Below are 72,089 nucleotides of genomic sequence, written 5' to 3'. Positions count from 1 at the left end.
CGAGGTCTGCTGAGGATGATCTTGCCATTTGTTAGTTTAGGTCCCTCATCTTCAAGCATGCCCAAATGAGGTTAACCATTAGTATTTACTGATCAGTAAATACGCTTCAAATGATCGAAAACAAGGAGAGAAAAAGACTCTTTATGAACCTCTGTATAAGATGCCCACGTGCAGGGATCTCTCCACAACTGGCTGCCTGTCGCGATTAAAGAAATGAAGTGAGGTGAAATAAAAATACGGGTGTCGCTTTTTATCCTAAAAGCAATCCTTCACTTTTAGCAAAACAGCATATTCAATTATCTCATTCCGTAGATAAAAATGATTTCCACCTTGAAAATAAACATTTGCTTCTAAGGATCACATTACTGAAAATCAAATTACAAGCTTGTTTTTATTATTAACAAGAATTAAGTTCCAGAGCCCTTTATGCATTGCACCTGTCACTCTCCAGCTCCTACAATCAAATTTCCCTTTAAACCTCATCAAATAACTCCCAAAGTCATTGAAGAGGCAATAAACGAGGTTATGACACAGTACTCACAGAGAGCTAAATGTCTTTCATATATCTTTAAGTGGTTATTAATCTCTGAATTAGTTTAGAATACATTAACCTTCAAGGTAAATTAGATCAATCAAGAAAATGACTCACAGCAGAAGAACTGTCTTTTTCGGTGGTGGTGTTTTTGCATCCAGCTTATGTGCCAAGACATAACTGGGGGCACTGGTCCTTTCAGCCACCATTAACTAAGGGGGGCTCCAAGTACGGCAGGGAGGGGTGGGGCTTGCTGTTTGGGGTCTGTGTCCTCCTGAGAGATGGCCCACCTACACAAGGAGACAGGATGCACAGACACCAACATACTACCACCACCCCAGTCCAGGCAAGATGATTTGACTATGGCCATCGGGGAACTGTTGATCCAGCCCCCTGCTACCCTTGTTAGCAGCCACTGTAGAGTTCTCTGCCCAGGAACTGTCCAATAATAGAAGAAAGCAAGGAGTAACACCTTCAAAAAAAAAAAAAATCAAAGTAATTGCTCTTTAAAAGTCCTAGAGAATGTGAATCTGAAATCTTCAATTTTTCTTTTAATAAAGTGAAAGGGGGGAGGAGAGAGAATCATCTCAAGAAAGTCATTAGAACTGTAGAAAAATAGTCGAAATACATGCCTATTACTTTTCTCTACAATAGGAGCCTAGCGATGGTGATAATTATTTTAACAATTATTCGGTCTTGAGTGGATATGGCGGGTTCTTAGGCTCATCATAGCTCTGAATTCTCAGTTACACTGCTCAGTGAACAAAAAGATACAGAAGCAAAACCAAGGCGTGGGGAGGACACCCAGCAAGCTTGTAACTGCCTGAATGGTACATTCTGAAGAGACCAGGAGCCCAGAGTTTGGGGTTTTGCCTGACATCTTGGTGGTGGCTTGCTCCTCCTGGGGTCCTGTAGTTACATACTAGATTTAGACTAGATTTAAATCTAACAAATATTATTGTCAGGTGCCATGTTCGCTGTGGTACTGGCACCAAAGAGCTCAAAGATATATTGAAAAGAAAATCACAATGTATCTTTCCAAAGATTTTTTTTCTCTTCTTTCTAAAATCTCTGCAGAGAGAAATAAAATATCAGGGAGACAAAAACTGCTGGAAAAATATTTGTGGATGGTTTTTAGGACGGGAGGGAAAAAACAACAACTCTTTGGTCAGTGCCTCAAAGAATCATGGGAAGTTATCCATTAATCCTTCAAAAAGATACTAAATGCGGGCAAAATAAGCTTGAGGCTTATTAAATACGTTCCGGAAATCTAAATTTTGGAAAGGTGCCTGTGTCGATACTTGTGATAGACTCTCAAATAAAAACGATTACTGAGATTAATTTAGAGCTGTTAAAAGAAAGACAGTTTTAAAAGAAAAAGAAAGAATTATAGTTAAATGAACAAAGCTCAAGAGATGTTTGAGAGAACTGGTGCTTCTTACACGCTACGCTAATCAGCCTGAAAGAATCCTATGATCACAATATCCAACACAGAAATAGGCGTGCAGGTAAGTCTTAAGAGGAAAGATAGGGAAGCGGGACCTTTGTTAATCTCTTCATGAAATGTTTCTTTTTCTTTTGTAAAAATGAAGCAGCAGTTCACAAAAATGAGAGAGCAATTCAAATAGCCATATCTTAGATGAACCTCCACTTTCCAGAAGATAAAATATCCCATTATTTTCTTTTCTCCCAGCTCCTCTCAAATTAGAGGAAACTGCGCGTTGGGGCCTTGCCTTATTTAGCAATGTATAAGACAAGTAATCTTTCAATGATTTGGTTTCCAATATAAGTACAACGACTGACAGAGCATACTGTAATTGAGAACAAAGAGGACATTTATTTGAAATAAATCATATTTTAATTGGCACTTCAATTGAAGGGACGTTAAATATAATGACAGGATATTATCCCAGAGTGTACTGTTTCAGCAAAATTTCATGCTACTGTTTGTTTGTTTGAACACTTGAGCCGATGAAGATGTTTTCCCGTTTGTTTTGATTCAACCATAACTGTCAGTATTTCACATCTGAAATGGAGGTAGGTTTTGTAATACTAGGAAACAGGTCTTGCTGAACCATTTCCTGGGACTGCGGGGTGTCTCATGTTGCTGCGTGTGAGCAGCTTTCGTTCCAGACTATTCTTTCAAGGATGTTTATATAGCAAAAGGGCTTAGAAGACAGAGATGGCAGAGCCCTCTGGGCACAGGGCAGATTTATTTCCTGACCAGTATAATAAAGATAATTTCTCCCTGCAAGCCAAGGTTGGACAGGTTTGCTAGCAGCCCCCTTATAAAGGATTGAGGCTTCCTGAGCTCAGGGTTGCTCAGCTGTGCTGCAAAGCCCCCTGAGTGTGCAGCCTCTACCCGGCCTGCTTCCTGTGGCTCCTGTGGAACTTGGGGAAATGGAACTTGATGTGAACACAAGGCTCATGCCACCAGCTGTGCTGTGAGTAATAACGGCCCTTTGTCTCTGACCCAGCAGTCTTGTGTCATCTGTCAGCCTCTAAGAACCTGTGGCAGGCTAAGTTGTTAGCTTGCAAGCAGAATAAAACCCCAGACTTCTCAGAGTTCTTGACAGAAATGAGACTTTTGCAGAAAATAGAAGGAAAAAGAAAAAAAAAAAAAAAAGGAAGACATTCTTGGCTAACCTGAAAATGTTACTGTATCAAATGTCCAATCTTGGGAGTGAGCAGCTAAATCTCTTCAAGGCAGGCAAAAGTTATAGGATCAAACAGAATGGTGTTTCTTTCTCTGATCTCTGCAGCACACAGCCTAATTTAGCACTCTCCAGCTGGCAGGGGAGCGATACGCTATGGCGGAAAGGGTTGTTGTGGAGACATGAAACTAGACACCCCAAATGGATGGATACTACTTCCTAGCGCTGGCCACGACAGAGGTGCTCGTCCATTATACACCAATTCTTCCAACCCCGCGCTGAAGATTAGCCTGGGTGACATTAGTGGCTGAGATCTCAAGGTTGAGTAAGGAAGCTGGAAAGACGGAGGATGTGGAAGTGAACTGATGAACTAACGTTCCTGCAGCCCAGCGGACTACAGGACAAGAGGCACGGCGTGGTCTCCCACTCAGGGCAGGAGATTCTATGGGTTATAAATGTGGTGTGTATTTATCAGTGCACTGGATGCTCACCGAGGCCATTGTCGAGATTTATGTACCTCAAGGTCGTGGAATCCTAAACGAAGAAGTGATCCCCTAATGAGACTCCTCCCACTGCGAGACTTTGCCCCTCTCCCAGAAGCCATGAATTCCACACAAGGTCAAGGGAAATTTGTGCAGAGAGAGACAAGGTGTTTCTCTTTGCAAACTCTGACCAACAGAAACAAGTTTCACCCGTGGCGCTGGCCCTCGATTCCAGGACAAACAAACCAGTTCAGTTTTTCTTTTCGATCCTACGAAAGCCAGGCAGTCTGAGCTGTCACTTCCCTGTGCCTTAAGTAAGTAAATCAGTCCCAGGACTTTAAAGACCCTTGTCCTAAAAGAGTGTCAGGAGAGGGTAGTCAGGCAATATCTGGTACTTTCCATTTCTGCCCCAAATCCAATTAGAACCCTGGCTCGATATTTAAACACATCTCTGCAAAAGGATCCAACTCATAGTTGTTTATCAAGAAACGTGCACTTTATTGAGGGTATCATAGGGAGATGAGGAAGAGCAGTGACTTCACCAAGGACTTACTGGAGATTTAGTAGAATTTCTCTGTCCTCCCACTGCCTAAGGTTCCTCCCAAGCCCACTGCCAGCCATGTCCCATCTCCTCCATCTCCTCTGTGCCACGATCTTTCAAAATTGCCCACTCTTGTCCTGAGAATGAGCTCTGTCCCTCAGTTTGCATATCCACACACACAATTGTACCCCTGGGGCAGTTAAAGTCTGGGACCAAGCAGGACAACAATGACAGTCCCCACGAAGCACACAGGCTCTAGATCTGGCGTTGCCCTGATGGATGACGCCAGTCACAACCAGCAAAAGCTCTCTGAATTTCAGTTTTCTTGCCTAGAAAAGGCAGACCAGGGTAGTGCCCACCTCCCAAGATGAACAGTATCTGTGCATGAAGTGTTCGGCAGTGGCTTGGCTCGTAGAAAACACTTGATAACGCGGTATCATATCTGTCTCAGACAGACAGGGAGGTGACAGAGGAAAGAATTCAGTTTTCCCACCAAACACACCGAAACTTTACTTTGCCATCGCACCTTTAACAGCAAAAGAAGCCATCATGAGCAGGAGTATATGAAGTTCTTTTTTTTCTCCCCTAAATAAGAATTAACGGGGTACCCTCCAATGAACCTCCTCTTCGTCCAAGCATTGTGCTGTGTTTAGAATGAACCGCAGTTCCAAACAAACGGAGAGATTCTGCTCACCCAGTGCCTTCAGCTACGACAGCATCTCCTCCGCCACCCCTCCCCAGCACGAAACCCTTCACGCACTCTGTAATTAAGAAATCCACTAATTATAGCGTATGTCTGAGATGAAGGTTGCTGCGTTTCACCAGGGGAATTTCAACTCCGCTGGCATTTGGAACTATTTAGAACCTGTCGATGCTGACAGGTATCTTGGCTGGTTCTCCTAGATTCCCAACCTCCACACTGTATCACCCCAGAACTCTGGTGGGGGGAGCGGGTGGCTCGTGCATGTAAAAATTCAAAGGGATGTAAAATAGATCTATTTTATTTTAGAAAATAAAAACCTGGCGAGGAGGGGGTGGGCATAGCTCAGTGGTAGAGCACACGCTTAGCATGCACAAGGTTCATGGGTTCCATCGCCAAAAACCTCCATTAAAAGAAATCAAAGCAGAGTGGCGGTTGCCAGGGACTGGAGGAAGGGGACTGGGGAGTTAGTGTTTAGTGGGGACAGAGCTTCAGGACAGGGTGATGAAAAGGTTCTGGAAATGGATAGTGGTGGTGGTTGTACAACACTGTAAATGTATTTAATGTGACTGAATTGTACAGTTAAAAATGATTTAAATGGTAAATTAAAAAAAAAAAACCCTTGGGAATGTGACATTACTTTGATTTATTTAAATCATTACCAGTGATTTAAATAAATATTCTACAAAAAAAAAGTAGTCTACAAACATTTCTGATTGCACGTAGCATCATTCAGAAAAGTTTTAGCAGACACCCTCAACACGACGCTATTTTTTATTTTTAAATTATATGTGTTTTACTATACTAACATATCATGTACTTTATAAAACACACATACACATTATAAAAGACGAGATGAAGGGTAAATCTTTTTTTTTTGGTTAAGGCCAAATGTGAATGAAACTGTTTTCATCTTCTCGGAACTCTCGGTTTCATACTTCATGACAGAACACGTCCCAGGGTCTCACTCTAAGTTTAATTTATTTCACTACTTGTTTTAATGCCTGTCATGTGCGAAACAGCTCCAAAGAGAAAGGCATTACTGACTATGCTTAAATCGTGAAACTCAATTTTCCGTCCCGTCCACCACTTACGTATGCATTTTTGTGGAAATACTCCTGCACTTGCATTCGTATTCTTCTCACCATAGTTTCTCAGTAAGGATATTTTTAAGCCACTTGTGCATTGTTTAAAGGTTAACATAGGAGTTTAACTAGGTATTTTAATTCATAAATTCTCTTAAATAGCTCATATGAAGACTGATCTGATCTGTTCCCTAATAGATCTCCTGGTTCTCAATCAGCCAGGAAAACAATAGGTATTCAACAAACATTTGTTAAATAAAAGTTTCAAAGTGATTATTTTGACTTTGGTACAGAGGATGGATTTGGATGGAAGAGGGATATAAATGGGGAGAAAAGGTAGTAGGCTATAGCAGTTGTTCTGGCAAATGATGTGATGTGGACTAAGTAGTTAGGATGGATAAAAATGGAAGACTTCAAGCCATGCTTTGGGAGAAAAGCCAGCAGAATTTAGTGATGGATTAGACCATGGGGAATAAGAAAGAGGGTGGTGTCAAAGAGGGATACCAGATTCTCGCATGAGTAACTGGTTTATAGTGGTAGCATTTGCTGAGATTTGCAAGAGTGAAGAAATGAGAGAAGAATTTATATACCATCTATCACAAAATCCCAATGGCTCTATTTCCAAGCTTTAACCCAAACCCATTTGTTTCTCACCAAAATTTCTGGTACCAACCTAGTTCAAAGCATCAGTCTATTTCATCTGAATTTTTACAGCAGTCTTCCTGCTTTCACTCCAGTCCCTCTATAATCTACACAGCACTGATAGGGAGCACTTTTAAAGTCAGGCATATTGAGCTATAATTTACATACAGTAAAATTAACCCTTTTCAGATGTTGATTCCCATAAGTTTTGACAAATACATACCATGACGTAACTACCATGGCAATCAAGGTATAGGACGTTACCATCACTTCTAAAAGTACCAGAAGGAGTATTTTAAAACATAAACCAGATCAAGCCACTAAAAACTCAAAACCTGCTATTGGCTTTCTATCCCTCTAGGAATAAAATCCATTGCTTTTAAGCCCTGAGGACATCTTGCCATAAGATCTCTCTATTTTGACTCCTATAGCTTTCCTTCTGGAAAACTTCACTTTAGTCAAACTGGCCTCCTTGTTACTCCTGGACATCTCAAACCCACTCCTACCTCAGGGCCTTTGCACCACTTCCAACGATCTTCCCCAAGGGAACGTCAAGCTTTTCTCCCTGACTTCATTCTGGTTCCTGTTGAAATAGCACATGGGCACGTGCATGCACACACAGACACAGACACAGACACAGACACAGACACAGACACAGACCCACACACACACATTCTCTTTCTCTCTATCTCTCTCTCTCTCTCTCTCTCTCTCTCTCTTCTATCACGCTTTATCTCTGGAGCAGGCTTTATCTTCCTCCTTACCTTTTACTCCAACCTGATAAATACTCATGATCTGTTTGTTCATTATCTCTCTCCATCCCAACCTCCACTAAATGTAAGCACCATGTGAACAGGACCTTGTATATTTTAGTCCCTGCTGTATCTCCAGCACCTACAACAGCACCAGGGACATAACACAAATTCAATAAATATGTGTGAAATCATGGACAAGTGAGTGGATGGATGGATGGACGGATAGACACACAGATGGGAACAACAGAGCCATCATCTACTTTGTTCTTTAACAAAGATGAATAAACACCTCCACATCCTGCAATCCAGTGACTGGGTCAGAGATCCACTTTGAAGTTCAGGCTGCTGAACAGCAAGTCTCCAACATTACTGACTTGCACCAGGGGTATTAGCTGGGTAACATATGATCTAAGCATAGTGCCTTCACTGTGGGGGGAAAAAAAACACCTCGACTTCACGTGTGTCTGTAGTACCAGACACCGTAGCTGCGGGGAAAATCTACCTTTAACACTAAATGTGCTTACCCTTCATTTATCTTCTCTTTACAGAAACCACTTTCTGCTTTTAATCTATCTTCTCATATTGTACTATCTGGAATTTGCACCTCCAAAACAAACAGGCTCCCTTTCCCCAGACTGCCATAATGAGGCTCATTTTATTGAATATTTTGGAAGTAGGCTCCATGGCGGTCCGCTTAATTAGGTCATGTGGTGTAGTCTGTATTCAGCATTTCACAGATTATGCCTTTTTATTTTCCCCAAAATTATTTTTGTGGAGCTTTTAAGAAAGGCATACTGGTGGCAAAGGGCCATTTGCTGACTATAATTACCAAATTTCCCTACCGAGTGCCCCTCAGAGTAAATATGTTCAATTCTACTGTTATTATTATCTGCCAGGTTTCTTATTTCTGAGCTGTGTCAGAAATATGTAAAGTTAGGCAGATTTCCTATTTGCATGAACTGTCCGATGCTCCACTACTTTAAGGAAGGGAAAATAAGTGTTTTCAGTAAAACTTAAACAATATGACTAATGACACCTCAGAAAGAAGAAAAAGAGGAGAAATATTTCTGTCTACTCACTGTGAGTGGGAGAGCAGCATGCTGTGTATTCCTCATCTACCAAGCGCAGAAGTTGTCCAAGGGGAAAACAGAAGGAAAAGAGAGCGCAGCTGGGACCCGGGGGGCTCACGTCGGAGCCAGGACTCAGGCGTCGCCATTCCAAACATCTAACCTGGAGGCCAAAGCTCTGAGCCCAGTTTCTTTTGGGTTGTATTTCAGATGTTACACAAATGGAAAGCTGTCAGCTTCCTAGTCAGTTTCCTCTTAAAACCCCTGTGCTCCAGAAGGAAACTGGAAATGTTCTTATTTCCCCCATTACGACTGAACATTTATGGAGAAGCCAACAGCCTGAATCGGGTTCCTAGTTGGTATAATTACTACACCCAGATAATTAAGGCAATGTCTCTAAAAAGAAAAGGCTAGTGATTTACTTGGCATTTTTAATTAGAGTAGGATTTTTGAATTTCATAATGAAATATGAAAGGGAAGAAACTGATTAGAGGAAAAACAGTGACCTCTTATTTTGAAATGACATGTGAATCATGTCCAGAGCATCCTTTAAAACAGCCTTTAAAATCTCTCTCCCACCTGTCACATTGCTGCCGGAAGTTTAAATGTGTAGGTTGATTTCATTTCTATAGTGGTGGGTACTGATCAAAAGTGTACAGGCCCACACTATTGAATAAATAAATTCTGCTGCTAAGAATTTATTTTCCAGATACACAAATTTCCAAAGACCACCTAACATGCGTATATTCGAAGATGTCCATTGCAAAATTCTAAGAGCAGATCACCGTAAACAAACATCCATCAACAGAAGACTAGAGAAATAAATGCCAGTCCATTTAAACAATGTAGCTGAAAAACAGAATAAAATAATGTCTAAGTGCTAACATGAAAAGATACCCAAGATATATTATTAAGTAAAATCAAGCAAGTTGCAGTTCAGACTGCAAAGTATAAGTGCTATTAGCTTCAAGTTCTGTAACGAGACTAACTTCAAAACCCAGCTCCCCCACTCACTCCTACATGACCTTGGGCAAGCGGCCTAATCTCTTTCTGACTCAGCTTCCTTTCTGTAAAATAGGGACAATAATGTTATTTACCTCAGAAAGTACTGGTTTGATTAAATGAGTTTATATATATGTAAAGCACTTGAATATTGGTTCAGTAAATGTTAAACACACCAAAAATACTGTCCAAAAATGAAGATGAAATAAAGACATTTTCCGACATACAAAAACAGAAAGAATTCATCACCTGCAGACCCACACTACAAGGCGGAGTAAAGGAAGACCCTTCGGGTAAAAGGAAAAAGATACCAAGTGGAAATTTCAACCTACACAAAGGAGCAAGCACATCGGAAATGGTAACTATGTGGGTAAACGTAAGACTTTTTCTTATTATTTAAATATCTTTAAAAGATAACTGCTTAACCAAAGTAAAAAACAACAGAAAATTTATTATACATACAGTATGTATAACACATATGTAACTTAAATATCTGACAGTACCATAAAGGGCAGGATTGGAGAGACGGAAGTAAAGTTCTCATACTGTATGTAAAGCTGGATTATACCCCTGGAAAGAGGACCACGATAAGGTAAAGAAGTATACTATAAACCCTAAAGCAACTGCTAAAATAACAAAACAAACTACTGTGGCTAAGAAAACAATAAAGGAGATAAGAAGAGGTTATATAAATATTCAGTTATCCAAAAGAAGATAAACAGTGAAGGGAAAAAACAGAGAAAAGGTGGGATAAAAGAAAACAAATATCAAGATAATAGATTTAAACTTAATCATACCAATAATCACATCAAATGTAACTGGTCTAAATATTCCAACTAAAAGATCTGTCAGATGGATGTAAAAGCAACATCCAAGTATATACACTGACTACAAGAAATGAGCTCTCAATATGGTGACACCAATTGGTTAAACACAAAAAATAAAAAAAAAAAAATACTATGCTAACCTAGTCTAAAGGAAATTTAAATGGCTAATTAATATAAGAAAAAGTGGATTTCATAGTAAAGAACATCACCGGGTGTAAAGAAGGCCATTGAAAAATGAAAAAGGGGTCAATTCATCAATAGGCCATAACAATCCTAAACACTTATATACGTAAAAACATAATTTCTCACATCAGAACCATGTTTTAAGTGATCTGACACCTTGCTACTCAAAGTGTCACCCCAGGACCCATTTTGGAATCTCCCAGGAGTGCCCAGACTCTCAGGCCCCACCCTAGACCCCACTGAATCAGAAACTGCGTTTTTATAAAATCTCCAGATGCTTTCTGTGCACATTCAAGAGTGAGAAGCACTGATCTAACGTAGTGACCCAGAGCAGGTGACCTTCACTTTTATCCACGTGAGGGATGCTTTTCTTCGAGGTGTGGTCTGGAGCCGTAAGTGGCCAATCCTACACCATTAGTGAAATTACTTTTCTCCTTGGTCCTGCACGACTGCCGCAGGCCACTCCTCCCAGCTTGGCCTATGAAAGCCATCTTTAAAGGGCTTGTTGACAGCAGCCGCTAATTACAACCGTGAGCTCGTACTGAGGATGACAACCCAGCCTGGCTCGACGACTGCCTCCTTTCGTGCGGACTATGACCGGTGCCCTCTCCCTGCAGGCCCCACTAGCACGGACTGCAAATGCTTCCGACAGCGGTGGGGCTCCGCCCCCGCTGTACCTGGGAACACTGACAAAACACCACGTCCCTGCCCCCACCTCAAAGTGGGGCCTGGGGCCCATCAGCCACCGATACAGAAAATAAAGTGACTTTGACACAAGCAGGCTTGAAAGTCAGTTGGACGTAACCTTGGCTGCACAACAGACTCCTGTGGGGGACACCCCGATGCTCAGACCACACCTCAGACCAAATCAAATTCAGGGGGTGGGGCCTGAACATCCATCCTTTAAAAACCGAACAAAACTCCCAGGTGACTGTGATCCCCAGCTGAGGTGAACAACCAAGAGCCCTTTGTTATTCAAAATAAAGTAAGGGAAGGTGCTCTCTGAAATATGAGAGACTTTGGAAGGACCTGAAAGTAAGAGGACTCCCTGGGGTGAGGGGAACCACGACAAAAAAGTGCCTGATCTTTGGACATGTATGACAGACAGTTGTTTGCGCCCAGAAAAATCTCTGGAATCAAACAAAGAAGATTTTCTTAATTCTCCTTGGGGCAGCAGGGGAGTCTGGAGGACTTTTACTTTTTAATTTCTACCCTCCTTTTCTGTTGGCAGTTATTACCACAAGCACGTTCTACTGTGTTTTAATCACAAAAAGGCCAAAGAAAGGTCACCTTGAGCCGACTGGATTTTCTGGGTTTCCCCTGCCACCGCCAGCTTGATCTTCCTCACCAACTCCTGAACCTTGGTTCCTCCCCCAAAACAAAATCAACATGATTCTCACCATTCTGCCGCCTCCTCCCGCTCCGGCCTGGACATCTTTGAACACCTGACAATTAACCTCATGCCTCCATCTCTTAATCCCACCTGAGATACTGGCAACTGTCACCTCTCTGGCAAAGACCACCAGGGTAGCCTCTGAGATTGGGACGTTCCCCTAGCAGCACGCGAATGGTGATCTATTGACATCTTGACCAGATGTGCCAGCCCTGAATGGTCCCAGGCACAATACTGTCTCTGTTTTTAGTTGAGTTAGTCAGTCTGATCTAGCTCTCTGGGCCGTTGATAGACTTTTACCCTGAGGATGATGCCAGTGGCAGTGCTTCTGAAGAGCATAATCTTCCAAGCACCTATTTGGTTTATACCTTGTGCGTTTGCTCCTCCATCCAGTCATTCACTCATTCATTCATTTATACATCTTCATGGGCCATGTTCTTGAGGCTGGAACTGGCTAAATGCTCAGGCCACAAAGTTAAAAAGATACAATCTCTATCCTCAAAGAGTTTACCAACTAGTAAGAATTTCAGACAACCAAACCAACAGTTGTACTAAACTGTAATCCACAATGACAAGAGTAAAGCTACCCTAAGCATCTTCAATTATAGGCTGTGTGATCTTGGGGCACCTACTCAACCTCTCTGTGTCTCAGTTTCCTTGTCGATAAAACAGAACTCTTAAAAGCACCTGCCATTTGTAATGAATACTGCATGTGGGCAAAAGGAGATTTTTAGAGGTGACAGAAATGTTCTTTGCCGTGATTGTGTGGTGGTGACTACACAGTCATATACATTTGTCGAAACCCTTATAACTGCAAAGAGTAAATTTTACTGTGTGTAAGTTACACCTCAAAAGATCAGACAGAAAATACTAGGGAATATACGCTTCTCACAAAAAATTAAAATACATACTAAAAAATAAAACATTTACTCTTAACAGTCTGTGTGTTTAGTTTGGTTTTGCTACGGCTACATCAGTGCATACATTTGGCGGAATAAATAGGACCACGTACTTTAAAAGGGTGAATTCTGCTATGTGTAAATTTTACCTCCATAAACCTGACTTAAAAAAAATAAACGAATGCCCTACTGAGAACTAAGGAAAACAGAAACCACCTCGTGAGATTTAGCAACTGGAGAGAGGGTTTGCATTTCATTAAAAGCTGGGTAACTGCTTATGGTCAGAAACTTACAGTTTAAATCCCATCCTGTAATGCACAGAGCCATAGAAAATCCACTGATTTTTTTTTTCACTTTGAACTGTATCATATAGCTTTTTAAGAAATACATTTTGGCCCCATTGTGTCATCCTTAGGCTGGCATCTGCTTTCACTGAGCAGGGCTAAATAGCCAAGCAGCAAAAGAGAAAGTAAAATCAGCCAAAATTTTAGCAGGATTTTTAAAAAAAGAAAAAAACTGCCCAAGGGTGTCAGAGGGGCTTCCAGGAAAAGAACATGCTTGAAACATGCTGGGTTTTGAAAGATAAGTGGAAGTTTATCTTTTAGGAATTGTTATTGGGTGGAGGTTCTTGGTATATGATTGTTAAAATTTTTCTGTTTTATTATTAGTTACTGTTGTTAATCTCTTACTATGCCTAATTTATAAATTAAGCTTTATCATAGGTATGTATGTATGTACAGGTGAAAACATAGTATATGTGGGGTTCAGTACCATCCACAGTTTCAGGCATCCACTGGGGGTCTTAGAACATAAGGGGGGTTAATGTACTACCTGGAATTTGGCTCTGTGTGGGGAGCTGACCTTCAACCCTAGCATTCTAAATCTTTATGCACCTAGTACCAGAGCTTCAAAATACATGAAGGAAAACTGGTAGAGCTGAAAGGAGAAACAGACAAATCCATAATTACAGTCAAGAGATTCCAATACTCCACTCTCAAAAACCAATGGGCTAAGTAGACAGAAAATCAGTAAGGATATAGAGGACTTGAGTCAATTATCAACCCACTGGCCCTAACTGACATAACAGAACACTCCACCCAAGAAGGGCAGAATACACATTCTTTCCAAGGGCACGTGGAACGTTCCAAGAGCATGTGGGGAAAAGAAAAACTTCAAGAGGTCCAAGCTTGAGTCACCACCTGCATGTATAATTTTTACAGTCCAAATGGGCTCATTTCAAATCCCACTGCAGTCAAGCAGTGATTAATAAAGCAGTGATTACCTTTGGTAAAATAAATAGCAGATAATGAAGGAGATTTAAAAGAGAGATAAAGATGCAGACAATGAGGAACCGTGCCAGCAAGCTCATCATCAATTCCGAAAGGAGGCAGAGAAACCCACTCATTATAATTACAAATAACTTGGAGTTTTCTCTGAATTAATGTGTTCTTTAAGAAGTCACTGCATTCCTAGATATCCAATTAGACAAATGGCACCATGCAGCATCTTAAATCCCTTTCAGGGTTTTGAGTGCTTAAGAAAACTCAGTGTAAACATTCAAAAAAGAGGACGGTGCGTTTGTGCCTGTAATTCTTGGTTCACCTTATTTGTTAATAGCTCTACGTTTCTTGTTTATTTTACAGATTTTTGCATGTGTATGTGTATCTGAATTTAAATGAATTCTGTTCCTTGAAGATAACCATTTGGGGAAAATAAAATTTGGAGATAATAAATTAAATCTCAGAAATAGATGTTTATGTGCAGACAGCTTTTCATATACTTTTTTCCTCTCTCTCCTAGTCAGTTTTCTCTCTCATCAGCTCACCTTTGCCCTCCAAAGATACAATCAATTAATGCTTTTTGTCTTAACATCAATATGTCTCACAAAAAGAGGAAAATTGGCTTTTCTTAGGGATTCTAAACCAATTAGATTAAGCTGTGTAATACAAAGGGTTCACATTCTATTTACATATGTTGTTTAAAAGGATTCTGTTATAGTTTAATTTTGAATAACTAGAAAATGTAATAAAATGCGATTGCATTTTGTGAGTTCAAGCCGAGTTCTTGATGCACAACTGAAAATATCAGATTTTCTTTTGTCATTAGCATCCCTCCTTTTTAGGGAGTGTTCTTCCTGACGTCAGAGACATTGAGAAGAACATGCATCTGTAGGTGCTTTAAGAGCATGACAATCATTGTTGCCTTCCTGACCCTTCTGCTCATTTCTGGGATTGTTTCTGAATGTACCTTGCGAACACCGATGATGTGGAAACCATAAATGCTCAGCTATAGCTTCCTTTCACCGTTCGCCCTCTTCCGGCTCCCCTAGATGCCTCATCATACCACCGTTCCTAAGCAAAGTCTTTCTCCTCCTCCCCTTCCCCTACCTCCTCCTTTCAAATTCACATTTTAGCTGGGAATGACTTTTCATTTCCTAAGCTCTTTTTTGGCATTTTAAGCTCTGTTAAGGGCTTTCCTTAAACTTTAATGCATTTCATTTGGAGGATAAAATAAAGCAATTTCACCATCTTTATGAATAATTAGTGACTTAGAAACAAGCCTTGAAGTTAGTGAAAAATTCACTGGAAGGCAATGAAATGATAAAAGTACACTGAAGCTGTACTTTGATGCACTTTAAAGAAATCATCACAGGCTAATAATATGGTATCTCAAAGGAACAGATCAGACTGACAGGAAAATTACTTTCCAGGAAACAAAATAGTTACGACATTTATAGCAACCTTTATAAAGGTTTGTAGCTTAAGAAAAGGAGGAATTTTCATTCCATTATTTCCAACGTGCCTGATAAGTAACTTCAATCAAAAGGAAACCACACACACACACACACACACACACGTTTACAAAGAGGAACGCACTGGAACACATCTTCTTTTACTCCTAAGCATAAAGAAGAATGAATAGCTTTCTAGCTTCTCTTACTCTTTCCTTTCCTAGAAAAGTCACACTTTGAATAGAATCAAAACCATGTTAATATGCCTAAGTGAAAAATGGTACAGTTGCCGCGCATCAGCCCACTTACACAGCATTTTTCATCACTATAACCCCACCTTCTATAAAACTAAACACAATCATTTTTCTTAAACTGGACAGCCTTTGAGTTAATTTGGTCAGACATTTTCCAAGTTGCTTCCTTTCAATGTTCCTCCAAGATACTTGATTTGTACAAAGCTAGAAGGTGAATCTTATGAAATTGAAAGTCATTTCTTCAGTAGGTGAATCCACAGTTCTCTTTTTTCCTACTCCCAAAGCATAACTAGAAGTTACCAAATACTAAAAAGTCTTTTCAAATGAAATCAGTAACTAAGCTAGTACTTTTTTTACTCAAACTGGGTCAATATGGTTAGCTAGACAGAAAAAAAAAAAAGTCAATCCAACTTTGAAAAACAAATGCTCAGTCAACACTGGAATTTTATAGAAGTACTCTTGGTATAGGCTAGGTTCTTCAGCTATCTTAGAGATGGAACTGTCCCGTAACAGTCTTCTCAGGGAGAGATGACCAGGCAGCATCCTAAGATGGTCCCCAGTGAGCCCAGCTCCTGGTTTCCCAGGATTTCTTCCCACAGGTAATCTCCTCCCCTTGAGTGTGAACTGGACTTACTGGCTTGCTTCTCATGAATGGAACATGGCAGAGTCATGGGACGTCATTTCTGAGATTAGGTTACAAACACCTGTGGCATCTATGTTGGGTGCTCTCTCCCACTGTCTCTTGTACTATTTGCTCTGGGAGAAGACAGGTGCCGACCAGTGGAGGGGCCATGTGAAGGAGCATGGATGCAGGCCTTTTGAAGCCTGACAGTGGTCACCTAAGTGAGCTTGGAAGCATCCCTCCCCGAGTCGAGCCCTGTGACGGCTACACCCCTGGCAGATGCCCCAGTTACAGTTTTGACTGAGACTCTGAGCCAGAGGCATCCCGTTGAGCTGCATCCAAATTCCCGACCTACAGAAACTGTGAGATAATCAATGTTTGTTGTTTCCAGCTGCTAAGTCTTGGTGTGATTTGTTACACAGCGGTAGATAACTAACACAAGATGTAACTGAATCCCTTTTATGGCATTCAAGACATGTCAATCTTATAAAGGATTCAACTACAAATGGTGCTGTGAAAAGCCAAAGTGTGGTTATTCATTGAATTAGTTCCCAAAAGGATGCAATTTTGTTAGAGATTTACTTCCTTCTGATGCCAAAAAGTCATCTCATTCTTCTCTTGTTTCAAATGATATATAAATATAGGAGGAGAGAAAGCTGTAAGACACTTTAAAAGCTTAAACAAGAAAACTAAGGGATAAGTGTAAAGTCTACATGTCTGCAGTGGGCACATTCCCAGAAAAAACAGTCAGTTCTTATTCTGCAGGTATTTTTTTTTAAAAAAGGACTTACTAGAATAACTTACTGTACATGCAGAGTCATATAAGAAAGCTGACTGTTGACAATACTGATCAAAAGAGAGGACACAGAACAAAAGCAAGGATGAAAATGGTGTAAGGTTCATATAATTATTCTCAATCTAAAATGGACTGGTTGTGGAATTTGTAGCTATGGCAAGGTTTCATCACTTTGTAGTGTGCAATCCCCATTGGCCTCCCTGACACCAATTCCCACTTCTTTGGACAGCATCCCCCTCAGTTCATGGACCTGGGTGTGGCTCTACCTGCAGCTTCAGCATAGAGCACATAGCCCAGACCTAGCCCATCAAGCCACCACGTGTCCCTGGCTTGGGTCAGGGATGGGCATGTGACCTAAGCTGGTCATTCATTCAGAAGGAATCTGTTTTTCTTGAGTGCTACCAAGAAGGTTTTCATTCTTTCCTGTGGCTTGAAATTGGAAAGATATGAAGATGGAGCCACCAAGGTCATCTTTCCGTGATGACAGAAGGGCATGGCTTCGAGAGGCTGGGCACTGCTGCCTGGAGTCTTAGAATAAAGCCAGCACAGAAGACGGCATGAGGACAAACCCAAATGGCATTGTGTGAGCCCCAAACCCAGCCTGCCTGCAGCCAGTCCTGCCTCTGAATGTTCAGTGATTACGCACCAATAAATTTCTTTTTCAGCTTAAACCAGTTGGAGGGGAAATTTGGGGCTGGCTGTTTGTCTGGGTTGTTTTATTTTTGTTTTTTTAATATCACATTCAATAGAAAAGCGTCTTAATACCTTCAGGTATAAACATTTAAAAAATACTAGCCTCTTTCACTTGATGGATCTCCTAAAGGGTTTGAGTGTTTCGGGTCAGCTTTCATCAAAAACTCATAAAATTTTTGTTATATGTGGGATCTGCTGCTGCTAGCCAATGATAGAATGGAATTATATCTTTTATAATAATCATTACCATTATCATCACCATAGCAACCAGATATTAAGCACTTAATGTGTATCAGGGACTGTGCTAAGTACTTTACATATGTTCTTCTGTCATCCTTCACTTCCCTAGAAACAGGAGAGTAAAGTAATTAAAATACAGACTCTAGAACCCAAACACTCCAGACATGAATCTTTTTTTCCTGCAATAACTACCTGTGTGACCTTGTTTAACATCTCTGTGCCTCAGAGCACTACTTCTGTTAACTTTTCTTGTTTCTTACAACAGTCCAAGAAAGCAGGCATTGTTGCGTTCATTTTCCCAACAAAGAAATCGGTCTTTATTGGTCTTTACTGAAGTCTTTTTGTATCCCACCAAGAAGTCCACTTTAAAATTTGGTTCTCTTACTGAAGCAAAATTCTGAGATTAAGGACTCTGACATTCTCCTCTTTGTCTCTCAGATAGTACCTAGTACAGTGTCCTGCCAGGGACTGATAACAGGGTGTTGATAAAATAATTGAAAAAGTATATACAAAGAATATAAAGGCAGCCAACTGGACAAAGAACTGTGGCCTAAGAGTCAAAAATCCTGGGACATTGTATTAGTTATCTGCTGCTGTGTAACAAGTTTTCCCAAAACTGAGCAGGTGAAATCAGCACACACAGCTCACCTCCTAGGTTCTATGGGTCAGGGACTCGGCACTTATCTCGGTGCCTGTGGCTCAAGACCTGTTATGAGGCTGTAACCAAGGTGTTGGCGGGGATGTAGTCTCATCCAAAGGACCCAATTCTAGGCCCCATGCAGGGCTGCTGGCCTAAGGACCTCAGTTCCTGACTGGTTGGTGGTGGGTGGCTGCCCTCAGTTTTTGTCCAGCCCCGGCTTGCTTTATCAGGGCAAGCATGTGAGAAGAACTAGAGAGAGGAAGAGAAAAAAGGGACAGAGGGAGAGAGAGAGAGCGAGAAAGAACCTGCAAGAAAGAGAGCAACCAAGGTGGCAGCCACAGTCTTTTGTAGCCTTCACAGAAGTGACATCTGATTACTTCTGCCATGTTCTATTCATTAGAAAGATGTCACTGCATCCAGCCCACATTCAAAGGGAGAGGATCACACAAAAGCACAGGTATCGGAGACAAGGGCACTGGGAGCTGACTGAGAAGGCTGCCTACCACACACACAGAACTGAAGTGGGTTTTGTTTTGCTCTTTGGCCCCGAGTCAGCCATCCTGCACCTTGATTCTCCTGCCCATAAAAGCTGTATTATAATTCCCCAGGATGCCTTTCAGCTCGAACCTGTGGTGCTAGGAGGTCTTGAAAAGAATCAGAAAGCACGTTTTAAAGCCACATTTAATTTCACAACAGCTCTATAAGCTCACCTGCAAAAATAAAAAAAAGCTTTTAACCTTTCCCCCTTTTGTTAAAATCATGTCTCACAGACATCTGTCCAGGACTGCAGGGAAGAAAATGCTAGAATGTTCCATTGGCTTTACTTCCTAAGGCAAGAGGAGATTCGAGGAAAAAGTGGCTGCTACAGTTTTATGCCTGTTTGCAGCATTTGAGAAAAAGGGAACATGAGTTCCCAAAATTTAATTGAAATGGAGTTTTATTAGCTTACCCTGAAGTGTCAATAAAAAAATGGTGCATGGCAGATGGTTTTTTGTGATCACAACAGCAACTCTGTCTTGAGGTTAATAACCCTTTTGCTTTATTGACTTACTGGTGAATACTCTCCGGTGCTGCTCAAGATTGTTTAGATGTTTTCTTGACCGCTACTAAAAAAAAAATTCTCTGTCCACTACTGCTTTTTCATCTACTGAAGAAATTTCATACCCTTTTCTTTCTTGAGCAATGTATTGAACCCATCATAGAAACTAAGACATAAACTAAAACCACATTTAAACAATTTACTGATGTTGTAAAAAATATCCCTGCCATATATATTTATTAACTTTTTCAGGGGGCTGAAGAGAGGGAACAGATAGTTGAAGAGTGTCCAAACTTTGGAGTGTAAAACTCCAAAGGGAAGGTGAGATTTCTTTTTTTTACTAATAATTAAAGGGCTTTTGTCAGCCCTCAATGATCTCTACCGATGTTCCCATTCCTCTATGAATTGGCTGTGATTTGGTGGTCCGTGAACTGGGGTTTGCAGATGTTGGTGGTTTGTGCCTTATTGTTCTGACCTTAATGGCTTTTCAATCTTTGAATGATTTGGCAATGTTAAAAACTGGAAGATTACACACTGAATAAAATTTCGATTTCTGGCTTTTTTTTTTTTTTTTTTTTTGAACAACCAGAAGCTTTGGCAAACTCTTGCCCAAATTCCAACATGGCAACAGCTGGCTGAAGCCAAGGGTCATTTCTTCCTTGACAAAGAGCATGGCCTCACCAGTCACTGCCACCTCCCTACCTCCCAAATGTTCTAAAATGACAATGTTAGCCTAAAATGAAAGACAGCTAGAAATCTCTCTTCCATAAAAGCTTCAGTGACTTTATCACTAAGGAGACAATAAACTATGTGAACAGAGAGTTCTGCCACCTCTAAACAGAACAGCTGCTCCTCGCCCAGCCTGCTTTGTTCATTTATGGGAGCTTCATGGGAGGGAGACATCTGGATTAGATCTAGGTATAGCATTTCTGGTCTAAACATACCTTCGTTCAGGGTAAAATTATCTCATTCATCATAAGGGCCAAAAGCATCAGATAACTGTGTGGTGGCTTAACCCTTTTTTTTTTTTTTTTTTTTTTTTTGCCTTCACAATGGCTTTCCTGTTGGTCTCACCCTCGTCCATTCTCACATTACTTGGTCCTTAGAGCAACTACACCCGCCACTCCTGACAGAATAGGAAGGTACATTACTGTCTTTGTGTTGTTTTGGTTCTATGTTAATAGCAGCTATAACGCCGAGATTAACCCATATCTTACACGCAACCGTTGTCCTATGCGGCACACAGCTGTCGTTAAGGGCACAGAATGGAGATGCATAAGCACCCTGTTGTGTCCTGTGTAAAATTCAGGACTAATTCGGTGCATTACTTCAGCTCCCCTGTTCCCATGTGTTTGTTTGCTTTTAAAGACCTCCATAAAAGGTTACAAACGCCAGTTACTAGCTAAGAGCTATTCAAATCCCATGGACAAATACCATCAAAGTTGCTAAAGGGATTTTGCTTTTCCTTCACTGGTTCTTTAAAGGCCCCTAGACTGGCTCAGACTCAAGGCAAACAGGTAACTTAAAACTTTCAGGGAGACCTGTATGCTGTGTGACACTCAATGCTATCAGCCTCTACATGTTTACGTTGGTTCCAATAAACTATTACTTAACCTGAAACCAGAATTGTGTATTTTGAAAGCCTGAAAGCATGACTCATTATTTATATCAAGGTCTATTTAACCTCTAGTATTTTGTAGCATTTCCTCAATTCCTTCTTCCCACCCCATTCCAAATCAGATAAAATGACACAAAACACCATTTCCATGAATTGCAATCTCTTTTTTTTTTCAAGATTGTTTTCTGCTTTTTCATTACATCAAATAGTCATCACTGTCATTTGAACTCAAATGTCATTTCATGCTGATGGTTGAATCTTTTATGGTAACTATGGCAATTTAAAAAAGAAGTAGACTGTTTCCACCAAAAAACAATTCTGTCTTCAAGTGCGTTTTTCTCCCTTATTCCCCCAGAGAGACCTACCATCTTCATCATTGGCACCTGACAATCCCACCTGCATTGAGTGGAGCCCACTTTTCTATTAGGCCCAGTGGGCATAATGGCTGGGGCCCACACAGTAACTTAGGAGCTCCTGAAAACATTTTCATTTCTTTGAAAATCAGAAAAAATACTGAATGTACTAATCCAGCCTGGGTTACATTTGTCTTTATGCCAAGGCAGTTATAAAATATACTTTTTAATATGTGTCTTATGGAAGAAAAGGTTCAGGAAGGCAAAAGTGCTCGGCGACCGTGAAAATCGTTATATAGCTCTGCATTCAGGGTAACTATGGAAGTCACTTAGAATCAATCCACACAATAGAATTCATGGTCAAAACTGTCCAAATGCAACAATCCTTAGTTATATGGCCTTGAGCAGACCTTTTGAACCTTCACATTTTCAGAAGACTAATCATAACAGACAACATCTATTGAGTCCTTACCGCATTCCAGGCCTGGTGGGGAATGCTTAGTGTTTGCTCTCTCCTGCAACCTTTCGGCCTAGCAGCCCCCGGCGACAGTTCTGGTGCAGCAGCTGATAAACCTGTCAGGACACAGTGAGCTCACGTGGAGCGGGCGTGGACTCAGCGATGCACTTAGCAGCAGTGTAGTCTCGGCAAGGTGTCCCCCCTCACAGTGCCTCCCTCATCTGACAAATGGAGATCGTACAAGAAGCAGCATCACAGGGTGGGAGGGTGTTAGTTAAGGCACGGCGCGGGCTCTATGGAGTGCCTGCCGTTTAGTAAATGCTCCACAGTGGTACTTAAATTATTCTCTTTCTCTAAAAGGTGACCTTTCCCTACCCTCCCCCACTGCTAAACTTCATATAAATGGAATCGTATAAAATATACACCTCTGTATTTGGTTTCTTTCATTCAACATTATGTCTGTGAGATTCACCGATTTTCTTGCATGTCATGATAATCTGTTCCTTTTTATTGCATAGGATTTCATAGCATGAATAGGCCACAATCTATTTATCCACTTTCCTGTTGATGGAAATCGGGTTGTTTCCAGGTTTGGGCTACTAAGAATAAAGTCACCATGAGCATTCCTGCATATGTCTTTTGATGAACACAAACGTTCCTGTCTATTGGACACCTACCTAGGAGTGGAACTGCTGGTCATAGTAAGCACTGAGCACTAGGGTTGGTGGGCTGGGCTGGGAACACAAGAGTGAGTGAAACATCAACAGGGTCCCTGACTTCAGTCTAACGAGGATGACATGTCATTAGTCTGCACAGATAGCTACCAGTGCGCTGCGAAGTAGGGGCACATGGGCTATGAAAGTCCACTGGGGGGATCTGAGCTGGTGAAAGCACAGGTCTGCTAACTGCTGGGAACACGACACACCTGGGGAAGTGGAACAAGGCCAGTGTGGTCAGCGCAGAGAAGCGAGGGTTCAAATCAAGGAGGCCACATGAAATGTTTACTTTTCCACTACTTTTGCCAAGAGGACATTAATTTTGGGGGGAGGAAGGGAGTCAGATCTTGGTCTAAAAAATTTATCTGGCTACTGGGTAAAAAAAAAAAAAGATAGAAGGGAGTGCATCAGAAAGAACAGAGGCAGGGGGACTCACTAGAAGAAATGAGCAATAGTCCAAATAAGCCATCACGGCCTCTGGGCCAAGGTGGCAGTGACCAAGGTGGAGATGAGGACCAAATCAAGAGTCATTGTGGACACAAGCTTCATCATATTTTCATACTAGTTTAATTTAATTATAGTTCTTGCCACTGCCAGCTCCTGTAATTTGGGACTTCATAAGTTTGAGCCGAATGATTTAAGGTAATAATTCACAGATGATTAATTACATCCAAGTGCTCCTCAGGCCAGCTGTTTCCACTGCAGGCATACCCTGAGGAGGGTCTGCTTCCATCTCCTAGTACGTTTGCTCATCTACATCTGTGTCACCATGGGCTTCACTGATATCTACCAGACAAACGCTGCCGATAAGTCCAATGTTACTCCAAACTGCGATGTGCTTGTGAATGTCAAACATATTACCACAAAATAAATGAGAAATTGTGACTACTATGCATTGTCCCTTTCCAACAGAGATGACCCTTCCCCGTGTACCCAATATTACTGTGCACAGGAACGCACAAGGCCAAGGTCATGATTCCAGGTGTCCCATGGGCTTAACCAGCGACCTTCCTTCATCTCACAGGATTACACTGAAATGGGTTCGCAGTAAATGGGTTTTTTTTTTTAACAATGGCTCATAAACCAAGGCTCTCACTACTCTGCTCTCTAATTCGTACCTATTTCTAAAGGAAATTCTGAATTTGAAATTACCTACGGGCTCTCCTTGGACCGATCTAGGGGGACTGCTAGAAGACTCTACACTTGCATCTCAGTATTGCCATGGAGCGGTTAGGTGCACAGACTGAAGCCCCACTATCTGGATGTGAGTCTTGGCCCCTCTGCTAAAGACTGTGGAACCCTGAGCAGGGCACTTAACTTCTCCAGGCCTCCATCTTCTCTGTAAAACGGAGATGGTGACAATAATAGCATGTTCCGTACAGGGTTGTAAGGACCAAGTTCATGTATATAAAGCGCTCAGACTGTGCCTGGCTAGCATCAGGCTCCCGCTTACTCACTGCCATTGGACTGAGGTTAACTGTTGAGTTGCTATGAGAACTGGCCACGTGAATCCTACTCGTGCATTTGCACTGGGGAAAATATCTATTACGTTGCTCAAACTCAGTGTCCAATAGGCGAAACTCTTTTTCAGGGTTTAATACTCTGAAAAACTTTTTTTTTTCTTTCTCTCCTGAGACACTGGTACATACCACTCTCTCTAACATGGTATTCCTCATCATTTTTCTCTCCCTGCCTTGGCTACCAGAAGCTCAGAGCACGTGCATCTAATGTGGGGACTCAGGGCCAGCTTACTTGCTTTTCCCTTTCTCATTCAACTCATTTCCATTCTTTTTCTTTCCCCTCTTCTTTTAAGGTTATGTTTATACCCTATATATATATATACACATATACATGTACAGTTACTTGTACATTTGAGAAGCTATCTGAAATTCTTTTTCATCAATAAAAGGACACAAATAAAATCACCAAACAGAATAAATCTCTGAAGCACAGTTTGAGCATGCATTAACAGCCCATTTGCTAAGTAAGCTGTAGAAGTTGGGGCAAAAGTGGCTTAACCTCCACAAAACTTTCTCCACATCTGCACCAAGAGGGGTGATAACAGAATCTTCTCTAAAGGGTTATTGTGAGAAAGGAATCAACACATTAAAGAGTATTCAGAACAGGGCCAGCACATATCAAGCCCTCAACGCTGGTTCTTGGTATCATTACAATTATTCTCAATGGACATCAGAATGGAAGGTCTATGGGAAAATTAGTTACTGGGTAACATCTACACACAAACAAGCCCTAATTACTGTTCTGTTTTTATACCAAATCTTTAAGGCAAATGTAAATCCTGCCCAGTATGTGCGTGTGTCTGAGTGTCTGTGTCTATGTGTATGTAATCTTTAATAAAGAATTGTGGCTTTGGTTGTTACTAGTTTTTCTACCTTTAAAAATGGAGAGTCACCATACTTCAGTTTATGGCAAATGACACCAAAAATGTGGAAAGTGATGCAGTTAAATATCAGTAACAACCTCAAAACACATATTTTTTTTTCCAGTTTATATTTGTGCCATAACTTACAGAATTTTATAAAAACTGGTTATTGTGAATGATTTTATGCACATAGAAGGATTCACAAGAAATATAACACACTGAAGGTAAGTAGTAAATAGTGGGTAAATGAACCCACGACCAGGCTCCTACCTCCCCAGTTGTATCTTCTTCCTGCTCCAGAATTAAGAATTTTTTCTACCATTTATTTCTCAAGGAAGAATTTTTATAAAATGTTCATAGAACTCTATGCATTTTTCTGGTTTACTGTTCACATAACATCACGTCATCCTTTTCCTTCACATGGACCCTTCCCCTGCTGTGCTTCATTATCTCTTGTCCCTTGATTTTTTTTATCACTTTCTCTCCTGAATTCCCTCCCACTTCCTCCTACATGTATTCATATTCCCTGATCTTAAAAATGAAAACAAACCCAAAAAAGGCCCTTCCATCTACACAGTAATGGCTTTAAATGACAGTCAATCTCCATCTCTCCACTGTTGACTTTCTTGCAAAAATACTTTTCACTTCTGCCTCCAAATCTCAATCATCCACTGCTTAATCTTTTATAATCAGTTTCTGCTGACAAGGAGGACATCTCTAGCTACCTGACCCCGAAGCAGGACGAGACTGTCTTCTTCGATGCTTCCATATCTTGCTACTCTTCTCCCCACAATAACCGTGCATTCAGAATTCTCAGTTGACGCTCCTGGGCATATATCCAGAAGGAACCCTAATTCAAAAAAACACCTGCATCTCAATGTTCATAGCAGCACTATTTACAATAGCCAAGACATGGAAACAACCTAAATGTCCATCAACAGATGACTGGATAAAGAAATTGTGGTATAGTTATACAATGGAATACTATTCAGCCATAATAACATAATGCCATTTGCAGGATGTCTCTGGAGAATGTCATTCTAAGTGAAGTTAGCCAGAAAGAGGAAGAAAAAGACTGTATGATATCACTCATATATGGAATCTAAAAAAAAAAAAAAAAGAAGACAAATGAACTTAAATATAAAACAGAAACAGACTCACAGACATAGAACACAAACTTGTGGTTACCAGAGGGGAGGGAGGTGAGTAGGGACAGACTGGGAGTTCAAGATTTATAGATACTGACAGGTATATATAGAATAGATAAATAAGTTTATAATGTATAGCACAGGAAAATATATTCAAGATCTTGCAGTAGCTCACAGTGAAAAAGAATATGAAAACGAATATATGTATATTCATGTATGACTGAAAAAATTGTGCTGTACACCAGAAATTGATACATTGTAAACTGACTATAACTCAATTAAAAATAAAAGAGAATTCTCAGTTGATGTCTGGTTTCTCCCCCCCACCCCCATACAGACTGAACGTTGTCCAAGATTGTTCTTTAGCTGAATCAGAATCACCTGGAGAGCTTGTTAACACATTCGTTCCACTCCCAGTTTCTATAAATAGTTGTTGAAGGCAACCAACTATTACATCCACCATATCCCTCAAGCATCATGCCCAACGGGGAAAATTATTCTCCAGGGCTTAGCCCTGTGGAAAACTTTGCATCTCTGAGATTTGTAGGATTCTGCACTCCCCTCACTCTTCTGGTTCTTTCTTCCCATCTGCATTCTTTCTTTTCCAAGTCCTCCTCTCTTCCATGACAAACTACCTTGGCTGTCCCGTGTCTGGCCCACGGACCAGCAATATCAGAATAATCTGGAAGCTTGTTAGAAATGCAGAATCCCAGGTCCCAGCCCAAAGTCCCTGAACCAGAACCTGCGTTTTAACAAAATTCCTGTGACCTGTGACGCGTAAGTACCTTAAACGTAAAGCACTTCTCTGGGATGAAAATGGTCCTAAAATACACCCCACCCCCACCAGTCCTGCCTGGAGTGGAGACAGACCCAGGCTCACCTGGAATCTGGGACGTAGGGACTCAGATGCAGATTCACGCGCCTGTTCTGTGGACCTGCTACCTGTTGACCCAGGGCGGGCCTCACCGCACGCAGGGATCCCCAAAGCCACCTGGCTCCCTAGGCCTCGACCTCGGCTGACCTGTCTTCCCAACCTTGGCGTTTTGCCGCCTCGGGGCAGCTCTCCAGGGAGGGAGGCGACAGCACTGCGGGCCTCGCCGCCCGTCTAGTCCCGGAAAATAGAATTGTCGACCCACCTTTCCGACAGCCAATGGCACATCTGCACCGGGTGGGCGTCCTGGCGTCTCCAAGGGTCCGAAGTCACATTCCCGCTCTACTCTCGTGCTCCGCCTCCCCGCGGGACACTCCCGCCCCTCGGGCCCTTCCTGCCGGGGTAACAGCCCCGTGCGCTTCCGGGGGCTGGGGGGGCTTCCGGGGGTCGCACCCCGGACGTGCCCCGCGGCCGGCATGCAAATGAGGGCAGTGGGCGGGGCGCGGCGCGGCGCGGCGCGCGGAGAACCCGCTCAGTCCAATGCGGGAGCCGCCGAAGCTCACACCCTGGAAATAGCGGCCCGGTGTTGCCAGTCCTGGATTTTTGCCCACTGTTGCCCATCCTGGATTTTTATGTGAGCTCCCCTGATTTTATTGCGGCAAGAAACTGTATTAAAAAAATTTTTTTTAATATTTTTTTAAACTAGAAGCCAAAGAAAGCCTGTTGCAGGTTGTACTTGGCCTGTGCCCCAAACCAAGTTCTCTGTGGCTTTCTCCTCCTTCCTGCACCTTCATCTCTCCAGTCACGGTCAAGACCGGCGAAGCTCACCTCCTCTCCACGTCCCAGCTTCCTTTTCTTTCTTTCTCTCTGCCAGGTGGATCGATGCACCAAAGAAGGTGCTGTTAACATCTCGTATCCCTTCCTCCATTACTTTGTAGTAAAACCCACCGAACAACCGCCGAATTATTCTAATACTGTTCCAATCATATACACCACTTTTCTAAAGCCCTTTAGATTCCCCCTGACCTGCAAGCTGTCAAAACTCTCAAATGGCATCCCTCTCCCACCCCAAGCCTCCCCTTCCCATCCCTAATTAGTGGTGCTTTTCAGTAGAGCTCTTAAGGCTTGGACAAGCCTAGCGGTGGTTGTGGAAACAGAGATGGACAGATTTGAAAAGTTTTTAAAAATTATAATCAGCAGCACAGGCTCCTAAGACCCTCATTCCATAGGAAATAATCAACTATATACTTCCCATCAATGCCTGGATAAGATGTAGCATATTGTGCACATGAGCTTGCACACTGGCAGCCTGATGGTCAAATTTGTTCTACAAATATCTGTTGTTTAGCCTGCATTGCTTTAAAACAAGGAAGGAAGGAAGGGAAGAAAGAGAAAAGGAAAGAAAGAAAAGGAAAGAAAGAAAGAAAGGGAAAGAGAAAGAAAGAAAAAGAAAGAAATCAAGAAAGAAAGTTTAACTTTCTATGATTGAACATAAAACTCAGGATTCCTGTCCAAAAAAAAGTTAGTGGTGACAAATCCAGATCAAAACTTCTATGTGGCTGGAGTTGAATGTTAGCTGCCTCTTCAGATATAGTACCTTCTGTTCACAGCCTTCACCTAGCCCAACTAAGAAAAATAAGGAAAGGCTTCTGGAGACTTCAGAAGTGAATTTTAAAAGGGGATCAAACGTTTCTGATGTCATTCATAAATTTAATTCACAGGTAAATTTTTTTAAAGGTATAAATTTAGCAAAAATGTATAATGTATTCCCCGCCCTTCCCCTACTAATTGTTTATTTCCTGTATTAGGCTTATTTGCTAATGTGCTCACAAATTTTAAGTCCTGTCCAGTTATATAATTTGTAAGTCAGGTGAGCCTTCATTGTTAACATTTCTAAATGGTTCAGCTTTAGCCAACCCCTGTGTTAGATCGTCCAAATGGCCCTCCAGACCCACCCATGCACCTCCCCTTGGGCCCTACAAAAAGACCAACGTCTAAGGGCCATCTTTGGATTCTGGCTGGGTTTGGCCAGTGTGGGTACCAGCTGGGTTTTGGAGGGAGGGTGAGGTCAGGATGTCCAGCCCCCGAGCTCAGTCACAGAAGGGATGTCTCAGGCTGGCTGTGCTGCACTTCAAATGAAGGCAGCCCTTCCCTGGGTTCAGTGAAGCGGGTGACTACTCCCTTCCCTGGCCTCTGTGGGTACAAAACACTCCTAGTGGTTACCCTCCACCTTTAGAATCTTGGCTCCAATCTTCTCCAACTTTTTTAATTTGGGGGTGTTATCTATTTGCTACTACAGCCTCACTAATCCATTTCTCCAGTCTCACACATGTAACTGAACACTAACCAAATACACGCAAGAAAAAAATATCCTTGCAAGAGTCATTTTCTAGAATTTAAGTATCAGTATTTGGGAAAATTTGCAGCAGTTTAAAAGTTTGCCTTTAAGTAGTGAAGAATTTTAGAATTAAATAGTCTATTTTTAAGCCTGAACTGTTTCTAAACACTTAACCAAAAAATACATATGCAATACTTAGCCTTGAAAGTTAAAAAATGGCATTTCATCTAAAATTATGTATATTTAATCCTAGAAATACTGCCATGTTTGTATTATGATGCTTCCATTGGTATTCCGGCATATCAGTGCCATCTGCTGGAAAGTTAATACAATTAGGTATTCCAAATCCCAGTTTATCTTTCGGCGGGGGGGCAGTAGGGAGTAAACATAATCTTCATTTAAGAAAAAAAGCCTTATTTTTAAATACCCAGTTACCTAACTTCCACATCGTTATCAGTACAAACTCCCATTAATTACAAAGCACTAAAGTCTAAAACTTCTAATTTAAAAAACACTAAATATCTCTTTCTATTGAAACATCCCTTGGTTTCTAAAATATTCTCCCACTGTCCTGCTCTATGTATGAAGCTCAATATGCCTCAACTTGTCTCTGCCTCTTGTGGACCTTTACCACGGTGAGAGATATGTGAAAGATACGTATTTAGATACAATATATACGACACATATTTAAGTAAAGACATACATGTGCTTTAGGACACGACACAGTTTTAGTTGTGAGGTGAGTAAAAGCAGACAGATGTAAGGGCTGGATCCTGGGGTGCTTTCACCATCTCTAAATAGCAACTGAAATAGACATCCATCAACAACACGGCGCACGTCAACTGTTAAATTTTCTTATAAATAAAAATTGCACAAATATTCTAAATGATAATATAGAAACATAAACGATTGCTTAACTGATTTTAATAACATGACATAAAGCCCCTACACTTGATATAATTGTTATGCAAAATACATAGATGAATACTGTCTTCTTTTAAAAATATAAAATAAATAAGCAAGACATGTGAAAATAGGCAAGTTTCCATTAAATAAAAGAAAATTTTAAAAAAAATTTTGCTTTCCATATCATTTGAAGAAGGGAAATTATCATGTTAAACAATATTCAAGTTTATTAAACAAATTTAAAAAGTATTATAAAATGTTTAACTTTCATCAGCTTCAAGGTTTATGTTACTCCCAAATTTTGCGTATAACTGAACTTTCAAATCTGCTAACACCCGCTGAATTGATTCCACTCTGGATTCTAAGGCGTCAATTTCTTCTTGCAAATTTTTCTGGAAAAAAAATAGTTTAAATTAATTCTATTCAACTGGATGATTTCTGAGCATCTGTGGGTGAAATAATATTTGGGAAGAATTTTAGGTTAAAAACTTTCTAAACTTGGACAGGCAGCTAAATAACACTGATAATTAATTCTAAACCAAAAGTCTGAATGTGGGCATTTTTCATTCATGATCTATTTTTGCTTATTACAGAAAATCAAGTTTTTCTCAGTTTTGGCTGACTTGAAAAACAGAATAGGCAAAAGAAAATGAATTCCTAAATTATCATATCCTAATAAAGAAAGAACCATACACAAACACTTGGGGTAAACGGTTTATCACAGGCCTGGTTTCTGGCATAGCCTCTTTCAACTTCCACAAAAATAACTAAGAAACTAGAGGAAATGGTAAAAACTCACACTGCCACCAATAATTAAGAACAACAACTTATCATCAAAATCTGGTAGACATTTTCCCCTAACTACAAGGCTCCTGGAACTAGACTTTGAAAGAGCAGATTGGCCACACGAAACATGTGGAATGTCAGAAATCCTTCCAGGCCAGGATCAAAAAAGACTTTTTCCTAAACGTGACAAACAACGAAATCACACAAATACTGTATGTACCCACTATCAGGAACAAAAGAAGAATGCCTACTACTGACACAGTTATTCTTTTAGAAATCCGGCCAGTGGTTCCCCAAGGGTGGCCTCCAGATCACCTGGAAAGTTGTTAGAAATACAAGCTTCGGGGCTCCACCCCAGGCTTCCTGAATTAGAAATTCTTGGGCTTGGGCCCAACAATCTGAACTTTTAACAAGCCCAAAGCTTGTCAATCAGTTCACACTCTGACCCCCAGCAATTATACTCCTCTGATTATTTCCTTAAAAGAACTGCCTAAATGTGAACAAAGATTTACGTAGAAGAATGCTCAGCACAATATATTACTATAGGAAAACAAATGAACGTAACAACAGGAGGACAGTGAGCTGAATCAACGTCCACCTGCATGACGTTCAACAGTCGTCACAAATGATGTTTGTAAAGCACATGTGGCTGGCCCAGAGCAGACTCCCAGTGAAGGGCTGCCGCATAAATTCTGAACATTGAACAGAACAAGAAAATACTCCTCTTGGGATGTTAACTGACCAAAATGTGAGCAAAAATACACAGAGAAATAGGAGGAGAGAACGTAAAAGAAATACATGAAAACGTTCATTATGGATGATTATCCCTGGTAATGGGACTAGAGGTGGGTTTTTTTTTTCTACTTTATGATAGTCTGTACTTTCTAAATACTACTACTTAGAGCACAGATTCTGGAGTCAAAAGATCATTCCCTTTGTCACTATGATTCAGACCCATTAACCTCTCTAAGCCTCTATTCTTCAACGCTTAATTGGGATTCCCGGTACCTATCCCATAGAGTCATCCTTAGGATTAAATAAAATTATGCTTACAAAGCATTCAGAGCAGGCCTGGGACACTGTAAGAACCCATGGCATGTTAGTTAGCACACCTTATTTCCCTTCCACCTAGAATTACACATTCCTTACAATGACATAAATCCTAGTTTAAGAGTTAAGACTTCATCACCCAGAAAAAATTTCAACACACCTTTGCTTCTTCTAACATTTCTTGTGTTTCTTCTTGAGAATGGCTAATGAAAACATCACCAATCTGATAAGGTATCATTAAGCAGTCGTCATCTGCAAGCATGATGTCCTCACAAGCATCTTCTAAATTCTGGAGTTGTTTCTATAAATGCAAAAGTAAACAGCTATGAAAAATGTATTCGAAATTCCCTAATAGAGGCTAAAAGCCAATTTTAATTTGGGCATATCAACTCTTTGAGGGACCCTTCCACAAAGGTATTATCACACTAAACTAAGACTTCCTTACATTTTTAGACAGCATTTCATAAGGCAGCACTTAAGAGCTCACTGACTCACTGTCCTCTACATAGTTCCAGACTGCTGTAAGCCTCCTATAGTGGACAGCGGGTACCCATGGCCACTTAAAATATCTCCTTAGTTTGTTCCTGTGAATCCTGTCTTCCAATACAGAATAAAAACACAAACACAAACCTGCATTTCTCAACCTTGCTTGATGATAGGAGGAAAGCAAACAGTAACATAAATTCCCCTAATCAAATGCACTTGAACTTGACTTCAGCTCAGAGAGCTGCATGAGAAGAGGCTGGGCACAAGGCCTGACATCCAGGGTGGGACAGTATCCGCATCATGGAGGAGGCAGCTGGGTGACAACAGCAGCTCCATCACCAGCACAGGCCTCTGAGATGTGGCTCCTGGACCCTCAGCCTACAGCCACACCCCTCAACAATCTACACGTCATCTCACCTCCCTTAACCAGTGTCTCCCTTCCCTAACTAGAGTATATCATGTCGTCCACCACAAATATCATCACGTATCATTGAATTTAGTTTTTAAAAGTGATAGCATGGAGAACTTTTATTTTTCTTAAATAAGATCCATATTTTCAGTTACCTTTTTTACTTCTATTTCTTCCTTCAGCTCTGTGATTCTACTTGTATTCCGTGCAAATTTGTTTATCTTTTGTTGATCTTCAAAAGTAACATTGACATCTTCTGCAGCCTGAAAAAAACATTTAAATTTTTGGAGAATTGATTTTAATGGAGAAGCTATAGGTTAGTTTTTACTATAACTCTGAAATAACTCAGTAAACTACTTGCCCTCAGAGAGTCCAGAATCACAAGGAGTTCAGATTATCACAAGCACATGCCTTACTAAGTTTCTGCTCCACGAGCTTAAGATTTGTTCATGAACATATAACCTCTTCTGATATTCTATGGAATAATGCCTAGGCTGCAAAAACATTTCAAATGTAAACAACAATTAAGAATAAGTCCTGAATCAAGTCAGTCAACATTTGGCCTCAAGCAGAATTTCTCAAATCAGACCATTCTTTTAAAATAACCCAGGGAGCAAAAGTGACGTGGTATTTAAGCTTGGTAAATGCCTCTGACTAGTTTAGTCTCTCAAAGTAAAACTTGCTTTGCTTGTTGAGGCAATCTGACAGCTTCTATCATTTTTAATCCAACTGATACACTGGCTTTAGGGTCACTATGCATTTCGTGACTATATTCCACATACGCATAGTAAAAATTATGTTCATTTTAATGTAGAACCTGTTTATGTGTCTTAATTATGAATAAAGTATAACTCACTGTAAAATGATAAAAACTGAATATTTTTAAACTATGTGATTAAATTTGTAAATAAAATTAGGCTGCTGAGATGACAAAGCATCTATGAAATCATATGAATAGCTAACATTTACTGAGCACTTACTATGTAAGAAGAACTTTCTAAGTCCTGTATCATCTCTGCTAATCCTCCAATCAACCTTAATAAGTAGATCATTAGTATCACTATTTTACAGTTGGAGAAAGTGTGGCGCAGAGAGGTTAAGTAATTTGCCCAAAGCCATACAGCCAGTAAGTGGTAAAGCTCAGTTTCAATCCGCGTAGTCTGGCTCTAGAGTCCAGACAGGTCCATGAGCTCTTGGAAATAAAGGCGAAAGAGTGTGAGTGTGTATGTGTGTGTGTTTGTTCACACTCAATCATGCGTATCTGCAAGAGGTAGCTGAAGTCCATGACTTTCATCAGATTCTCAAAGAGGGACCATATGGTTTAAAACAATTTTTAGATACCAGACTACCTTAGAGTTTCCCCTCATTTATAAAACAGGAACAAGGGCACTTGATCATAATTTAAAGGAGGAAGTTGATATATAGTTATAGCTTCCACAAGCACTATTTTTAGCTCTTGCATGTAACAGTAATGGTTCACAATAACCACACCCCATCCTCTCACCTGGTCTCTCATGATCAACAACATAAAATATGCACACTTCCGTTTCTTTTATTTGAAAGGCAACCTGTTGTCTCAAGCAACGTGGAGCTCAGTGGTCGGGATATAAAGACACTCACCTAGAATTTAGCCCTCCCCTGTCCCAGGCTCTCATCAGCCAATAAGTACGCATCAGGCTTATTATCATCAGAGACTCAGCAAATATCTTCAAAAAAATCCTTACATCACAATATACATATAATTTTGAATGTTCAACCTTGTGCATCATTTTTACGAGTATGGAGGTTGGAAACACTGAGCTACACTACAGAAGCCAAAGCAAGGTCCATGTGCACCGGGTGTGTTGGCATTCAAGTCACCTGCCTACACAAGGACTCTTCAGTTCCCTAAAGGAACACAGAACAGAGAATTCCAGCGTTCCTGCTCCTGCAGAATTTAGACACGCAGTCCCTGAAAGCCTGAAGATGTATTTATAGATGCATTTGTCATCGCGAGACTTTAACGGGGCAATCCCCGTGAAAGCACCCAGCAAGGGGCTTGCCTGAAACGCAACGGGGGCTTAACCCATTGTTTCTGAATCGGAATCCAAATCATGTTCCATCAGACTCACTGATGCACGTTTTCTGAAAAGTTGCACAGAGAGTTTGGCCACCTGCCCTCTATCTTTCCAAAGCAGGCGTTTTCCTGTGGCCTCCCCGACAGCAGCCCCAGCATGCGCGGGCCCTGCAGCTCACTTCCGTGGCGGCGGCTGCCTCACGGGGGTTAAGGACTCAAGTCGGAGTGGGAGGCAAACCCGCGGGCGCCGCTTACACTGCACGCTGCCCGAAAACGAGGAGCCAGCACCTTCCATGACTAGCAGCAGCGGCTTCCGTTTTCATCTCACTGATCTAGAACACTCCTGCGTTACTGGAAGCACCACGCTGGCGGCGGGGGCGGGGGGTTGGGTACTAATTCCTCACGGGGGGGGGGGGGGGGCCGCAGACTTTGAGAGGTCCACTCACCCCCTGAAACTGTATGCAAAATGGTGTGTATTATACATGCATTCTTCTGGAAGAGTCTTCATGGCTTTCATCGGATATTTAAAGGGACCCACACCCCCAAAGATTAGGAATTCCTGCTTTAAGAGAAGCTAGATGCAGTTACTGCCGCTCACAAAGCCAAAATAACTGAAGGAGCAAGGCGTTATTTAGCACTTGGGAAAGCACAGAGCGAGCAAACAGTGTATTCAAATCCAAGCACGCAGGAACCTTGCACAAATTGTTCGATTTTCTGAAACCACCTCAAGTTTGTCACCTGTAAAAATAGAGAAGCCATTTCTACCCTGCAGAGGTGACAGAATGAGCCCTCTGGCACAGGGCCTGAGGATGGACTTTGCCTTTCAATAAATGACAGCTATATGTTTTATTTCCTGAATGACATTTACCAAAAATCATCAAAAAGAACAGACCCAGATGTGAAAGAAAATTCTGCTAGGTCTCAGAGGAATAGGACTCCTCAAGATTCAAGGTGAAAATGTAAATTCTCTGCACCCTGATTGCACCCTTATCTGGAGAATCAGTCTCTCATGGGACTTTGGGAGGACAGGGAACCCCACTCCGTCAGACTCCACACCGAGTCGGGGTCTCACCTGCAGAGCCTGCACTGACAGCTGGGTCCCTCGTGGTTCTAAAAACCTAAAAGGCAATTCTGGCCAATTTAGCCTGCTTGTATTTTTGGTTTTTAAAGGTACCTACCCAGTTTCTACAGTAGAAATTTTTGCTTAGTATTTTTATTCACCTTTCATGCATACAGTCATGTGTATTATGTAGTGTTTCCTATGTGTGGGGCACTGTGAAAAGAGGATTCATAAGGGTCCTCCCTTCGTGAATATCGGCGAGCTTACATTCCAGTAGAGGAGGTGAGCAAAAAGCAAGGTTTTTTGCTAGGTGGGATACTTTGATGGTGAAAGTAAAGTAGGTGAGAGGGTAGAAGCGCTGGGGGGCAGGGGGTGGAGGGGGCTTCTCGGAGGAGGCATTTACACCCGATGACAAACAGAAATCATTCTTCGGTCTCCCTCACGGCCAAACACCAGGTTTGAGAAAGCAGAACTTCAGAGACGATGGGACTGAACCCTCTCACTTTCACATTTCTCCAGAAGAAGTCATGACCCACTGGGAAGCGATGGGTTATAGATATGAAGGACTCCAGATTGCCAACAATTTTTATTATTAAAGTTGAAGGGCTGGCTAGCCCTAGGATATTTCAGTCTCACTCACTGGCATGCCTCTGTTTTCCCTTAGAGTGGGAGGGAGGAAAAGGCACCCGCCACTAACCTATCAGAAATTGTGCAGAGTACCGGAAACATCATCTACAGGAAGACACTGCATCTATGAGAGCCCTACTGAGATAAAGAAGATGTTCTTTTATGTTTTGGCTGCCACCTACCCCTCCACACATTCTTTTATCACCGTGGTTCAACCTCTTCCCCACCACCTCTCTGGCCACCCTTTTATCAAGGTCTGTGCTCCCCGTCTGGGATGCCTCCCTGCCTTTCTAACACTCTCTTCTCCTCCTTAGGGAATCAGAGAGATCCCACCTTCTCGGGAAAGCCTTCTCTGATCTCAAGGCAGACCTTATTCCAACCCTCACATTTCACAAGCACCTTTCTTTCATAGTCCTTACTGGAGTTGTCAATTTTGCAGTTCTCTGTGTGACGACTGAGCAATGCCCACCTCTCCCCAGAGCGTTTGAGTTCTACAATGCTCAGCTCTGAGGATCAGGGGAGAAAACTTCATCACTGCTCACCATTGTTATGTTATTGCCATCGCCTAAAACTGAGACTGTACCGTGGCACATGCTCCAAAAGTTGGTCGAATGAATAAAAGGAAAAAATGCTGGTAATCAAAGATGTTGCAATCAAGCCCGGGGTTCGAATTATTCTTCTACTATTTTCTTTAACACTTACCGCATCTCTCTGGACTTCAGTTTCTACATCTGTCAAACGAGGATGAACCACAACTACTGTCTTCTGTGGAAAGGCCACACCTAACAGAGGGCCCAATTCAAATACAAAACAGAGGAGGCCAGGTGAATCTCATGTAGTTTCATGCCTGTCTGAATCACCATGGCCCTAAACTCTACTCTGGAACGCAGCAAGAATCTGTGGACGACAGACCAGTGGGATGAGCAACTCATCCTTGTTCGCCCGGGACTTTCCCAGTTTTAGCACCCTCTCAATCTCAGGCAAACTGGGACGGACTAGTCACCCTACACTGAGAGCAGGCGGCTCAGATGATCAGGTGCTGTGGATGGGAAAGCAATGGAAGCAAGCTCCGGGCTGGTCTCAGGAGTGGAATGAAAGCAAGCATGCAGGAAGCCTACAAAGCAAAGCCCTTCAGCCAGGGGACTCTCATCAGACACCATGGATGTTAAAAACAGAGGCTCTGCAGAGACAATGCCCGTGTTTACAAATTTAAATCCTAACTTTGCCTCTATGCGTCAGTTTCCTCAACTATAAAATAAGGATAAAACCAGCGCCATCCTAAAAAGGAGGATAAGATTAAAATAAATAATGTATGTGCACTGTGCTTAGAACCGTGCCCAGAGCACGGTAAAGCCTCAAGAAATATCGGGTGTCCAATGTCACTACTTCCTTGGCTCTCTCCATTTTACTTCTCTCCTATCTAGACACCTTCACGCATCTAGGTAGAATTACTGAGTTATAAGCTCTGAAATGGGAGTTTTGCTTCCTTAGGACGATGAAAGGTGGGCTTTGGGAAAAACAAAATAAAACCTGAGTCTGAACTCCAGCTCTGCGTATTAGCTGAGTCACTTTGAAGCCACTAACCACTCCCGTGTCTAAGTTTCTCCATCTGTAAAGTTGGGGGTGGGGGGAGGTGGGAGAGGGACGTCCCTAGCTAAGTTCCTGGAAGGATCAGAGATAAGAAACGGGCGGCTTCTGGGTCCTGGCCCATCGTCTACCCTCAGTGTACATGGTTTTAGCCTGGAGGGCGCAGGGGCATCGGGTGTGGATATGGGTGGCTCAGGACTGGGCACTGGGGCTCGGGGGCCAGACACTCCGGAGACGCGGGGTCCTGCTCTGCTCCTTACAGCTGCGTGACCTTGGGCAGGTGACTCCACCTCTCTGGGCCTCAGCTTCCCCGTCTGCAATGAAGGTGCGAGGAGCACCCATCCTCGTGAACCTGTGCGGGAAACTGATGACCCAGGTAAAGCGCCCAGCGTTGTGGCCAACCGCAGTCAGCCCGGCCCTCCGGCTGCCCATACCCCGAGGACGAGGCCTGGGCGGCGGGGTCCTCGGACTCTGCAGGGTCATCCTCGGCACCGCGACAGGAGCCCCCGAGTCCTCTAAGGGTCTCAGCCCGGGCGCCCCGCCTCGGCCCCAAAAGACCCCAGCGCGCCGGGCGCGGGCGGGCCTCGCCCCGGAGCCACCCTCAGGGCCGGGAGCCTCGGCCTTGGGCCCCACGCCGGGCTCCCGCGCTGCGCGCCCCCAGCATCCCACAGCGGGTCCCCGCCGGCCGACCCCGCCCGCCCGCCCGCCGAGCATCCCGCGGCCGAGCGCCCCACTCACCGCCTTCTTCATGGTGGCCGCCATCTTGGGACTGGACTACGGCGCGAGCGGGGAGGGTCCTCACGGCCCGCCCCGGCCCCGCGCCCTCCCTCGCTCCGCGTCGGCCGAGGACGCCCGCAGAACAAAACGTGGCCTCCACACTCCCTCCGACTGGATCTTCGATCAGTGATTCCTAACGTCTGGGGACTCGGGGAGGAAATGTATCCTGGAAGGACTTGGTACATGCCAATTAAAGGGACAGGCGTCTCCCTGTGGGCCGACAGAAACTGGGGGTGTGGCGGACGGCCGCAGGTTCCTGCAGCGGCCAGCAGGGGGCGCCCAGCGCACAGAGACCGCAAACCGACGGAAGGGAAATTCCTTTCCGTCAATCCCACAAACCTCCCTAAAAAAAGAGCTGGGAGCGAATGACCTTGGCAATAGCATGTGAGCTGTTTGTGCCCTGATAATTCAGCTGGTATAAAGGAGGAAGTACCCCCAGAAGTTAATTTATTCAACAGTACTATTCAGCAATTACTCTACTCTGGCACGTGTGCAGCCTGATTTTTTTTTTTCTTTTTTTTTTGTCTCTGGATCCCTTTACGCTCTTAAAAATTATGGAGGACTGCCAAAGAACTTCTGTTCTATATTCATCGATGTTTATCATTCTAGCAATTAGAGCAGAACTTTTGAATGTATTTATTAATCAAAGATAATTTAAAAACTCATTGCATGTTGTGACATTTTGAAATTAAAAATAAACATATTTTCTAGGACAAAAAGAAATGTTGAAAAGAATGGCATAGTTTTACATTTTTGCAGATCTCTGTAATGTGTGGCTTAATGGAAGTTCAGATTCTCATGCCTGCTTCTGCAGTCAGTCTCTCACAATATGTTGTTTAATTGACATATATGAAGAAAATCTGATCTCACCTAGATATGTAATTGAAAATAGGAGGTCCTCCGGGATCCCCTGAAAATATCTCCACAGTTTGAGAACTGCTCTAGACAAGTCTTCTTTCTCAAAGTCCCAGTTTCCTCTTTGGTGAGTGGGAGGGCGGGGCCTCATAGCCCCCTCTGCTTTCCCTTCCACAGCACTTGCCCCACGTGGCATTGCCAATTCTGCTGCGGTCCCAGCTCCAGACCCCAAACCTGCTGCATTATATCTTCCCCGTGCCCAGCTCATATGCTCTAAGTATACATTTGTCGAATAAAGACGTTTCTTCAGGGTTAAATCTTTTCAAAGGATCTGGCTCATATTGGCAGCTCCATCAATGATACTCATTCATTGAAAAATTCACAAATTAGCAAAATTTAAAGGCACTGCAGAAATGGACAGCGGAGGGGGAGACAAAACAAAAAAGTGCAAAATCATTACAAAGGGTGCCAAGGGCATGAAGGGGAAAACAAATGAGGTGCTGAGACAGAGAAGAACAGAATGGAGGGGTTGGAGAGAGGCTCTTAGCTGGGAGGAGGAGGGATTTCTCAATTTAAAAAAAAATAATCTGTCTTTTAAATTTAGAATAAATATATTTTAATAGAGCATTTAAACATCTCCGACTTAAAGTGAATACCAGCTTCACTTGCTAAGGGAGGAGATCTTAAGTAAATCTCCACTCTGGGAGGCCCAGCCAGGAAGCTTTCCTTCAACACATCCAGGACCCAGAAAGAGCAGCACCCCTCTTTAAGCACCCTTGTAGCCCCCCACCCCCTGGACATTTCCTTTTGAACTCTGTCTCCCCTGTTACATTGGGAGCATCCACGGAAACAAAGTTTGTTCCTTCATCTCTGTAATCGCAGCATCAATAATCGCAGGGAAGTAGGTACAAATATTAGCGAATGAATAAATGGTGTACGGAATGAGTGACTGTGTATTTAGGAATTCACACCGTAATGTATGATACAATATAGCTGTTGGTGGATTCATTCAGTAACAATGTACAAGAGTCCATAGAATATCTCCATTCACTTTTTTTTTTTTTTTTCCCAGCTGGTAGCTCTAGTACTATGTGCCTCACAGTGATCATGTGGACTCGTGGCCTGAATAGCTCTCTCCTCCTTCACCAGGTGGCGCTGTGACTCCAGATTCTGACATTTTCTTTTCCTTTTACAAACCCTCAGAAACTGTCCACATTCTTGTCTACGCTGCACCAAGCAAGACTGCACAAGAGCAAGGAAACCGCTCTGTCTCTGAGCCAAAATATAATCATCTCTCTCAAGTTTGAATTCTCACCTTAGTTTTTACTGGAAAAAAGCGTCACATTTTCCCCAACCCCTCCAGTGTATATGCATTGTTCTAAAGTCTTCATGAGACTTTCACTAAACTGTTTCAAAGGTAATTTGGGTCTTGAGAAAGGAGTCAGAACTTGTTATAAGGAGCATTCACAGCATATCTTCAAATTAAAATATAAATTTCCTAGCGTGATTCATTCAGCAAGGATCTGCCCGGAAGCTGGGACACACCTAGTGTTCAGCCAGGCAGCCTCTTCACACAGGTGCTGCTCAGACAAGGAACTGTTTTGCAGTGAAGTGGGCAACTGACGTGTTTGTGACCATCAAATCTCTCTTGAATACTTTTCTCTATACTTGTGGGAAATTTCCAGGTCACAGGTGTCACTTCTCCATTCTAGAGGTCAGAACTCAATTTCCTAGCATCTTTGAAGCTGGGATGCAGGTCTGAGGATCTAGGTCCAGACAATCATATTCAGCAGAGGGAAACACTGCTCTAAGAGAGCAGTGAGAAGAGGTGCCAGGTGCCTGGGGAATCCATTCCCGGTAATGGGGGCAGCCTGGCAGAGGGAGGAGCAGGAAGGGAGTCCCAGCAGGAGGTCCTGGCCTTAGTGACTCAGTCCCAGAGGTGCTGAGATGGTCGCAGCCAACAGTCCTGCAAGGTCATCTCAATGTCATCCTTAGATGCTTGCCTTCACTGCAGATTCCTCAGCCCTCACAGAGGCTCTGTGTGCATTCCAAACCCCTTTTTCAGATTCTTCAATGGCTGAGTCTGGTACAGGATTAGATTATTTGCCACAAAGAACCTAAAAAGATGTTATTTTAAGAGAAAAGTTATTCCTTTGTCATGGCAAATTCAGCCAAGACAATCAGGAAGGGATGGAATGACAAAAAAACAAACAAAAAGCTGCAATATTGCTTAGGCTGTTGTGAGGCAAAATGCTAGCTGACGGAGAAAAACACCCTTACCATATTGCCATGGGACACACCAATTACAATCACGGACCTGGTGCTGACTTTCAAGGCTTTGGATCGTGTAAATCACATACTCAAGTAACCTGCAGGCTGCATTTGTGTCAAACTGGCACAGGCTTCAATGAAGAAACAAGGCTGAGGGGATATTAAAACCACAACGAAGTCGGCTCAAGCCCACAAACCAGCACGACCTCCCCCCACCATCATGTAACCATCAGCTAGTGGGGGTTACACGTGTAAATGAAAGACAGAAAACAATTAACAGAGAAAAGTGATCCCTCAACTGCTGCTTAATGCTTGTAAAACCTCAAAAAGCGTCATGACTAATCTCTTTGGAGAAATGCGGTTCACGTTCAGCCATAAGCGAAGAATGAGATGGAAGGCGTCACGGAAACCATTGCTGTCAATCACTGATGTCTCTTCAGTCTTTCCCAGGGCAAAAGAGAAATAAAAAATCAGCCCCTGACCTCACACTCATACACGGCCACTCGGAAAAAAGATGGATGCTTAGAAACGCTTAGAGAGCAGTTTAATTAAATGAATAGGCACTTTTATTGTTTTAAGGATAATTCTATTTCTGGCCACCTGTTCTGAGAAAATAGGTCTCAAACCAGAAATAGAATCTTTGTACAAGTGTGTTTATTAAATCAGTTAGTTTATAAGAATGAAACATTTGAACAACCCTAAGGGTTCAGCCCATAAGATGCCCACAATAATATGCTTTTATCATGATGTCGGTTTTGAAAAGTAGTGACATGGGAGAGCCAAGCTGAAAAACAGATAGGATGCAAAATTCCAATCCCAATTTTGTTCTCAAAAGCTCATCTGTAGGGATATAGATGGATATACTTAGAAAAATATAGAAATGAAACACATAAAAATGTTAATATACAACAGTGGTTTTATAGCTGCGTGTCAGGGATTCAAGGTGATTTTTTACTTGACCTTTACAGCTTTTTCTACATTTTTCTAAGTTTTTGGACTACTTTTTTACTCAGGTAGAAATCAATATTAGTTTTTTGGGGGGGTGGGAAGTAATTAGGTTTATTTCTTTATTTTTAGAGGTGGCACTGGGAACTGAACCCAGGACCTCTTGCATACCAAGCACACACTCTATCACTTGAGCTACACCTTCCCCCCAATATTAACGTTAACAGATGTATAATAATGTCAGACGTAGTGGTAAGTGATAAAATCAAGCTATAAAATGGACACATTGTGTTTCTACCTAGAATTTTTAAACCTACCCATAGATAGAATATATAGGAAGAAATATGTAAAACTCTTCTCAGGGTGGTGACATGAAATGCAATTATTTTTTCTCATTTGTACTTTCTCAGGTTTCATTTGATGATTACGTGTTACTTTAATAACATCTGGGAGACTTCTTTTTTAAGACATGACTGTGCGTTCATTTTCTCAGTAAAGATAAGGAAGGTTAGGTAATTCTCACATTCCGCCCATCTGTGATGCTGTTCAGTCATCAGAAGCAAAGGATGTAAGTCTAAATAGGTCCTCAGCATTATTGTCCTAAGTTTTTGAGAAGGAACAAGAAGCTTTCTGAGATGTTCAGCAGTTAATTACATTTTTCTAAAATTTCTGCAAATTTAATCCTTAATGTGATGAGCACAAATCTCATAAAACATGACTGCTAGAAGAAATTACATTTATTTGCTTAATCTGTAAATGTTTGTTATAAGAACTGATTTTTGCCCACTTAACCTGTAACTAAGTTGATGTTCTTTTTGATAATTAGGCCCACAGTATAGAGAAGGATGTGGAGATACAGATATAGATTGATAGCTGGTCTCTTCTTTGTAAGAAAGCTTTAGACTCCCTGAGTCTAGTTTTCTCCAATACACTGCTCAGAGTAAAGGGTGCCTCTAGCAGATTCAAGTCCAAACACGGAACAAATACAATACTGTCGTGAGAGTGAATTGCTCTTGCGCGTGTGCACGTGAATTACAGCAGGTTCATTAAACTGATTTTCTTATATGCTTTCTTAAGTTAAAAAGGATGACCAGAGACAGTAACAGCTAGTACATTTAAGATTCGTTACAGCTAGCCCTGTGTTGGTGAGGACGAGAAGGAAAAAGTTAAGACTATTAGTATTAGCATCACGTAAGGAGCTCAACCTAAGGGAACAGTGGAATTATTTAGGTGAAGTCAGACTATGAAGGGTCTAAATGCCACAAGAACCCATTTGTGCTTTATTATTCAGACAAAAGTTACCTGTAGGATGCGGATCTCCACTTATGTATGAGTTCCTATTTGCAGAGCTGAGGTAGAGCTATTTTGCAAAGACACGGGAGAAGAGGGAGAGCCCCTAAATCAGCATTGACATTGAAAAGAGGCTTTGTTTTTATTAAGCACTTCATATGCGTTGGGTTCTTAACTTCTGCAAAGTCATTCTGTCCGAATTACAGGTATGATTTCCATTTCACAGATGTGGACCAATGGGTCATTTCTCCAAGTTCCTAGAGCTGATACAGCTATTATATGATAACATGAGAATACAAATCCTGGTTAATTTCAACTATACTATATTTTCCCATTCTTCATAGGAAATATTAAGTATTACACCTCTCAAAAACAATCCTGTCCCATTTACTATAGAACCAACTCTGTTTAAATAAATTTTAATACTTGCCAAGTAATTATGACATCTGGTTATGTTTATAAAACCAGATTCTACCTGTATTTTTTGTGCAATTTGGCAAGATATATAGGACAGCATGTCAATGAAAATTTCCCTTTGTATTTGAAGATCCCATTCAAATAAAATGAAAAATATTAGAAATGCATTTGAATGATGCATAAATGGGAATTAATGTATAATTAATATGTAATGCATTGATTCTCTTTGTTAGGCTTCATATCCAATTGCAACTCTTTCTTACAGACTTCATTTTATAATAGTGTCTCTGCTTAGGGAGAGGAAAAAAACAAAATTGTGTGCATCAGACCCCATGTGATTGTCTGCCCAAGAGGAATTACTCCTCCTGGATGTGAAGTATTTGCTTCCCCACCCACATGCCTTTCCCCTCATTGGGCAATAGCCCTGGTTTTAATTTAAGGGTCTTCCTCTTACTCCCTGTGATTATTAGTTTTATATGTTACCTTGACTGGGCCATGGGACACCTAGACATTTGATCAAACATTATTCTGGGTGTGCCTGTGAGGTTGTTTCTGGGTAAGAATAATATTTGAGTTGGTTGACCGAGTGAAGAAAATCACCCTCTCTGACAAGGGTGGGCCTCGTCCAATCAGTTGAAGACTTGACTAGAACAAAAAGGCTGAGTAAGAGGGAACTCCCCGCTGCCTGACTGCTTAAGCTGGGACATTAGTCTTTTCCAGCTTTCAGACTTGAACTAAAACATTGGCTCCCCTGGGTGTCCAACTTGCCAACAGCAAAAACAAAAGAACAGGGCTGAATCCAGTGGAGCCCAACCAGCACCTAAGTACTAACTCCCCCCATTATTACATAAGACTAAATAATCCCCTTTGGGAAATTTCCTGGATTAAAGTCTCAGGGAACTTTTCTGTTGAAGGACTGAGTCAGACCAGGTGTGTGGCCAGAGGCGGGCTTTCCCTGAAATGCAGGGATGGCCGTACTGCCACTCATCACTGGAAGAGGTCAGAACTTCAGACCAGGTGAAGCAAAAACTTTTTTTCTCACCTGAACCCAGAGTTTGAGTGTCAGGTGGTGGGAGGGGTAACCCTGGCCTTATTCACTCCCTCATCCATTCTCCACACTTTTATTAAATGTCACTGGGACCAGGCACGTATCTGCGGGGCCCAGTGCAAAGTGCAAATGTTTGTGTTGAGGGGGAGAAGGTTGTTCAAACATTATTAAAAATTCCATTACGGCAACAGCAGAGCGTTAAACCAAGTATGAGGATCTTCTGAACAAGGGGCCCTGTGTGGCCACACAGGTCAAATGTGACCCCTGCACGTGATCTGGGGGTCAGTCATCCTGCTAAGTCTCAGGCAAACAGCAGCGAACAAAACACACATGGCCCCTGACCTCATGGACCTTCAAGTCCAGGCTAGGATCCATGCTGTTCCCCCCAATCAGGACTCTGTCCTGGGTATCTTTCACAGTGGGAGCACTTGCTGTCATGAGTTTGATTCTTGTAATTAAATACTTTTTCCTGCAGTCTCCTTCCTCTATCTCTGGAGCTCAGAGGAAGAATCAGCGATAGATTCCAGTTCAGGGAGGGGGAGGTGCCGGGGAGGCAGTCTGGCTATGCTGAGCGATGTCGCGTGTGTCCCTGGGAAGCACGCTGGTCTCCAAGGAGCGGCTTCCTAAGGGATTGTCAAGAATCATTTTAACTATTAGCAACAGCTGAGTTATAATCTGATTTACAACCTAACTGCTCAGTTTATCTGACTCCGTGGAGCTCCCAGTTCAACACACAGGAAGTTCCCACTGCTTCTAATGGTCTTTATACCCAAGTGTTTAACACAACTAGCCTGTCTGTGCCATCTCTGAAGATTTTGAGTCCAGGACTGCTGAAATCCACGATACTCGCCCACTAACAGTTACAATATTCCTCCGAGACATTTTCAGAGAACATCTCTCTGCAGCCTCTCGAGCTTGCCAGGCGCAGGGGATGAGAGCTGCCAAAACCAGCACCAGCCCTGACTAGTTCTCCCAAATTGAGAACAAAAGGCAGGTGTGGCCATGGAAGGTGCGAGGGGCGCTCAGGTGCAGGAAGTGCCATTCATGACTCAGGTGTCTGGGGACTTCCTGTGCCTCTTCTGCCGTGGGCGACACTGTGTACATTACAGGAACTTGTATTTCCCATCACTGGGCTGCATGAATTGCTCTTACCGTGTTCTTACCTGGGAACACTCACTTTGGCTAATGTTGTGATGGGTTCAGTAAGTTAATGATTAAGATTGCAGGAATTCTTCTCTGAAGATTTTACTTCTAAAGGAGAATCTTTATCTGCTGGAAATGCTGCTAAGCAATTCTATTTAAAATTTAACAAAAGAATAAAAATGGAATCGGAAGGTACATTTCATTTAAAAACCTCTAATTTCATATGTAAAAGTATAAGGCTTTATACTGAAGGCAGTTCATGATTAAGGAGTGGATTTTTTTTTTTTTTTTACTTTTCAAAAGGGATTCCTTTTTTGTATGTATATTATACTTAAAAGTTTCCTTTTTAAAACAATTTCACTATTTTTTTCCTGGATGTTATGATTGTTTGTTTTGAATTCTGTTGCATTTCTGAACTGCCAGGAATGAGCTGCTAAAGCTTTCATTCTTTTTCTGAATCCCACGTAAACTTTCTTCCAAAATCAATGGTCACATACTGAAGCAGCATACTGCCTGCTGCTGTGGGACAAATGCCCTTCACGCCAGAAAGGAGCTGCCTCCTTGGACCCACACACTGAGATAACATTGTTCTCCTGGGCAACATAAACCAGTTTCAAAAGCTTCCAAGTTACCTAGAACAAAACAAGGACGCTTAGCCGAGACCGTTTTAAAGGAAAATGCTTACCCATCATAAACCCTCCTCCACTTAGTTATCTCCTCTGTCTTGGCTAAGAGGTTTGGAGTCGACTCATGGGAGGTAAAGTCTGCGAGGTTAGTATCCAAATGCAGAACATCATTTATTCTGAATGAGAACCAGGATGACTTTTGTGAACGATCTTGGGTGCCCGAGAGAGGGATGAAAATCTGTGACCCACACAGCTGCTTGAGAAACAAAAATGCCGGAGCGAATGGAGGCTTGAGAATTTGAAAGCAAGAATGCTATTCAGATAGCCTGGGGGCGTTCAGACGATACCAGCTGAGTACAGTCTGGGTCGCTGGGTCCTGCCATGCTGGTATTGACGATGCTTTAGCAGTGGGCTTCCGTTTTGGAATCTGTCCACACCCCAGGCTTGGCCATCCAGCCACACTTTTGCAAGCCCCTGTCCAGTTCTGCTGCTTGTAACTAAAAGATTCTAACTTGCGACCAAATCCACAAGTTTGGTCTCAGGCCTGCCAGTGGGAACTGTCAGGCCGGCAGGGCCCTCGCTTCACTTCTCTCTGCTCAGCAATTTCACCTTCCCTTATCTCTAAAAACCTCCTCCTCTTCTGCTTCAGTTATGTGGTGGCATAAGATGGTCTCCCCATAATTCCTGGTCAAGAGACAAGTTTGCACTGATGTGATATGTTTAGCTGTTTCCAAAATCCCCAATCAATGCTTCAGAGTAAGACTCCAAATGGCCACTTGGGTCAACTGTCCACCCCTCCTGGCCAGTCTATGGCCAGAACCCATCGTCCTGCTGCACCATGGAGCCTGCCAAGGGCCCAGACCTGTGGGGTGAGGGAGACATCCCCCTTAACAGACTGGCCTAACACTGCCAAAAAAGCCACTCCATCCAAGACGCCACTGTTACTTTTATAATGATTTTTCTCCTGTGCTGTTTCTGCTCTCCAGAGTGTAACCCCAGATAATTTCTCTGCCTATTCACCTCTATCTCCAGTTTCTTTCCAAGCTCTTCCTAACCCTTGATCATTTTAATCAATGCGTGTTTAATACCTTCCTCCTTTTCTAAAGCTTCCAGAATTGACATGTCTCCCTTGAAGTCATGGGCCTTCCCTTGGAGGAAGAGATGAACCCATAGAACCATGCAGAGTGCCGGTGGGAGAGGCAATGCCCCCAACAGAAGCCAGAAAACAGCCTGGAGGCTGGGCAGGCCAAACCAACCAAAGTTCATCTTTCTGATCCTTAGCTCTGTTTTGTTTTATTTTAAACACACCTTCAGAACAATTAGATTTCTAAGGGGCCCCATGCCTTTAAACTTTGTGCCCAAGAGTATTTTCTGCAGTGTTTGGTGGATCAGATGACTCGCAAGTAACTTCTATGTGGAGCATCTGGGGACCTGAGAAATTGACTGAAGTTCACTCCCTTCCGATGCTAATGAAAATGTGTGATCCCCAGAAGAAGCCGGTTCCACCTGTGAACTGGTGAATATATGCAAGGTAGTCCTCATAGCATTATTCAGTTTAATTCTTATTTTAAGCAGCTTGTATTTTAAACAACTTGGAATAATAAAAACGCCTCTGTAACACCAGAGCATGGCAACCAGGAACCATTTGATAATTAGGTTTAGAGACAAAAGTAGGGAATACTGTCCCTTTGTCTTTAGGGTGAATAAAACATCTCTGTGTTTCTGATGAGGATTCTTTGTGTGATTCTCTGTGCAGGGCTCCTTAAGCTGTTAGCTGTCAAGCTAATGAGCCCCTGTCCCTGGTCCTCCAGGTCTTAATGAGGCCAACTACTTCTCAAATGTCAGGTCCTTTAGAAGGGGCTTGACAGACAGCCGAAGCACGGTAACCATTCATACCCCCATTCCATCCCCCTGTCTTATGTCGATCTGAAATTGTACTGTTTCTTTGATTACATGTGTGTCTTCCATCTCCCCCAGTAGAGTGTGAGCTCCAAGAAGTCGGAGTCTGTCTGTGTCATTCATTATCGTATCTCCAGGGCCAAGAATGGTGCCAAGAATTGTAGGTACTCAGTAACCATCTGTTGAATGACTCCCCTTCCAAAGAATTCCATTCTACCTGGGTAGCATAAAAAAACAAATCAAGAGACCCCTGGAAATGTACATTAAATTATTTTTTAATGGAAAAGCCCATTCTTTTGGAGGAATCTGAGTGTTCATGTAGACATACAAGATCCCAAATTACTCTTCCCAGTTTCAGCGGGATTGGACTTTGATTGCCCTCCTCCTCCCTGCTGCAAACGTCGTCACTGGATTTCGCCAAGAACTACAACACAGGAGGCTGCATAGCTGAGCTCTGCTGGGGGGAAAATCAGGTAATAAGATGTAAAAGGTGAGGGCTATTTGACATTTGTGCCACACAAAGTCTGCTTAAATACCCTGCTAGCTAAACACTTTTTCTCCCAAAGATAAAAGGACTCTTCTAGAATTTTCTTTAGAATTGCTCTCTTGGCCCGGCTCATGAATATTGTCAAATACCTAGGTATCCACTTTCCTTCTCCCTGCAGTTTACTCGCCCTGATGACGGAGATACTTTCTATCGTCTCCCTTTAAGGTGCCAGTCCCTTATGGAAGTACACACTTGGTGGTTCACATTAAAGCGCTGGCAAAACACAGTCAGAGCTCGATAACCCTTCATCCAAGTCCACAGCCATAATAAGATATGTCAAGACAGGCTCTTGACAAACAGGAGCGTAACAGAATGTACTTTGGGCAGAGAATAATTTGCAATAATAATCTTGTCATGGAATTTCCCCAATTTTCACCCTGATGGAATTAGCCAAGTTATATCATGCAAGACAGCAGAGAATGGGTATCTATGTGGTGATGTAATTTTAAAAGTGAATTATGAAATATATGTGGTACCAATGGAATTTTTCAAAATCAATGGATTTTTTTTATTAGCCAGCTTAACTTGATTCCGGATCAGCCAGTTATATTTAGCTCTTCCAAAATTAAAAATAATATTAATAATAAGATAACTAATATTTACTGAGTATTTACCATGTAAAAAGTACTGTTCGAAATACTAACTCCTCTAATTGATTTCCTCCATTTTCATGTGGAGATGCTTTATTACTTTAAAGAGGGCACATCTTCTCCACACAGATCCCAATTTCTCCATTTTGAAAAAAGAAACAACAAAATAAAATGTCCCTATATATATAAGGTTTGTAATGAAACACAGCAACTGTGTTTCACTAGAACCACAGAATCCACCAAATCATCCACCTGAGACCTGTAAGGTGTTTGATCTTTGTAATTTTGCAACATGTTATTGAAACAGTATTTATTGAGCATAGTTTGGTCCAAGCATAGTTACAGGTACTGAGAATACAGCAGAGAACAAGACAGTCTTCCTGCCCTCAGGGACTTGGCCTCCTGAAGCAATCTAGAACTCAAGTTACAACATAAAACTACAATGTTATAATAATATATAAAAGCCACTATTATCCCCATTTAACAGATGAGGACAAGGTGAATTTACTTGGTAAAATATGGCATATGTAGCAAGGTAGATTCAAACTCAGGTCTGACTTAAACTCTGTAAGAAACAAATTTACTCACACAAAGTGGGAAGTAATACTTAGAACTGACATATTATGTGGGTAGAGATACAAAATACCTAACACACACACGTAGTAGATCATCAATAAATTCTAATTTGTAGTGAGAGTAAAATGACTCATAAACCTGAGTGTGTACCCTGTGTTTTTCACCTCCTTAGAAATGGAGCTTCTCTTATAATGATGAAACTTTACAAAAGTTCTCCCCATGTAACTGCATGTTGGAGGCTTTAAGATATATATTTTTTCAGAGTATAACTTTAATTTACCAACAGGGCTGAATTCTACTCAGAAATCATCAAGCATTCAGAGGCCAAACAGATGCTTGTGAAGGCAATGGTTGATTGTGTTTCACCTGATATTTCAAATCCTCATCTTAACCTTCCTGAGCCTTAGGTAAACCCCAGTTTCATGAATGAAGAAAGTAGTCTCAGAGAGGTTAAATAACTCACCTGAGGCCACACAGCTAGTGTGTGATGAAACCCTGGCTGTACTCCAAGCTATTATTTTTGTGATATAGAATTGCTTCCTATATGACGCTGAGAAAAAACCCTCCAGGATTTACCAACAACTTCTTCCTCAGAAAACAAAGACTGTATTGATACAAACCTTTCTCTTTTTATCCAGCAATGAGGAAATTGTCAATAATCAATTGCCTATTATGTGCTTATTGGATGTTAGCCAAGGTTGCCACCACTGTGTCATATGCTCTAGGAGGGACAAAAACAAGGAGACGATGTCTGTAATTTCAAGAATGTTTTTGCCTAATTACGCAGAGAACCCACATAAATGTAATAGAGATTATGACCATTATTTGAGAGCCCAATCCCTGTTAATTCTTAATAATGTTAACAATAAACATTTTAGAGACTTTAGTCTATGTCAGGGACGTTCAGTGCTTTGTCATCCTCAGAAAAACCCTACTCGGTGGGTACTCATTACAGCACTTCGAGATGAGGACGTAAGGCTTACAGAGGTAAAAGGAAATCATCCCTGGTTGACCTGGCTATCAAGGGGCTGAGCTGGGTTTTGAATTCCCCAGCATTTCTTTGCTGGTCTTCCGTTGGCTTCATTCAGTTATGCAGTTTCCTGAGTCAAGATTACAACATTAAGTTGAACACTAGGTATAATAATTTGAGGCATCTATGTTGCCTCTCCTGTACATAGTTTGCAAAAACTAAGACATACAAATCAGTAACATTGTAAGTAATATTTACTGAGCATTTGACTGTGCTAAGAACTGTAGATGGATTGTTTTTGAGTAACCCCATGACATTGGCTATTTTATTATTACTTTTTCCATGAGACGTGATCTTTGCTGTGAGGTTGGTTTTAAACACTGTGCATTTGACCGATGTGGAAAGTAAGTCCTCTGTCTGAAGGTTCCACAATCAGAAGGTAGATCTAGGACTCACGCAAGTTTAGCCAAAGCTTTGAAGCACAAATCGATGTATTACCATCTGATACATTCGAGGGTTGTGTGTTTTTCAGTACAGAGAACTCAGCCACTGCCTTCCTCAGAATCCGCCACCTCGCCCTCATCACACAAGCTCACACACGCACACACACATGCACACACACACACACTTTGTCATCTGCAGTTGCTTGGTGCGCGGGCTGGAGTGTAATTATCCTTTCAGGACTTGGTAAGATTTCCCAGAAGAAAACAGAGGGCCTGGGCCCGTCTCAGTAATGATGCTGGGCATTTATGAGGCGCTGCAAGATCTCTCATTAGTGAGTCGCAGCAGGATGCCTGTCGAGATGACTCACCGGGACAAAGTAATGAGTGAGGGAGGAGGGCCAAGTGAGGAAGAGTGAGTTTCTGGGACAGGGCTTGGCATAGTCATTTTGAATTTAGCTGCACCTCATCAAGGATGGGTATGTGTTGATGTTAACCAGGTTTCTAAGAACCAGTACTGTTTTCCTCTCTGCAATCCAGTATACAAATTATTTCTCCACTGGTCATGAGAAGGCAATTTCCCCGAAAGAGGAATTTTCGTGCTGGCTAAAATGAGACAGTGATTGTCTGCACTTATAAGTATCCACTTGGAGTTTATAAAGCAACATGATGCTAAGCTCATATGAAAATCTAGCAAATCTGAAATTTTCTGCTTAAGCACACCCACAGAGAGAGAAAGAAAACAGAAAACAAGGTGAGGGGAACAACTCAATAGCTGACATAACAAAAGTACTTGGCATTTCTTGAGCATTTACGATGTGACAAGCACCATGCGCCAAGCACCATGCGCCAGAAGCAAGGCACACAGGAGTGAACGGAATGGATCTTCTATTTGGGACCATTTATTCTTTGTTTGTTTGTTTGTTTGTTTTATTATTATTTTTTTGCCACCATTAGCACATAAAACATTGTATCCACAGCCCCATGCATACTGTTCCTGCCCACCTCCCTTTTGGAGATATTCCCATTTAAGGAATATTTCCAATATTCTGAGATACTCCTGGTTTAAGAAAAGGTCATGTAATATAGCATGATGCATGGATGTACATAGCAAAGGCTAAAACTGGAAAATCTGGGTCTGACTCCCACGAGTCCTATGAGGTCTGTGACATAGGGCAAATTATATAACCCTCTAAATTTCTACTTTTTTTTTGTCATTGTGCTGAAATGAGAAAGTCTATGTAAATGTCTTGCTCAGTGCCTGGCTTATCATAGCCCTAGAAAGCTTATATTTGTATACTATGTAACACATGGTGTATTCGGTATAGTGCACATTACATATAGTATATAATCTATGGCATGTGCTACATAATATATACTATGTATTGTATATAGAGGTGTCTACATAAATAGATATAATTCTTTACTCAAGATACATCCAAAAAAACAGAGTTCATGCTCAAGTCGGACTGCAAAAGGTTTTCAAGAAACAAACTAAAAGTTTACAATAACTTAACCAGGGAAGGATTTGTTTTGTTAACATTAGGGTCAAAAAATTTATAGAAGAACGCAGTCACGTGACTGAAAAGCCCTGGGGGGAAACAGAACGTCCCTCACCTCCTCCCTGGCTGGCGGGGGTTTTTGTATTGGATCAAAACAAAAGAACACGAACCACTTCCAAACAATCGGCAAAAATCTCCGGCTTCTCTTCCTCAGAGAGGTCTAGTCTTGCCAGCCAGGGGGACTCTGGGAAGTGTGCATGCGTGTACAATGCGTGTTTCCGCGCTTGCTTAAGATGGACTTTGCAGGAGTGGGTGGGGGCCGCGTTTCGAAGCTGCAGATGCGTATCTTTTGCACAAGGTGGTCGGTGTCCAGAAAGAGGGAGGGCGCAGGTGGAAGGGGGAGAGGAGGCCCGGGCTCGACTGCAAGCTGTGCTTGAGCCGCTCATTTCACAACTATCCAAAGAGGTAACAACAACCAGGAGGAGTGCTGACTGTGAACAATTCAGTAGGCGCTTTACCTGCATTCGTTCATTAATAAAGGAATAAAAAAAAAAAACCAAATGGAGCAGCTAGAGAGGAAATTCCCCAAACTCAGGTCCTTGCCCAAGTTAAGACGCGATCCCCAGGTTAATCTTCTCTTTGGCGGCCTTTCACTAAGTCTCAAACCCTCCCCACCTTGGGAGGTGCAGAAAGCCAGCCTTCCAGCAAAAGCAGTTCCGTCCAGGCTGGCAAAAACTGGCTCCGGGAGGCGCGCGGGCTCTCGGGCCCCCGGCTGGCGCCGGCATCCGTCCCGGGGCCGCACTCGGAGACCTCGCCCGCCCCGCAGGCGATTGTGCAAGCGCGGGGCTGCAGCCGCGGCCGCCACTGCCCGCTCCTGCCCGCCGGGGGAGGGCGGGGAGGCGCGCTCGGCGCACACCCGGTGAACTCCGGCGAGGGTGCCCTCCCCGGGGGTTATCTCCGGGGTGGAGTCCGCGGCGTTCCCGCCCGGAGAGCGGCGCACCGGTCACCCGAGGCCCGGGCGCCCTCGCTCACCTCGCTGACTCCATCCTATTTCCACTCCCACCCCACCCCACCCGGGTCCCGCGTCCCTTAGCCGCAACCCACTCTGCCCCACTTAGCGTGCTCATTGGCCACTCAGGGCCTGCCCTGTCTCCATAAATACATGGTCCCCGGCCATGGAGCTTGGAGAAGGACAGGAGGAAGGCTCAGCGCCAGCATCTCTTCTGTCCTCCTTGACACTTCCACTTCACGGCTCCAGATCTGGAAGTCAGACCCGCAGACCAACAGGCGGACCCACATCCCTTCCTTTCTTCCGAGAGACATCCAACTCCCGGCTGCGCTCCTCCAGCCCCTGCGGCCAGAGCTCGGCAGGCATCCGCTCACTGAGCCGGTCGCGAAGTACCGCGTCAAGCATCCTCGCCGAGGTCCTCTCTGTCTCTCCTCTGCCCGCTCCATCACATCTGTTGCTCCTCTTTGCCTCTCCTTCCTACAATCATCAAGCCTCCAAAACCCACCCAAGCCTCTTTGACAACCTCGCGCTTCCCAGTCCCCGCACATTCCCACGCGCCGGGTCTCTCCCGCTGCCATGAGCTCCTCCATCAGCAAGAGCCGCTCCCTTGCCGCCTTCCTGCAGCAGCTGCGCAGCCCGGGGCAGCCCCCTAGACCCGTGACATCCACCGCGTGCGCGCCGCCTCGGCCGCGGGAGGTGCCCCTCTGTCCCATGACGGAACGTGGCGAGGCGCAGGACGCGGCAGCTCTCCCCGGTCCCACCAAGTGGCCACTGCTGGGCAGCCTCCTGGAAATTCTCTGGAAAGGGGGACTCAAGAAACAGCACGACACACTGGTAAATGCCTCGCCTCATCCCAATTCCCTCTCCCTTCCCAGCCCTGCGCTCTAAACCCTCCCTGAGGTGCGCGATCTGGGAGCACCGGGCGCTTGGGTGTCCCCGCTGCCGCGGTCCCCGGTCCCCAGGAGGAAGGAGGCGGGAGGCAAGAGAAGCGCTCTTGGGCTGCAGGGAGTGCGCGCTGATCTGGCACCCTGCCCGCCGGCTGCAGGCGGAGTACCACAAGAAGTATGGCAAGATTTTCCGCATGAAGTTGGGTTCCTTCGACTCGGTGCACCTGGGCTCGCCGTGCCTGCTGGAAGCGCTGTACCGCGCAGAGAGCGCGTACCCGCAGCGGCTGGAAATCAAGCCGTGGAAGGCCTACCGCGACTACCGCGCGGAGGGCTACGGGCTGCTGATCCTGTGAGTCCGGGAGGCAGGATGGGGGCCGGTGGCTGGAAACTGGGAAGGGGCGGGAATTAGGGTTCCCTGAGGTTGGGTCCTTCTAATGCAGGGTGAACGCGGAAGCCCCTACCTGGTGCCGTCACGGGCTCTGGCGTGGACCAGAGTGGGGGGCGGCGCAGCTGTACTGCGCATCCAACACCTGTTTTCTCTCCGGGGACTGGGCTGGGCCAGGCCTTTCCGTCAAAGAAACACCGAACAAATGTTATAAATTGTGGTGTTCAGACTTTTGGGCAGGATGAGATTGCCAAGCTAAAGTGCCAAGAAAACGTGTTATACAAACAAATTATCCCTTAAAATTCTCTGTGACCACCGCCACCCCACCACCCGTTCTTGGAAGCTCAAACTCGAGAAATTAGCTCCTTTTGCTTTTGGCAATGACCTTTCTAAAGGGGACTGGGAGGTTAGGACCTAGATCTACTTGGAAAGCTGGGATGAGGAGGTTGCGTTTGAGAGAGAGAAATGCTATAATGTGGTATCATTCCTCGGCTTTAACATTGTTACTATTTAACAAGTTAGCACTCTTTTTACCCCCAAATTATAATGCCTAGTAGTTATATTTTTCAGGATATCATTATTGGAATTTAAAAAAAAAAAGTATTAATGCATGGAGCATCACACGCTGCGTGGTCAGCCTTAGGGCAAGTGCAAAAGGGTTCCTGATGAGAACAGTGAATCTCTGTGTGTTATTTGAAGCCAATGGCAAAATTCTAAATTTGAGGTGTTCTGTGAATGTGTCTTTAATGGGTTGAAAGAAGACAAGATTTTTCCTCAAATAGGTCAGGGTTGCTGGTGAGGGGGATGTTCAGGTGCCCACTCTTACTGCTGGGAACTGAGGCCACTGGCCTCCCAGTTCAACCCCAGCAAGAGCACCTCAAAAGCCCTGAACCTGAATTATCTGGACTTCATCTTTCAGGCACCATCTTTGGCCCAGAGGAAAGGTGCTTATTCATGTTCCCAAATGTTCCAGTGCAAATATTCTCTGGCTATTTCTTGGCACGATTATTCATTCATTTGATTATATAGTTCAAGCAATTGCAGAACTAGAAGTATCTTTGCTTCTTTGTTCTTTTCCTTTCAATTTGCTCTAAATTCTGCTTCTCTCCCAGGGAAGGAGAAGACTGGCAGAGGGTCAGGAGTGCCTTTCAAAAGAAACTAATGAAACCAGTGGAAGTCATGAAGCTGGACAACAAAATCAATGAGGTTTGCAGGCTGGGGTTAGCCTTTCTGGTTCCCTTGGGGATGGGGGGGGATGTTAATGGAGCCTCAGGTCGCAGCTAAAAGTGTACAAGAAAAAGCAGGCAATTGGGATGATTCGGGGTCTCCTTTTCTCCTCATTCCTCTCCACATCCTCCCCCTCAAACCCTTATTCCTCCCTGTCTTTTAAAGTAGTATCTCCATGAGGGAGCAGTTAGGAGCATAGACTTTTTTTTTTTTTTTTTTTTGGAGCATAGACTTTGACATACCCCCTAATTATGTAACCTGACTGTACGATTTAACATCCTCAGTTTCCCATTCTATAAACTGAGAGTAACAATTCCCACTCCATAGGTTTACTGTGAGGATTAAATGAGATAATGCCATAAAATTCCTAGGTAGCGACATTTGAACTGGGTTTTGCAGGATGAGTAGGAGTCTGCAAGCCAGAGAAGGGAGAGAAAGTATTCAGGCAGAGAGAATGGCCTCCTGAAAATATGGTGGCATGAGATGGTGTGTTCAGAGAACAGTACATTCAGTGCAGCTGAAGTGACGCTCTCTCTGAAATGATGTTGGGCAGAGGGCCAGTCTTGATAAAGTTTTTGTGCCACGCTAAGGTAATGCGGCATTATCCTTTAGCCAACAGGGGGCCAAGTGGGGAGAGATTAAAGCATACAGTGATCTATTTTTACTCCAGTTTACTCTGAGTGTTTATTTTGAACTGAACCCATGTAAGATGGTATAGGTGAAAGATTGCAAAATTCATTAGCTTCCAGGGGCCACCTGATTAATACAAGTGTATAAGGCAGATCCAGCAGGGATTTTAGCAAACAGAATAGTGCATGACCTTTCTAGAGGGGACAGCTGCCCCAGCTCTGGCAAATGCCTACACATGGAAATGTGGACCCAGGGTCACCAGATCTAGTCATTACTATTATTTTTTGATAACAAGAGGAAAACCCAGATATTCATGTGACATCTCTAGGGTTTTTTTGATAACCAATTCAAAGCGCTTTTTAATGAGCTATGTGAGCAAACTAAACATGCCCCTTAGTTACATCCGTGGGCTTTGCAGTCACATACACCCTATTTCAGACCCCAGCACGGCCGCTGATCAGCTATGTGTCCGAGGGAGAGTGCCTTAGCCACTCTCTCAGCCTCAGCTTTCTCATCTGTTACCGAGGAAATGGGAATAGTGGCAGTCCTTCCTACCTCACGAGGTTGTTTTGAGGACCAGCTAAGGTAACACACTGTGTACAGCGCTTGGTTGCATACAAGCCTCATTAAATGCAAAGCATTAGTCACCTAAAACTCTGACTGTGGAAACCAGCGTCTATAGGCCTTTCACGACTTGCCCCACAGTGACAGGGAGGTTTAGTGAAGAAGCTGCGCCCAGAATTTACAGATTTGCTGGATCTAAATTCAACACGCTTAGCACAATACCAACCAGTAAAGAGAGGTTCGCTCGCCCAGCTGCGGAAGTGGCAGACCTCAGGAGAGCAAAAGTCCTGGAGCCATTGTGCCAACGGGAACAGCTGGCTGATTCCACCTTCGTGGTTTATTCTCCATTTTGATTAGAAGAAATGTTTTTCTCCGCTTAAATTTAGATCAAAAGCTGAAACTTAAGCTTCGGGGAGGCTGCTCAGGAAATAGCCCAGGACAAGGGTGCTGGGGCAGAAGGCGAACTCCCAAGGAGAATCTGTAATTAGCGATGATTCAGAATGCATAACATTATGAGCAGTGAGTGAATATACACGGTAGCCAAACCTGAAGCCAGCTTACTGAGGTTTGTACTTTTGTTTTCCTTCAATGACTGAAGTGTGGCTTTTGGGATTTCTTTCTTTTCAGGTCTTGGCTGATTTTATGAGTAGAATAGATGAGCTCTGTGATGAGAAGGGCCGCATTGAAGACTTGTACAGCGAGCTGAACAAATGGTCCTTTGAAAGTAAGTTGTCTTCACCGACTTGTTGGTTTGATTTTGCAAGTGATTTTGAGGACAAACGTGGCTCTGTCAATAGCTCATCTGTCATCAGGTACTACTGCTGACCCACAGCAGCCTTCTTAATGCTTTCAGGCACTTAAATGAAGCTTTACATGCAGTTGTTTATGTAGTCATTCAACAAACACTTGTTGAACGCCTGCTAGGTGCCAGGCACTGTACTAGGGACACGACAGTTAACAAAATAGGCAACATCTTTGCTCCCATGGAGCTCAGATTTTAGTAGGGGTGATAATCACCAAGTAAACATATTTTAATATGTATTTTGGGTTCTAGAATATAGATTCCTAGATGAGGCAATTCTGCTTTGGTAAGGAGACATTTGAGGTGAGGCCTAAAGGAAGGCAAGGAGCAAGTCCTTGGTGTATCTGTGGGAAGACCGCTGGGACAGTGGAGACAGGAAGTGCAAATGCCCTGGGGTGGATGCCTTCGAGGAATTTCGAGGATGCCAGCGTGGGTGGATTACAGGGGGAGGGGAAAGAGGAGCTGATAAAGATTAAGCCACCACCTGTAAGTTCTCGCAAGAGCTTTTACTTTGAGTCAGATGTTGAGCCACGGAAGGTTCCAAACAAAGCGGAGCTGAGGAGGTTCAAGCTTGGGGGTTAATCAGAGATGGCCATCTCAGCCGAGCTTGGTCAGGGGCCACTTCTCAAGATGATGCCATCTCAGCCAAGGCCTTGGGGGTGAGTAGGAGTTCGCCAGGTTCGCCTTCAGAAGGTAGAACGTTCCAGGCAGAAGGAACAGAGAGTATTATGCAGAGGGGAAAGAAAGGAGTTCAGAATGGCTGGAGCATGTACTGCAAGGGTCAAGGATGGCGAGGGCAGAGGTTGGGAGAAAGGCAGCGGCCAGCCCGTGTCAATCCATATCAGTCAGGGACGGGCGTTTGGCTTTGAGCCCAGAGTCCCTGGGAGCAACAGCAGCACGCTTTCAGCAGGAAGGTGTCCTGGTCCGGTTCGCTGGAAGGACTGCTCTTGGCTGCTGACATGACGGATTGGCGAGGGCACCCCGGGATGGAGGCTTCTGCCCTGATCTGTCTCCCCCGTCAGACTGACCTGGCTTTAAAGTTATGGACAGTCATCTTAGCACATGAGAAAGCTCCGTGCCAGTAAGAAACCGGCAGAAGGTGTTAAGGGACAGAGGAGCAGAGTCAAAGGAGACAATGATTATAGAGGACAAAAGAGAGTATGCTTTGGAAATTGTCCACTGTAAATACTCAGATTAAGGAGCATCAGATGCATTTCTTTGCAAGTCAAGGGAAACCTGACCATGGTGGTTTAAAAATTGTTGTCTAGCTTTATGAGAAGTCTTGAGGAAGACAGTCCCCAGCTGGCTCTCGGTGATATCACTAGGGACCCAAGCCGGTTCCATCTTCTTTCTCATCTACCCTGAGCTAGCTGGCTGGTTGCAGAATGGTTACTGCCCCTCCTGGCCTCACCTCTGTCTGCATTCCAGGCAAAAACAAGAAGGGAAGAGCTAAGCCAGCTATTCCTTCCCCTTTATCAAGAAAGCAAAAGGGTTTCCCTCGGGTCTCATTGGCCAGACCTGGGTCGTGTGGCTTCTTGCAGAAGCCTGAGAAATCAGGGAGCAGGGCTGTCTTAGTTCAATCCTGATTTATTGCCTATGGACTGACACATTGACAACCTCAATAAAATCAGGGTTCTCTTAGGAAAGAAATGGAGGAACGTGAGAACTGGGTAGGCATTAACAATGTCTAATGATCTCAAGGGTGAACTCTGAGAAAAGCAAGACATTACAGGAGAGATTCGTTCATGCATAAAAATGGCTGCATCGTCACAGCTGGCTTTTCTGACCAGGAGGTCCTATAGGGGATGAGTCATCGGACCTGGAGACAGTTTCCAGAAAGAGAGGAAAACCTGATCAGGCCCCTTTCGCTCAGACTCTTCGCCTCTCATCTGCTCTCAAAAAAGACCTCACTTTCGTGAAACAGAATCGAGTCTTCAGTGGCCAGCTAATCATAGACCCCAGGGTTGCTATGAATGGGTAATCGTGTTGATTATGTTAAATAACAGGCATCTGCCTTGTGCTGTATGAGAAGCGATTCGGGCTCCTCCAGAAGAACGCAGGGGATGAAGCTTTGAACTTCATCATGGCCATCAAAACAGTAAGTGTCTCCCTGGGGAGAGCAGTTTTTCTTATAAATCACTTACAGAACTTAACAAATGTGGATCCCAGTGCTTCCCAAGAGTGGCACCCTCCCGCGTTTTATTGCAATAGTTAAGTGTTCATTTTAACGTGGGTGATGTATTGTCATGAACGTGTGTGCATGTACACACATGTGATGTAAAAGCACATTAAATCATCGTTTGGGCAAGGTGTAAGTGGGTATTCTAGTTAAAGTTCAGTTGATCAAAATACAGTCTGCTGGTTGTATGTGGATACAGTGGACGCAGTGAAACTGGTTTTAGGAATGGCTGAAGTTTGGAAATTATTGGCAATTGAAGTAGATATGAGATTCGTAGCTTTCTTTTCTTTTTTTTTTTTAATTTAGGTCATAAGATCAAAATTTTAAATTAAATATATTCAGTGGGAAAGCATCCCAAAGATGATTTTCACACGTCACTGGGGAGTGGGAGTGAGAACCCCGGGGAGGCCCTGCAGTTCCAGCCTTTGGGGCAGTAAAGGGTGTGGGCGTTTAGAACGCTGCCCTTGCAGAGTGCAAATTGCCTTTGAGAGAAAGAGAAACAGGAATGAAAAGGCACCTGTGTTCCTCACAGATGATGAGCACGTTCGGGAGGATGATGGTCACCCCGGTCGAGCTACATAAGAGCCTCAACACCAAGGTCTGGCAGGCCCACACGCAGGCCTGGGACACCATATTCAAGTCAGGTAATCCGGCCCCACGTGCCCGGCAGCCCTGACTCCGGAGCTGCTGCCCGAAGGTCTGGATGATCCTCTTGGCCTCAGCACCCCATCCTTTGGTGGAGTTGCTCCTCCTGACTCTTCTGGCCTTTGTAGACCCATGGGTCTGGGGATTGCCCTGGTACCGAGGAAGTCGAAGGAAGAGGCCTGAGGTGGTTTCTGTAATCTTCTTTGGGAAGTACGTGTGGTTCAAAGCAAGAGCTCTGGACTCAAAGATTCCTGGGTTCAAGTCCCAGCTTTGCCATTGGGTTTGGCAGCTCGGCCAAATGTGCTTTTTCATCCTCAGTTGTCTTGTCTCTAAAATGGGTTAAAACAACAACAACAACAATAATAGTATTTGTAGTAGTACATACCTCAATGCACCTGTGTTTAGGTCTAATATAGATAACACAAAACCTAGCATAGCACAACGTCTCAACAGATCAGAGCTATTTCTGCTACGTTACGGTGGGACTCTCTGGTGCTACACGTTGTTCTGTGGGTACACATACACACACACACACACACACACACACACAGAGACTCATTTAATTCTCTTAAAGAACCTGTAAGATGCGTCCTTCTGTGAGGCCCAAGTGACAGAATTGAGGCACAGAGAAATTAAATAACTTTCTCAAGATTACATGCTAGGTGATGGCAAAGCCAATGTGAAGCCAGGCAGAAGGGCTCCTGAAAATCAAATTCTAACTGCTCTCCCATTTACTGTCATCATCATTCTCATCACCATTATTATTACTATTGTGGCAGGGGCTTGCATAATGGATTGAAGTGAGAGAGACACATGCCTGGAATGTACTTTACAAACATCAGAAATGTTTGCCATCATTGTCCACATGGGTGGGCACTGAATGTGTGTGTGTGTGTGTGTGTGTGTGTGTTAGCAATGGGGGAGAGGTTCCCCTCTCCTCTGCTGCCAAAATTTGGGAGCCAGATCCCACTTTGCCAGTGTCAGTGACCATCTCAGCTAGACGCTTAGATCTGGGTCCAAGTTCTGGTTCAGATGCTTGAATCAGAATCTGCATTTTAAAACGATGCCCAGGTGACTCTTGTGCACGTGAATATTTGAGAAGCTCTGTTCACGTGGGCCTGGATCAGTCCTTGCCCACCTAAGAACGAGGCAGTATGAGCTGATCTAACAAACTGTCAAATCGTCAGATTGCCTGCAAAGCCCCTTTGGATGCTGCAAGGAGAATTTGACCCTAGCTTCCCTTTGTTCTTTTCCCTATCCTAATTTCCAACCGACTTCCTCTCCCCTTCTTTTGTCTCCAACAGTCAAATCTTGTATCGACAACCGGTTAGAGAAATATGCGGAGCAGCCCAGCATGGATTTCCTGTGTGATATTTATCACCACAATCAGCTTTCAAAGAAAGAACTGTACGCTGCCGTGACGGAGCTCCAGCTGGCTGCGGTGGAGACGGTAAGGGGTGGTCCGATTTCAGTTTGCTCTATCAACCGTCTGTAAAATCCTTTTCATGAATCTTACCGTCATTCAACTTGCCCATTCCCTAAGGACTCACTGAGCATTAGCTTAGCAAAAATAAAAAGTCTCATACGAGACTGTGGGGGATACCCAGTGCTTAAACATATGATGGAAAAATTCCAGAGCAGGGTATCAGTGCCATGACAAATACGCAAGCTGCTACAGGAATTCAGAGGCAGTAAAATCCTACACAGTAGCAAGGTAGACAATCCAGGCTTCTAAAAATTGGGTATATTTTAGATGGTTATCCATATTACCCACAAGTGCCTAGCAGTGGTTTTCATTTAGTCTAAAAATATTGGGATATGTTTTGCTAGTCCAATAATTTATTTTTCTGCTTAAAATTGTCAACAGAGTGAATTCGGGAAAACTTTGATTTCAATTTAAGTGAAACAGCTCATTTTAATACCAAAATTCTGTCCCCAGTATCGTTGACACCCCTAGTAAGTACACAACCCCACCAGACTCCAAACGCAAACGCTGACAAGGAGTCAGGTGAGCTCAACTTTCTTTGGCTCATTTTTTTGAGCCGTCATTGGAGTGATGATATTAATAGCCCTCATTCACCCATCATCTCTCAGAAGAGTGTGTCCTAGGTCGTGTCTGTTTCATGTTTCCCCCTTTCCGTGGTGTTTCTGATCTGAACACAAAGTGAGGATGCTCCAGAAGGCTATCAAAAGTGGGAACTTATTTCAACTCGTTTTCGTATTAAATCCCTTACCCTCAGAGGCTCCTTAGGGTGTTCAAAGTTAAGCTTCACCCATTCTTCTTCTTTTTTTTCCAACTGGAATGTTAACTTCATGACCATGATGACTTGGTTTTGTCCCCTGCTGTATTCCTAGGGTGGAGAATAGCACTTGGCACATACTAGGTGCCCAATAAATGCTTGTTTAGTAAATGAAAGATTTCAGGATCTATCGAGGGTCTGCTATGTGCCAGGCATTGTCCTGGGTACTCGAGAGACCGTGATGAACCAATGAACCAGTTCCCCTCCTGGAACTTGAGTGGTCATAGGGAACAGACAATAGACATGAAAACAAACAAGGAAATAGGATCATTTCAGAGAGTGCTTCAGGACATGGAGGATGCCATCAGAGTAAAGTAACAGAGAGGTAGGGGAGGTGGTCCCTCTCTAAGGATGTCATCCTGGAGCTGACACTGAGAAGGAGTCAACCAATGGCAGATTTGGTGGAAAAGTAAGCCACACTGAGGAAATAGCAAGTGCAAAGGCCATGGGGCAGAAACAGGGATGACTGGAGAACCAGCCTCTGTGGTCAGAGTTGACACTGGAGAAGTCAGTGAGCCCTGTTAACCAGGAGCCTTAGGAAGGCATTTGGATTCATTACACTTGTAACAGAAAGCCCTTGGAATGTTTTAAGCAAAGAAATAACATGATCAAATCTATGATTTGTAAAGTGGGCTCTGGCTGGCGGATGGAGAGGGGACCTAGTGGAGACAGAGTAGAAGCAGGAAGGCCAGCTTTGAGATGGGTCTCCCCATGGAGGTCGAGTGGGGATACTTTGTGCCCGTGAGGTTTCCCAGGCCACTTACCCTCTGTCCAGCCCCTGCAGTTAGGCCAACAGGCCAGGGCTGCCTTGCAGGGCTTCGGTGAAAGCTACAGTTATCTGTCTTTTGGAAACCCTATTTGGTACTTGCGGTCAGGGACCTACTGATATGGTTCAATCTGTTTCTTTTTTTGTCCTGGCTGTGCTGAAAGTCACATTTGGAGAATCAGAGAAATTTGAAGGTGTATCTAATTTGGTGGCTACGCCCTCTTCCTGTTTTGTCAATTGGACTCTTGTAATAATGACATCCACAGTTTATTTGCAGCGGAGGCTGCCAGTCCTCCGACATGAAGAAGGCTGCCTGGAGGCATCTTCCAAAAATAATAAATACCATTGGCTCCAAATTGTCCTGCACTTGACTCATTGATGTGAGTGGCACATAGCACTTAGCAAAAGCGTCTTCATGTCTGCAGAGAGAGGGCACAATGACCATTTTTACGGGAATATTTGGCCTAAATTCACCAAAAATAGGCCTAAAAAACAAATGTATAAGACTACCAGTTGGTGAATATGATGAAGCTAAAAGCTGCATGGGCTTTTGCTGCCAGTATTTTTTTCTCCTCTCGTTGCCTTTGGAAAGAGAATAAAGGATGCCACTTAAAAGGCCATGAGTCTTTGTCAGAAATTGTGGCTAGTTCCTTGAAATACTCAACCTGATGCTAGAATTTCTTATTTTGATGTTAGCTCCCTCCTATCAGGATTCTTTGCATGAGGCTGAAACTCTGGGTATAGATAATGTCTTTCTACTTTCGTGGTAACTTCTTAGGGTGTTGCAAAGAAAAAAAACCAACTTTCTTTTAAAATCCAGCAATGCAGTTTCTTGTGCATTTGCACTGTAAAATTTAAAAAAACAACACCACTTTTCTTAGCAACACACATGGGAGCTCCAGCCTTCTCTCTCTGCTCAATTTTCATATTAATTTTTTATATTAAACAATTAAAAAAATTTTTTTTGAAGTTTGAGATAATTATGGATTCACATGCAGTTCTAAGAAAAAAATAGCAAGGGCCCCTTGAATCCTTCACCAAATTTCCCGCAATAGTAACATCTTGTGAAACAATAAAACGTCACCACAACCTGGAAATTGATATTAATGCAATTGCCCATCTGACTTTCATTTCACTGGATTTACAGGCCCTCATTTGTATTCAATTTTTGTGCCAAACCATATTTTGTGTCCTGATGCAACTACTATTTAAAGCATTCTGTCTCGATTCCCTCAGGAAATAAGCTATGATTGATGTGTTTTATAAACTAAATCTGACTTTTCATATATGGTCTTTGCTTGAGGCACAGCCAGTAAGGACATGGGAAAAAGCATCACTAATATATTTACAGAACAAGGTGGTAGGCGCCACCGTTTGTTGAGCTCATACTGGTTTTAAGGTGGTTGATTTGCAGAAAACTCAAGTGTATGTCCATTTGGCTTTCAGACAGCAAACAGCTTAATGTGGATTCTCTACAATCTATCCCGTAATCCCCACGTGCAGCAAAAGCTTCTTAGGGAAATTCAGAGTGTACTGCCTGAGAACCAAATGCCACGGGCAGAGGATTTGAGGAATATGCCGTATTTAAAAGCCTGTCTGAAAGAATCCATGAGGTAAGAACATGTGCCTAAGCGGGGAAGGGAAGGGAAGGGGAGGGGAGGGGAGGCAAGGCAAGGCAAGGCAAGGCAAGGCTGCCTGGATACAGTATCAGTACAAAATCAGGGGTCTCCCCCTACAAACATCTCCCATAGTTGAGTCATAAGCATTTATCAAACTGGAAAAAAAAAGCCTCTATTACTCATTTCCTAAATCATTTGGGCAAGTTCTATTAAATCTTGGTAAGTCAGAGTCCTTGCCTTTAAATCAGTAATAATAATACTCGAGCGGATGCTGTAAGCAGTGATTAAGATGAGGGGCGTGATTGAAGGCCATGAGATGAAAACTCAGCAAGGAACCGTATTATTATAAGACGCAGAGACGTCTGTGTTTTTGAGCCTCTGTATAAAGTGTCCTTTGAAAATTCTTTTTCTGGAAAGCAAAACTCACAGCACTTGAGGATTAGAAGGAAATAGCTTTAGCTTCATGAAGGGTAGATAGAAGAAACCTGAAACAAACAGCAAGCTTAAGGGCGAAGCACAGAAACGTACCCTTTTGAAGTCTAAAATGAAATAGGGGAAAAACCACTGTTAACAGCTATGAAGCAGCCTTGTCCTGGGGGTCTTCACCAACACAATAAGGAATAAAAAAACAAGAGGTGTAAATACTGGGAAGAAAGGGATAGAATTTCTTTATGAAGGGTTGAGATCGTGTTCCTTTTTTGAGAACTTAGGCAGCAGTTTTTTTTAACCAGAATCTGCATTCCCTGGAGCTAGAGCTTGGTCAGTGCCCACCTTTACATCTCTGACTTTATTTTTTCAGGCTTACCCCAAGTGTGCCATTTACAACTCGGACCCTTGACAAGGCAGTGGTTCTGGGGGAATACGCTTTACCCAAAGGAGTAAGTAGAACTTGGACAGAGTGTGCCTTACAGAGCTTTGAAAGATATCCATTAGCTCTCTCTAAACATTTCTCCTGGGAGAGCGTTCATTTTGGAAATACGCTGATTGCAGTATATGGTTGACATGTTGCATAGAATAATATTAGGAATCATGGCTACGGAGACGGAGAAACCCGGATTCAAGTATAGTCTTGAGTGCGTTCCGTCATCTCTGTGAAACTCAGCTTTCTTATCTGTAAAATGGGAATAATAACAGAACTCACCTCCCAGGGTTGCTAAGAGAATGTGAAGTAAAATATTGAGATTCTTGACCTTCATTTATTACCTGGCACATTTCATGCACTGGATATGTGCTAGCAACCATCATTATTATAAATTTGTTGGCTACTTTCACATTTGTAAGGTGATGGCTCTTGTAAATTTTGCTATTCAAATGTTTTCTTCTGTTTAAGCACTTTGTGTTCCTGGGTATTTTTAGACAGTGCTGATGCTAAATACGCATGTGTTGGGATCCAATGAAGAAAATTTTGAAGATTCAAGTCAGTTTCGGCCCGAACGATGGCTTCAGGCGAAGAAGAACATCAACCCTTTCGCCCATCTTCCTTTCGGCATTGGGAAAAGAATGTGCATTGGTCGCCGCCTGGCTGAGCTCCAGCTCCACTTGGCTGTCTGCTGGGTAAGACCCGGCTGGGGTTTCTGCAGGTGTGTTCTGGGCTATTCCTCAGGGCAGGAGAAGAGGGGTAATTCTGCCTTTTTGTGCTCCTGTGTTCCAGATCGTCCGCAAATACGACATCGTGGCCACGGACCATGAGCCTGTGGAGATGCTTCACTTGGGCATCCTGGTGCCCAGCCGGCAGCTCCCCATCGCTCTCTGCCAGCGATAGGAGGCCTCAGGGGAGCTTCTGGGGTGCGGAGAATGGCCAAGAGGTGAGCCAAGCCTGGAAGTCAGCCAGTCCGGGGTTGAAATCCCTGCTCACTGCCGATTCATGGGATGACCTTAGCAGTTAGTTAACCTTTCTGCCTTCATTTCTTCTTCTCATTTGTAAAATGGGGACCAAAATCGTATCCATCCAGAAAATTGATACAAATACAAAGTAGCTAGCCCAGAGCCTGGCATCAACTGAGTGGTCCATAAGTGCATGTAAATATCAGGGTGGGGGGCAAACTTGCCTATAAAGGACCAGCTGGCAAATATCTTCTGAATGAGGCCCAGTGAATTCCTCCCTAAGTGTCTGGTACCATTAGGCAATCTGTTGATTTCTGATCATCCCAACAAACAGAGTTGAATCAAGTAGGATAATGAAGGAATTCTGGCTTAATTTTGAAACACCCATCCTTCAGCAAGGACAGCGCGTACAGTTATCTTGGTGAAACATACCTGTGCTAAAAGCCCAGGGCACTTGTTTTAGCATTTATTTTTCGCTAATAATTCCTCTTGTTTCATTATACTTCTCTGATGCGTCATCGGGGTATACTTTATTTTCCAGGTTGTTTTTTAGCAAGACCAAGAGCAGCAATTTTTACCCTCCTGCAAGAACGATGCTTATGGCTTGTGCATTAACGGAAAGCAAACAAACATCAAAAGCCAGAGAGTGAAACAGCACGTGAAGAATGTTTCAGCCCAGGTGTCTGTAGTCTTTCTTCTGTCCGACCGTTCCACAAGCTGTCCTGCCTACCCAGATGATGGCACTTATCAGGACCGTATCCAACTCGGGGAGCACGGATCGAGCGCCGGAACACAAGGCGCTCTGCAGGGTGTGCTGCTTGGCTCACGGAACTGTGGTCAGGGCCGCCTGACTTACAGAATTTTCCGTCCTCCTGTGCTTTCTTGTGTCTTTTCATGACATGGTGGGGAGGCTGGGCACTTACCAGTTAGTCAGTAAACGTTTCTGGCCCTGCCTTACCAGAGTCACCGCTTGAACCTTGACTTCTCAAAAGTTTACATTTCACAGTGAAAGACATACCACAGCGAGCTTGTCAGGGACCCCGGGTCACGCTGACAATCCATTTATTGTAACTGCTTTTAATATAATATTAGGGGAAATATTTGCTTAATAATGTAAGCAAAACTAAGTGTCGGTTAAGGTTTTCAGGTCCCTATGAAACTGTTTTTTTTTTTCCTGTTTTGAAATAGAAACACTACTGGGAAATTAGAGAAAACATCTATTTTAAGAAGTACTTTAAATAAGTCAAAACCTCCTATGTAAGAATACCTTGATGATTTACTGAGGCATCACTGTGTTAAATCCTGAAATTCTTTATTTAATTATGGCCTTGACTCTATTTAGTCTGTGGCATTAAGGAATGGACCGACAGTTTTCAAATTGTTTGTGCTTGTGTTCTAATGGCAATTTGCTTACATCATTTAAAAATATGTATATGGTATTTGATTTAGGACTTGTGGTTTAGGGCAATGTTCTAAAGTTCACAATTTAAACATATTCAGTGGCTTTCCATGCCTTAATTTTCCCGACTATAGAATGGGTCACTAGTAAAGTGTGCATACATTATAGATTAACTACATAACCCATGTTATGCGATGTGAATTCCTTGGGAAAACGTGATTTCATAAATGGAAAACATATAGATTTATGCAATACTTATAAAACTTTCTTTAAAATGGTGTTTACATATAGTTTATTTGCACATGTTTTTACTACTACTTTTCCTAAAAGCATACGATACATTTCTGTATATTTGATAAAGATTTTCCTTTTTAGGTTATATCTTTTAGAATATTTCAGAAGTATACATTTATATCTTTATATTTGAACAAATAATGTACATATCACTAAAAATAGGTATATGCTTTCTCCCCGCTGTGAAATTTTTTTAGAATTATATATCCACATGTGTTGTCAGATTTCATCTGTGTATCTTTGAATTCTCTAAAAGCAAGAATAAAAGTTTTAAAACATATGAGAGATGTTTCCCCTTCATTGCATTTATTACAACCAAATTTAAAAATTCAAGCTTTGTCTCACTCGAAAATTTCCTCATGTGGCTATTTTACAATATAATATTACAATAATATTTTATAGCAATTTTACCAAAAGATGATCATTTGAATGGCAAAATAATGTTCCCTTTTTTGCTGCTAAAAAATTTCTCAAGTCCATTTACTTTTGTCTCTACCATCACCCCCTTCACTCTGGACCCCTGCAGAACCTGCCAATGGATGTCCATCTTCCTTCCAGAGTGTTCCTTGTCCATTGGCTCTATTGGTCTTTTTAAAACCCTAGCCTGATCGTGTCTCAGCCTTGCTTCTGTGGCGTCCCATTGCTCTTACATGAAGATCTAATTCCTTAAGCTGGACTTCAGTGTTTTGTAAAGTATGGCCCCACTGACCCCCAGGCCCCAGCCCACATGAGCCACCCACCGGATTCCTCTGGACTCTGGCCATGATGGCTTCTGCCAGTCTCCTCTATTCTTTAAATGCTCTCTGCCCCTGAGGTTTTGCACCTGCTATCCTTCCTCCTGGGACTCTCTTTACCTGTTCTTCTCCTCCTGTGTGCCAATCAGAGCCCAGCCCAAGCTTCCTGGAGGAAGTCTTCCTGGATGATCAAAATCCTCTAAAGGCTGTCTCCCCAGCCCCTCTCTTCCACACACACACACACACACACAAACTTTCATTTTTTTACAATTCAAAGTTTTTTTTTTAATTGATTATATAA

At 43.0% G+C, this 72,089-nt stretch overlaps 2 protein-coding genes across 2 annotated transcripts; one reads left to right on the top strand and one right to left on the bottom strand.

Annotated features, from left to right (window-relative positions):
* Window positions 1–30,565: 30,565 nt before the first annotated feature.
* PFDN4 (prefoldin subunit 4) lies at window positions 30,566–39,594 on the bottom strand. Its single transcript, XM_074347473.1, has 4 exons — window positions 39,367–39,594; window positions 33,454–33,561; window positions 32,564–32,704; window positions 30,566–30,959 (listed from the first exon to the last, which is right to left on the bottom strand). The coding sequence occupies exons 1-4, from the start codon at window positions 39,388–39,390 to the stop codon at window positions 30,828–30,830; spliced, it is 405 nt and encodes a 134-aa protein (XP_074203574.1). The 5' UTR covers window positions 39,391–39,594; the 3' UTR covers window positions 30,566–30,827.
* A 16,095-nt stretch (window positions 39,595–55,689) lies between these two features.
* On the top strand, window positions 55,690–71,337 carry CYP24A1 (cytochrome P450 family 24 subfamily A member 1). The gene is made up of 12 exons (XM_010958597.3): window positions 55,690–56,367; window positions 56,579–56,769; window positions 57,918–58,011; window positions 59,854–59,950; window positions 62,035–62,126; window positions 62,740–62,851; window positions 64,157–64,302; window positions 67,365–67,531; window positions 68,337–68,415; window positions 68,894–69,091; window positions 69,189–69,342; window positions 69,903–71,337. Exons 1-11 carry the CDS (start codon window positions 56,110–56,112, stop codon window positions 69,297–69,299), a joined length of 1,545 nt encoding a protein of 514 aa, XP_010956899.2. The 5' UTR covers window positions 55,690–56,109; the 3' UTR covers window positions 69,300–69,342; window positions 69,903–71,337.
* The last annotated feature ends 752 nt before the right edge of the window (window positions 71,338–72,089 follow it).

Source organism: Camelus bactrianus, chromosome 19 (genome assembly GCF_048773025.1).
Source record: "Camelus bactrianus isolate YW-2024 breed Bactrian camel chromosome 19, ASM4877302v1, whole genome shotgun sequence".
Lineage (NCBI taxonomy): Eukaryota > Metazoa > Chordata > Mammalia > Artiodactyla > Camelidae > Camelus > Camelus bactrianus.
Note: the sequence above shows the minus strand (reverse complement) of the source record. Positions and strands in the feature narration are given on the sequence as shown.

Coding starts and splice junctions, on each gene's coding strand:
- PFDN4 (XM_074347473.1), bottom strand. CDS start 39,390: ATGGCGGCCACCATGAAGAAGGCG. Junction 32,705..33,453: donor AAGAAATAGAAGTAAAAAAG/GTAACTGAAAAT, acceptor TTGCATTTATAG/AAACAACTCCAGAATTTAGA. Junction 30,960..32,563: donor AAATGTTAGAAGAAGCAAAG/GTGTGTTGAAAT, acceptor TTTTTTTTCCAG/AAAAATTTGCAAGAAGAAAT.
- CYP24A1 (XM_010958597.3), top strand. CDS start 56,110: ATGAGCTCCTCCATCAGCAAGAGCCGCTCCCTTGCCGCCTTCCTGCAG. Junction 64,303..67,364: donor AGCTGGCTGCGGTGGAGACG/GTAAGGGGTGGT, acceptor TTTGGCTTTCAG/ACAGCAAACAGCTTAATGTG. Junction 67,532..68,336: donor TGTCTGAAAGAATCCATGAG/GTAAGAACATGT, acceptor TTATTTTTTCAG/GCTTACCCCAAGTGTGCCAT.